Source organism: Musca autumnalis, unplaced genomic scaffold (assembly GCF_047663935.1).
Source record: "Musca autumnalis isolate F117 unplaced genomic scaffold, ASM4766393v1 scaffold_41, whole genome shotgun sequence".
In the NCBI taxonomy this organism is placed as follows: Eukaryota; Metazoa; Arthropoda; class Insecta; order Diptera; family Muscidae; genus Musca; species Musca autumnalis.
This window is the reverse complement of record NW_027411989.1, coordinates 181,804-250,200: the sequence shown is the minus strand read 5'-3', so window position 1 is coordinate 250,200 and position 68,397 is coordinate 181,804. Positions and strand designations below refer to the sequence as shown.

The window sequence follows — 68,397 nt, the reverse complement described above, 5'->3', positions numbered from 1 at the left end:
GAAAATTTAGATAAAAACTTCAAAATGTCTGAAATAGTGTAGTACCGTTATATAAAGGCTATACCAAAACCTGGACTTATGTCCACAATTTTTGGTGGGGAAGTTTCAGAACCATTCGGGTTAAAAATGAAGATAAAAACCTTAAAACGTTTAAATCTGGTGGTACCGCTATGTACTCGTAGCGGCTACACAAAACCTGTACCTATGTCCATCATTTTGAGTGAGGAAGTTTCTGTGCCAATGGGGTGTCCCATTGCCAAGATACAGCCAATTCGGCCTCATAATACTTGTAAAAGTCCGTTGTAGAAAAAAGAAGCTATGTACGTTTTAAGTTGAAAATCCAAGAAACCCTGTTTTTCACTACATTTGCCGTTATAAAATCAAAAAACGAAGTGACCCAAAGAAACCAAAGGTATTTTTGTCTTCCATGGACTCCCACAAAACTGAATATGTGCATAATAACCCCTGCAAAAAAAATTTGTCAACTTTTGTAGCACAGTGTTATCATTCTAAACATCCACGTAGAATTAAGATACTAAATATCAGTGACAATAATTTTCACACCAAAAATTTAAAAAAAATCAAAAAAATTCTAAGGATGAATGATTTTTCAACACGTACGGTTGATGAACTTATCAGACATGTTAGACACAAAAGAAGGGGAAACATTGAACAAAAGCCAGCTAAAATTTATAAGCGTTCTACATATATACCTGGTTTTTCTGAAAGACTATCTAACTCAAACCTATACAATAAGGAACAATATCAATTGGTATTGAGAAGTACAAACAGAAATAACAACCTCTTTAGTAGAATGAAGTCCACAATTCCTCGAGACGACAAATCCAACGTCGTATACAAAATAAAATGCAATGGTGACGGGTCCAACATATGCCAACAAGTGGGGACAACTAAATTAAAACTAAAAACTAAGTTAAGCGCCCATAAATCTGACCAGAAAGCTAAAGGCAACCCTTTGGAACAGAAAACAGCACTTGCCGCACACTGTGCAGCAACAGGACATGCACCTGATTTTAAAAATGTTGACATTTTAACTCAAGAAAACAATTATAAGCGAAGATATTTGTTGAAAACAGAATGAATTATAAATCAGACACAGAACACTGTGCTCAAATTTATAGAAACATAGTAGAAAAATACCAAAAAGTTTAGTTGGAAAATACCTGTGAATCGATGTGGAAGTAAAGTCTGTTTTTCGAGAACAAAAAGAAATGTAATTATTGTCATAAAATATAAAAGGTTTTTGTAATAATAAAATTATTGTTATTTGTTCTTTTAAAGTACGACGACGACGATCGAAATATTGGAAAATACCAAACAGTTCAAAATTCAAGAAACCAATAAACTTTAATAATGTATTAAAATCGCAGTTAACTAAATTTAGAAACATACGACCTGCCTATGAACGCTTCCTTAAGGTCAGAATAGAAAACAACTTTAGTTAGTATTTGATATAAAAACAAATATTCGATATAAAAAATTTTACTTTCACGATTTTGACCTTGAAAAGGAAGTTGTATGCATTTTATGTGTTCATAATTTTTATTCTTAAAGACAAGAGGTACAACTTTTCCTCCAAGAATAAACCGATGTTCTTAGCAATTCTGATAACGGCGAAAACGCTGCGGTGTCAGAATATGGTCAATTTTTTCGTGTCGCACAGTATTATTAAAAAATTACCTTCCACATTTTAAAAATAAAAAAGAAATTAAATACAATATAAACTCTACGATGACAAAACGTTCTAGACGAAAATCTTAGTTACGTTGGAGCTGGTTGTTATACAACCACACCAAAGGCATCGACACTAAAGCCCAAAGTCCAAATACTAACCCAGTTGAAAATTTATGGTTCATCTGATGAAAAAAAGTAGGGAAAAGACCGTCCACTAATATGAGAGACTTAATAAAGATCAATGGAAAAATACCAGTAAAATATGATATTTCGAATTGTATTTTCTTTAAATACCAGGAGTTTACAAGTTGTAATTGATGCCCAAGGTAGACATTCGATATGTATATTAACACTAGTTTTTCCAGACAATCCCGATAAGACTGAAAATTTGAATGCAGAGCAAGCTTATGTAGGATAAATCAGTATTCAAAAAAAAAATAATAATAAATAAACAAATCACAAATTAAATTTTTTAACATTTAGATAACTAAAATATTGAAATGTATAAATTTTTCGCCGAATACTTTCTTTGGTTATCCTCAATTTGTTTTTAACTGACAATGTCAAAATTGGGGGTTTTGGACCCTGAAAATTATAACAAGTAAAAAATCGGCTGGGCCGAACTTTTTATACCCTCCACTATAAAATATTCTTTACTAAAATGGAATAATTTGCTTGCTTAACTTTTTAGTAAATAAATTTTTTTGATCACTAAGAGTAAATTTAGGCCGAAAATTTAGATATAAACTTCAAAATGTCTGAAATAGTGTAGTACCGTTATATAAAGGCTATACAAAAAACTGGACTTATGTCCACAATTTTTGGTGGGGAAGTTTCAGAACCATTCGGGTTAAAAATGAAGATAAAAACCTTAAAACGCTTTAAATCTGGTGGTACCGCTACATACTCGTAGCGGCTACACAAAACCTGTACCTATGTCCATCATTTTGAGTGAGGAAGTTTCTGTGCCAATGGGGTGTCCCATTGCCAAGATACAGCCAATTCGGCCTCATAATACTTTTTTTTTCAATTTATTCAATGTTATTTATGTACAATGTTCAAATTTTGCCCCAGCGCCTAAGAGGCATTATTGGGGCGAACTCTTTAATTACAATTTCAGTTTAAGTGGACGTGTTTTGCAATATGCAAATAACAATTGTGTTAATTATGATAATGTTTACTTTACATCAGAAGCATTTCCATATTGCTTGATAAGAAATTCTTTAGTTCCCTTTTAAAGGACGATAATTTTGGACAGTTTTTAATACTGTCTGGTATATGATTAAATTCTAGACAACCATTATATTCAATTCTTTGTTTTGACAATTCCAAGCGGCACCTCTTGACCCGTAAGTTTGAACTGTTCCTTGTATTAATCGCAGTTTGGTTAACTTCAAACGTTATTGTTCTTGGACCAACATTATGCAAAACCTTATACATATACGTCAGAAGTTGCAATTTGTATATTCCGTACAAGGGTAGAATATTATTATTTGGATTCATATACAAGTCCTGTGTAGGGTACAATCTCGGCAAATTAAAAACAAGTTTCAACGCTTTATTTTGTGATCTTTGTAGGGATTTTAAATGTTCACATTTTTTGTACACATAAACCATTGCCATATAGCTAAAATGGCTTTGTATTAATGAATTGTATAGAAGTAGTTTAGTTTCCACACTAAAAATATTCTTGAATTTGTATAATAATCCAATGGCAGGAGCCACTTTCCTTTTTACTTCGTCAATATGCATAGTCCATGATAAATTATGCTGCAGAGTTATTCCTAAATACTTTAAGGACTGGCATTCATAAATATGGGTATCTCCGATCGTAATGCTGAATGAAATATCGTTTTGGGGACATCGAGGTCGAAATCGAATAACTTTTGTCTTTTCTGAGTTTAATACCAATTTATTTAGTCTGCAATACTCCATTATTAATTCAGCATCGTGTTCCATCTGGTATTTTAATATTATGTTATGATTGTATGGATAAATCAACGCAATGTCATCAGCGTACATTACTAATTTCCCAATAAGATGTAGTTTGGATAAATCATTTACGTATATGCTGAATAAAAGTGGACCCAAAACACTTCAAATTTATAGAAACATAGTAGAAAAACACCAAAAAGTTTAGTTGGAAAATACCTGTGAATCGATGTGGAAGTAAAGTCTGTTTTTCGAGAACAAAAAGAAATGTAATTATTGTCATAAAATATAAAAGGTTTTTGTAATAATAAAATTATTGTTATTTGTTCTTTTAAAGTACGACGACGACGATCGAAATATTGGAAAATACCAAACAGTTCAAAATTCAAGAAACCAATAAACTTTAATAATGTATTAAAATCGCAGTAAACTAAATTTAGAAACATACGACCTGCCTATGAACGCTTCCTTAAGGTCAGAATAGAAAACAACTTTAGTTAGTATTTGATATAAAAACCAATATTCGATATAAAAAATTTTACTTTCACGATTTTGACCTTGAAAAGGAAGTTGTATGCATTTTATGTGTTCATAATTTTTATTCTTAAAGACAAGAGGTACAACTTTTCCTCCAAGAATAAACCGATGTTCTTAGCAATTCTGATAACGGCGAAAACGCTGCGGTGTCAGAATATGGTCAATTTTTTCGTGTCGCACAGTATTATTAAAAAATTACCTTCCACATTTTAAAAATAAAAAAGAAATTAAATACAATATAAACTCTACGATGACAAAACGTTCTAGACGAAAATCTTAGTTACGTTGGAGCTGGTTGTTATACAACCACACCAAAGGCATCGACACTAAAGCCCAAAGTCCAAATACTAACCCAGTTGAAAATTTATGGTTCATCTGATGAAAAAAAGTAGGGAAAAGACCGTCCACTAATATGAGAGACTTAATAAAGATCAATGGAAAAATACCAGTAAAATATGATATTTCGAATTGTATTTTTTTTAAATACCAGGAGTTTACAAGTTGTAATTGATGCCCAAGGTAGACATTCGATATGTATATTAACACTAGTTTTTCCAGACAATCCCGATAAGACTGAAAATTTGAATGCAGAGCAAGCTTATGTAGGATAAATCAGTATTCAAAAAAAATAATAATAAATAAACAAATCACAAATTAAATTTTTTAACATTTAGATAACTAAAATATTGAAATGTATAAATTTTTCGCCGAATACTTTCTTTGGTTATCCTCAATTTGTTTTTAACTGACAATGTCAAAATTGGGGGTTTTGGACCCTGAAAATTATAACAAGTAAAAAATCGGCTGGGCCGAACTTTTTATACCCTCCACTATGAAATATTCTTTACTAAAATGGAATAATTTGCTTGCTTAACTTTTTAGTAAATAAATTTTTTTGATCACTAAGAGTAAATTTAGGCCGAAAATTTAGATATAAACTTCAAAATGTCTGAAATAGTGTAGTACCGTTATATAAAGGCTATACAAAAAACTGGACTTATGTCCACAATTTTTGGTGGGGAAGTTTCAGAACCATTCGGGTTAAAAATGAAGATAAAAACCTTAAAACGCTTTAAATCTGGTGGTACCGCTACATACTCGTAGCGGCTACACAAAACCTGTACCTATGTCCATCATTTTGAGTGAGGAAGTTTCTGTGCCAATGGGGTGTCCCATTGCCAAGATACAGCCAATTCGGCCTCATAATACTTTTTTTTCAATTTATTCAATGTTATTTATGTACAATGTTCAAATTTTGCCCCAGCGCCTAAGAGGCATTATTGGGGCGAACTCTTTAATTACAATTTCAGTTTAAGTGGACGTGTTTTGCAATATGCAAATAACAATTGTGTTAATTATGATAATGTTTACTTTACATCAGAAGCATTTCCATATTGCTTGATAAGAAATTCTTTAGTTCCCTTTTAAAGGACGATAATTTTGGACAGTTTTTAATACTGTCTGGTATATGATTAAATTCTAGACAACCATTATATTCAATTCTTTGTTTTGACAATTCCAAGCGGCACCTCTTGACCCGTAAGTTTGAACTGTTCCTTGTATTAATCGCAGTTTGGTTAACTTCAAACGTTATTGTTCTTGGACCAACATTATGCAAAACCTTATACATATACGTCAGAAGTTGCAATTTGTATATTCCGTACAAGGGTAGAATATTATTATTTGGATTCATATACAAGTCCTGTGTAGGGTACAATCTCGGCAAATTAAAAACAAGTTTCAACGCTTTATTTTGTGATCTTTGTAGGGATTTTAAATGTTCACATTTTTTGTACACATAAACCATTGCCATATAGCTAAAATGGCTTTGTATTAATGAATTGTATAGAAGTAGTTTAGTTTCCACACTAAAAATATTCTTGAATTTGTATAATAATCCAATGGCAGGAGCCACTTTCCTTTTTACTTCGTCAATATGCATAGTCCATGATAAATTATGCTGCAGAGTTATTCCTAAATACTTTAAGGACTGGCATTCATAAATATGGGTATCTCCGATCGTAATGCTGAATGAAATATCGTTTTGGGGACATCGAGGTCGAAATCGAATAACTTTTGTCTTTTCTGAGTTTAATACCAATTTATTTAGTCTGCAATACTCCATTATTAATTCAGCATCGTGTTCCATCTGGTATTTTAATATTATGTTATGATTGTATGGATAAATCAACGCAATGTCATCAGCGTACATTACTAATTTCCCAATAAGATGTAGTTTGGATAAATCATTTACGTATATGCTGAATAAAAGTGGACCCAAAACACTTCCTTGGGGCACGCCGTGTTCTACTATTTCAATGCTACTTCTTACGCCACCGATCTCCACAAACTGCTTCCTGTTTTGGATATAACTTTGCAGTAACTTTAATTCTTTTTGCCGCACACCATAATAGTGGAGTTTTGCGAGTAGTATCCTATGGTCAACAAGCTTGAAGCTTGCATCAAGACCGTCACAAATAAGGTTTACAACATTAACAATAGCATCCTGCGTTCCACTACCTTTCCTGAAACCAAATTGCAGTGGATACATTTGTTCTGTATGTTCCAGAAATGTTGAAATCTGCTTGTAAATTAATTTTTCAAACAATTTATCTATTGCCGGCAGCAATGCAATTGGCCTGAAGTCACATATTTTAAAAGAATTCCTAATTTTAGGAATTGGTACAATTTTAGCGATTTTCAAATCTTCCGGGTAAGATGATACATTTATCATCGTATTGAAAATTGAGGCCAGGTGCCCACTAATAAAATCTTTCACCATTACCAGTACTTTGCCTGATATTTCATCATGTCCAGGACTTTTACTTTTATCAATCTTTGAAATTAAGTCAGCCATCTCTTCTCTACTAACATCCTCAAAACTAAATGTCGATTGGCAGTGAGATAGACGATTGAGATTCTCAATGTCATCACCTTCTTTACAGATTATTTTCTCTTTAATTATTTTTGGGATATTCAAAAAATATTCGTTAAACATATTACATTTGGCCAAGTCATCGTCAATTAGTTGATTAATATCATTTTTCAATATTATTCTTTTTTCATCTTTCCTTCCCAAACACTCATTGAGAAAACTCCAACATTTTCGTGGGTTTTTATTTAATTGTCCCATTTTCCAGCTAACATATGAATCCATACAACATTTGCTGGCGATTTTTATGACTCTGCTAATATTTTTAAGAACATATTCAGTTTTCTGATCTCTGCCATGCTTCCTCCTCCTCGCTAATAGTTTATCCTTGTATTTTCGGAGTGACTGTAGCTGATCATTTTCCCATGGCACTAACATTGCTTTAGATTGCACTTCAACTTCTTCTATTTTTGTATTATTATTTGTGACATTTTTAAAAGTATGGATAATGTTAGCTATATCTGCTGAAGGGTTGGTAGAACTGTTGAAGGTGGTAAGGTAGTTTTGAATTTTATTAGTTATATTCTTGTAATTATAGCTTTTAATTGTTGTCTTGGTTACTTGAATATTTTTGAGCGCACTTCCAATTCGGCACCATAAAATGTTGTGGTCCGACATTTTACATTCGACAGAGTTTATTTCTAGTCTATCCGGAATATTAGCATATACATGATCAATTGATGTACTACTCTTTGGTCGTGTTACTAGTTCGTGGCATGATACAAAGTTCACACATGATATAGCTGAAAAAATATCTGAATAGGCTTGTGATGTAAACTGATCAACATTTGAGTCACCGGCAAATATTGTAGCATTATGACAGGATTCACACAACTCGTTTTCTAAATAACATAGGAATGTGCTCAACGGACATTGTGGAGAACGGTAAAAAGTGATAAATTTTAAGGGATTTCCATTTATTAAGAAACAATCTAACGAAATCCGAATAGATTCAATATAATTTTTGCTTTCACAGTATTCGACAGTATACGATAGATGATCCCGCACATACAGAGAAGTGCCTCCATACCCATCTTTCCGGCAGCAATGTATTGAACTATACCCAGGTATTTTATATATTTGTGCTATGTCACTTTGAAACCAGGTTTCTTGAATAGCAATCATATTTGGCAAAACTGAAAGATGTGCTACTAAGGTCTTGAATTTATTGAATTTGTTAAGAGAAGAAATGCTTCTGATGTTTACAGAAATTATATTGAAATCGAATTCACTATTATATTTGAAATTTTCAATAAAAACATCAATATTATTAAAATAGTTGGTATTATTCATCATTATAAAATTAGATTATATAAAGAAATGAAAGACTGATATATATTACATGTTTTAGTTATTTCGATTGACAGGTGAAACAAAAGCCGCTTGACCATCGTTATCAGTTCCATCAGAATCTTCATCTTCTTCAGATATTGGTATTGTTCTCATAGACCTTCTTCCATGGAATGAGTTTGTTGTTGCTTCAAGCAATAAGGCATCTACATCGTCTTTTTTCAGAATTATCCTTGGTTTGTTGATTGCACTCTTTTTTACATATATTTTACGACCACTAGTGTATATGTGATTATAACCGACTGTTTTTAATGTTTTTGCATAATTAAAAAGTTCAAGGGATTCTTTACTTAAAAAGTCATTAACGTACACCGATTTGGTATCCTCTTTCTCTTTTAGCTTCATCTTTGCTTGCATCAGTTTATTTTTAGCAGATTTTGAACTGAATTTTACTATCAACGATTGGTTTTTATTTTCAACTCTCTTTTTCAAAAAATACGCCTCTTCAATATTTTCTTCTTTCATACTGACGCCAACAGTTTCAGAAAGAGCTATAACAGTTTCTACAGCACTCTTATCTTCACTAACAGTTATGCCACTAATGACACAGTCGTTTTTGACACGCTGGTCGTTTAACATTTTCACAGTCTCCTTCAATGTTTTTATTTCAGTCTTAAGGTTAGAATTTTCTTTTTCAATATTTTCAATTCGTTTTGAGTTTTTGTTCACACATTTTAGAAGATCATCAAACTTCGAAGACATGAAGTCAACAGAATCCGCCAAACGATCTATATTGTTCAATTTTTCTTCCATCCTTTTTAATTGTTGGGTAATTGTTGACTCACTATTAACATTGCAAATGCGACAAATATATTCCTCTGCTCTATTTTTTAACAAGTATTCATATTGTTTTTTATCCAATTCCATGCATTTTGTATGATATAATTTTTCACATTTATCACACTCGATATAATCTTCCTTTCCATCTTTAATATCAAGGTTGCACTGTCCACAGATAATCTTTTTAGATCTTAGGCTTCGGCGACCAGTTGTCGACGGCATTTTATTAAAATTGGTATTAAATAATTTTTGTGATTATAAATTGTTTTCTTTTCAATTAGCACCGTTTCGCACTGGGAACTTCCTTTTTTATTTAAATTATGAAGTTTGTAAGAATTTAAAGCATACTTTCAGGCTTATATGAGTAAATGTTATTTTATTTACAGTAAGGGCAAAATGTGTATAAATGTTAATAAAAAGCTTTTTAACATTGATTCAACGTTTCTCAAAAGAAAAAAAGTTTTAGCACATTCATTCCCATTTGACGTTTAGCAAAATGTCACTTAACTAACACTCTTTCTCTCTCTCAGTAGGTTGCATTTGTTTTTGGTTTTTGTTTATTTTGTTATGCACCGACTCTTGATTGATTTTCAGAGAATATTTTGTATTTAGAAAAAACAATGTTTATTTGTTTGAAACTGAAGTATAACTTCATCAATCATAAAAGCGCGCTTTCGGCAAGCTCTATACAACTTTTTGAAACTTTCGATAGCTTAATAATTTGCAAAACGTTCTTTTATTACGAGCTCAATATAAACACGTCCGTTCGATACAACTTCTTCTCTCACTTGAAATCGGGTGGTACCGCTATAATGGGGCTATACCAAAACCTGAACCTATGTTCACAATTTTTGTTGGGAAATGTTTTTTCATTGGAAATCCCAACTGCCAAATGGGGGCTATAGGAAAAAATGGAATCATATTGGATTTGGTTTCATATTCATATATTGTCATCCAAATCTGAAAAGTGTGCAAAGTTTCAGTTCGATTGGTCAACTGCAACTGTGTCACAATTGAGTTTCCAGATTTGAAATGCAAGTTAAATAAAACACCGTTAAAACACTGTAAAAATGGTAAATTTTTTGTTTGTTTTCATATTCATGTATTGTCATCCAAATCTGAAAAGTGTGCAAAGTTTTAGTCCGATTGGTCAACTGCAACTGTGTCAAAATTGAGTTACCAGATTTGAAATGCAATTTAAATAAAACCCGATTAAAACACTGTAAAAATGGTAAAAATGGACCAATATTGGTTTTGATATCATATTCATGTATTGTCATCCAAATCTGAAAAATGTGCAAAGTTTTAGTCCGATTGGTCAACTGCAACTGTGTCAAAATGGAGTTACCAGATTTGAAATGCTATTTAAATAAAACACCGTTAAAACATTATAAAAATGGACCAATATTGGTTTTGATTCCATATTCAAGTATTGTCATCTAAATCTGAAAAGTGTGCAAAGTTTCACTTCGTTTGGTCAACTGCAACTGTCTTTAAAATGAGTTACTAGATTTGAACCAAAACAAGTTAAATAAAACACTGTAAAAATGTCAAAACGCTGAAAACACAGAAAATCGGGACCTATATTGACAACGTTTTTTGGAGAAGTGTTGTGCACAATATATGCTTGAAATTTCAAATTAAAGCAAGTTCGGTGAAGAAATCAAGCTAAAATTCTCAAAATACCGCAAATCGGGAGATTGGGCCTATACCAAAAAGTGAAAAGTTGTATTGAGAACGTTTTGTGACTATGGTGAATGTCAAATTACGGGTAGTTCCGTCAATCCTTCCCTCAAAATACCGAAAATCGAGAGGTACCATTATGTAGGGGCTATACCTTAACATGGACCTATTTTGATAGTTTTATTGGAGTAGTGTGGTGACCTTTAAGTATCTTAAATGCGAAATTACATCTGTTCGGTTAAAAATTGTAGCTAAAACCCCCAAAATACGAAAATCGGGAGGTACCGTTCCAAGGGGGCTATACCTAAACATAGACCTATGTTGGCAGTTATTGGTGGAGTAGTTTAGTGACCCCTAAGAACCTTAAATGTCAAATTACAGCAAGTGTTTCAAATTTACATTAGCAACTTTTTCGTCATTTCGAGCTGTTTCGTCATTTATTTGCTAAAACAGGCAACATTTTGCGTCATTTGCCATACAAAAATAAATGACGATAGCTGCGTCATTTATTCTAAACAACGCACGAAAACACCCTGTTTTTTGTCATAAACTACCAAAAAATGCAACTGTTTTATGATGTCTTTGTTTGTTTGTGTGTGTTGTAGAAAAACAAAAATACTCAAACGATGACAAAAGTGAAAATAAATGTTTAAAAAACTTATAAAAATTATGTTTTTTTGTTTTTAGAATTAATTTAAGTTATTTGATACATATTTGTGTTGTGAAATTCCAATTTCTCTGAGTAAATCCCAGCCAGCAATTGGGAGTGAGTGAGTCACTTCCTCTATCAGAAGTAACGCTTTCTAAACTTCTATTCTAGAAAATAGCGATCCTTTATCATTTTACAATAACAATTGCATTGCTGTCCCTTTTTGAACTTCTTGAATAACTACCTAGTGTCAGAAAAGGAGATCGAAATTCTATTATTGATTTTTTACACTAACAATGCTACTACTTACGACTATCGCATGGGCAGACACTTTCTCTGGTCAGTGCAGACACTTCGATTTTTACGTTCATTTGAGGCGTGTACAACCTTAAACTAATATAAGACTTTAGTCTATCTGGTGTTTATAAGGTACGGTGGTGCAGTGGTAAGCATGTTCGCTTTGCATTCTTAAGGTCATGGGTTTGAATCCCAGGCCAGGCAACATAACCTTTTTAAAAGTACAAAAATTTATGAAGATGGCAATTTCATCTAAGGATCGTTTTTTAAAAACGTATGTAATTTGGAACATTAATTAGAATAGTAAAAAAAATAAAAATTAAAAGAATAAAAACAGATAAAATGAAAAACGAAAAAAAAATGTTTTTTCGTCACAACCAATTTTATCGCTAAAAGTACTTCTGGGAAGTCTCGAAAGCGGCATTCACAAGTAGTGTCGTGGACGTGGTTCATTTCTTCCCGAACGGTGTGCCTACTTCAATTAGAATGCGAGATCGCGAATGTGTATTTCTATTGCCTGGGAGTGACTGCTTCGGGTAATGGGCGATAAAAAATGCTTGCTGGGATATATTGTGTGCGTGTGTTTGTGTTATTGTATAAGTGGGTATGTGCGATTGTGTGCGTAAGCAAATGACGCAAGAAAACAGATGTTAATACACTTCATTTGATTATAGGATTTCGTTAAACGAAATCATTTAATGTGCATATGTAAATTGGACTTAGGTCGGTTTAAAAATGTAGCTAAACCCAACAAAATACCGAAAATCGGGAGGTACCGTTAAACGGGGGCTACACCTACACATGGACCTGTGTTGACAGTTTTTAGTGGAGTAGTGTTGTGACATTTAAGAACCTTAAATGCGAAATTACAGCTAGTTCGGTTAAAAATTGTAGCTAAAACGTTCAAAATACTGAAAATCGGTAGGTACCGCTACATGGGGGCTATACCTAAAAAATTACCTATGTTGACAGTTTTTGGTGGAGTTGTTTTGTGATACCCAAGAACCTTAAACGTCAAATTACAGCTTGTTTGGCTTAAAAATGTAGCTAGAACCAACAAAATATCGAAAATCGGGAGGTACCGTAGACCTTGGTTACGTAGAACTTGGTTGTTATACAACTACACCAAAAGCATCGACACAAAATCCAAATACTAACCCCATTGAAAATTGATGGGTTCGTCTGATGAAAAAAACATGGGAAGACCCGCCCACTAATAAGAGAGACTTAATAAAGATCACTTAGCAATATTTTTACAATTCTCAAATATGGGCGTTCCACTGAACCCTTATTTTCGATAAGTGATCAGTTGCTATTGATAAAGTGAATTTGCTTACTTTTCAAAAAAAATGTAGTTCTCTTTTTGATTTCTGTTCCACAAACGTTCTTTCTGCTAAGTAAAAAGTTGTAACGGCAAAGTGTATTTTACTAAGATTTTGCAAAAAAAATAGTAAAAACACGGTTATGACAAGAAATTGTATGGATTTTTCCGACTTCCACCCTCCAAACCACCCCCTCTGAATCAACCATCCTACTTCGAACTCTCAATCACCGAAATTCCACCCTGCGAACAACCTCACAAATCGTTGTTTCTTGATTTTACACTTAGACTAAACTCTAAGTGTTTATAAGGTACGGTGGTGCAGTGGTAAGCATGTTCGCTTTGCATTCTTAAGGTCATGGGTTTGAATCCCAGGCCAGGCAACATAACATTTTTAAAAGTACAAAAATTTATGAAGATGGCAATTTCATCTAAGGATCGTTCTTTAAAAACGTATGTAATTTGGAACATTAATTAGAATAGTAAAAAAAAATAAAAATTAAAAGAATAAAAACAGATAAAATGAAAAACGAAAAAAAAAATGTTTTTTCGTCACAACCAATTTTATCGCTAAAAGTACTTCTAGGAAGTCTCGAAAGCGGCATTCACAAGTAGTGTCGTGGACGTGGTTCATTTCTTCCCGAACGGTGTGCCTACTTCAATTAGAATGCGAGATCGCGGATGTGTATTTCTATCGCCTGGGAGTGACTGCTTCGGGTAATGGGCGATAAAAAATGCTTGCTGGGATATATTGTGTGCGTGTGTTTGTGTTATTGTATAAGTGGGAATGTGCGATTGTGTGCGTAAGCAAATGACGCAAAAAAACAGATGTAAATACACTTCATTTGATTATAGGATTTCGTTAAACGAAATCATTTAATGTGCATATGTAAATTGGACTTAGGTCGGTTTAAAAATGTAGCTAAACCCAACAAAATACCGAAAATCGGGAGGTACCGTTAAACGGGGGCTACACCTACACATGGACCTATGTTGACAGTTTTTAGTGGAGTAGTGTTGTGACCCCTATGAACCTTAACTGTCAAATTACAGCTAGTTCGGTTCAATAATGTAGCTAAAACCCTCTAAGTATCGAAAATCGGGTGGTACCGTTGTATGGGACAAGACATTCTAGTGGAGTAGTGTTGTGACCTTTAACAACCTTAAATGCGAAATTACAGCTAGTTCGGTTAAAAATTGTAGCTAAAACGTTCAAAATACTGAAAATCGGGAGGTACCGTTACATGGGGGCTATACCTAAAAAATGACCTATGTTGACAGTTTTTGGTGGAGTTGTTTTGTGATCCCCAAGAACCTTAAACGTCAAATTACAGCTTGTTTGGCTTAAAAGTGTAGCTAGAACCAACAAAATACCGAAAATCGGGAGGTACCGTTATATAGGGCTATACCTAAACATGGACCTATATTGAAAGTTATTAGGGCAGTAGTGTTTTGACCTTTAAGAACCTTAAATGCGAAATTACAGCTAATTTGGTTGACAATTGTAACTAAAACCTTCAAAATACCGAAAATCGGGAGGTACAGTTATACGGGACCGATATAGCCCATCTTCGAACTTGACCTGTCTATGGAAAAAATATGCCCGGGTGCAAAATTCCAGATCTCTAGCTCAATTTTTTCGGGCGCTAGAGTGATTACAACAGACGGACCAGTCTAGATCGACTCAGAATTTTATCCTGACCAAGAATATAAATACTTTATAGGGTCGCAAGTTATTATTTCAACGCGATAAAAACGGAAAAACCAACTTAATATACCCTCCATACTATGGTGGAGGGTATAAAAAGAAAATACAATTTAAACTCTACCAAGACAAGACATTCTAGACGTATATCTTAGTTACGTAGAACTTGGTTGTTATACAACTACACCAAAAGCATCGACACAAAATCCAAATACTAACCCCATTGAAAATTGATGGGTTCGTCTGATGAAAAAAACATGGGAAACCCGCCCACTAATAAGAGAGACTTAATAAAGATCACTTAGCAATATTTTTACAATTCTCAAATGTGGGCGTTCCACTGAACCCTTATTTTCGATAAGTGATCAGTTGCTAATGATAAAGTGAATTTGCTTACTTTTCAAAAAAATTTAGTTCTCTTTTTGATTTCTGTTCCACAAACGTTCTTTCTGCTAAGTAAAAAGTTGTAACGGCAAAGTGTATTTTACTAAGATTTTGCAAAAAAATAGTAAAAACACGGTTATGACAAGAAATTGTATGGATTTTTCCGACTTCCACCCTCCAAACCACCCCCTCTGAATCAACCATCCTACTTCGAACTCTCAATCACCGAAATTCCACCCTGCGAACAACCTCACAAATCGTTGTTTCTTGATTTTACACTTAGACTAAACTCTATTTGAGAGACTATTTTTATTTATTATTATACCCTCCACCATAATATGGAGGGTACATTAGGTTTGTCATTTCGTTTTTAACTCTTCGAAATAATCATGCGACCCTATAAGGTATATACATACATATATATATTTTTGATCAGCGTAAAATTCTAAGTCGATTTAACGGATATGGTCCGTCCGTCTGTTGTAATCACGCTATCTTCCGAACGAGTTGAGATAGGCGGCTGAAATTTTGTTCACACGTGTCTTAGATCAAGTTTTGAAGATGAGCTTTGGTATAGCTCCCATATAGCAGTGTCGTCAGATTTCAGCTATTTTAAGGTTTTTAGCTAAAATTTCAGAACGAATTAGTTATAATTAAAGGTTTAGGTTTCCTAGTGACCGAAAAACTTCTCCTCCAAAACTTACCGACATAGGTCCACCTTTTGTTATAGCCCCCATATACCGGCAGATTTCAGCTATTTTGGGGTTATTAGTTACATTTTCAGGCCGAATTAGGTATAATTCAGTCAATCACCAAGAAACGTCTCCACCAAAAATTATGGACATAGGTCCACGTTTTCTTATAGCCCCCGTATAGCAGTACCGTCCGATTTCAGCTATTTTAAGGTTTTTAGGTACATTTCCAGAACAAATTAGTTATAATTCTCTACCTTGTGGAGAAAGAAAACTAGTTACTCTATGTTAGCTCATGGTGGAGGGTATAAAAAGTTCGGGTTTGTCGAACTTAACACTTTTTTACTTGTTTTATTTCGCTATATTTTATTTTTTTTTAAATTATTGTATTTTATTTCATTTCACTTCATTTTATTTTGTTTTACTTTATTTTATTTACTTTTTTACTTTATTTCATTTCAATTTATTTTACTTTATTTCACTTAATTTTATTTTATTTCACTTCATATTATATTGTTTTATTTTTATTTATTTTAGAAACATTGTGTCGTTTTTTTTGATAGCGTTTGCAATTTTGTTTTTTCAAAATAGTCTGGCTTAATCCCATGTTGTTGTTTTAATATTTATTTATTTTATTTTATTTTTTATTTTATTTTACTTCATTTGATTTATTTTGATCTTATTTTACTTTAATTAAATTTAATTTTATTTTATATTATTTTATTTTATTTTTATTTTACTTGTATTTTATTTTATATTATTTTGTTTTATTTTGTTTTATTTTTCATTACTCACGTTTAATAATATCAGTTTCTTTTCATTTTTTTCTCTCGTCTCAATTTTACATGTCTTATTTATTATTTCCAAGTAAACAATAATCAAAGATGATAAAATGTTCTGTGGAACAAATAGCATTCACACTTTGCAAGAGAGACTTACCAAGATGGCGGAAAAATTAAGCATGAGAGCATAACAACTGTGCTAAAAGAACAGTGATAGGCAAATTTGCTAAGTGCAAGGGAAATTGAAAAGTAATTTTGTGGACCAAAAAAAAGTTATCACTGTTCAAAATAACTACTTTTTGATAAGTGCAAAATTAAAAGCAACAAGTTGTTTCGTGGAAAAGGCCCAGCTCTAAATATGGGCATACAAAAGGTATGTATATGAAAGTGACAACACATATCGTATAAAGTATCTATTACATATGTATACCACACACACTTAAAATCAAAACTAAAAAAAAAAATATTTTTGCTCTAGAGAAACATTTTAATTTTCGATACATTTAGTAATCAGTGAAAAACAAGCCTGTGTATTTGGATGATGGTTATTGAATGATTATAGTATAGTAGATTTCTATTAACGCTAAATATTTTAAGATTAAAAAAAAGGAATTAAATAGACGTGTCAACTTGAATCGTGATTATCATGTCACGATACAAAATGAAATTCGTTGGAATCACTACTAAACTCTTGTTATTGTTGAAAAATTTGTTTGACTGAAAACAAAAATGATGCATATATTAAAAAAACAGACGTTTGGTAGTAGCTTGAACGAATTTGTATTCGTTGTATTTATATCGTCTTAATCAAGGGCATAGCCAGGATGAAATCTAGGTGGGGAGGGCAACTTCTTTTTTTTGTGATGTATATAGTTTTTACATACAACATTTTAAAACCTTAATTTAGGTACTTAATGAAAAACAAGTAAAAAAACTCCACCATGAAGTATTCTGAACTAATATGGAAAAGATAGTTTTCTTTCCGTTACGAAAGTACCATTGCCCACAATTTTAGGCGAATTTGTTTGGGCCAAATCGATTGCTCCCATCGAGAGTTATCGTTCACACCATTTTACTGAATATATTCCGAAACAAGCGAAATATACACCTAATGACAGATACATATAGCATACCTAGATAATGTTAATATATGTGGTGTTCGATTTTTTGAACAGTAAACTAATTTTAAACAAGTTTTAGTATGTATTCATCTATCAGCAAATATCGAAATGAGACTAAAGAAAATTTTGTAGCTGTAAAAAATCTGCACGAGATTGGATGAGTGATATTTTCCTAGGTTTTACCATTTTCGAAGTATAAAGGTTCAGATCAAACGTTCAAATTTGTTTCGTAGGTCTTCAGGATTTAGCTTGAAAACTGCAATTCCTTTCGAAATGGGACTACAGAATATGTTGTTGCTGTAAAAAATCCCTACAAGATTGGCTTTAGTAATTATTTCTTATGTTGTACCATTTTTGAGGTATATAAGTTTAAGTAGGGAAATTGCAGTTATGACATTGTTTTATAAGGAGGCGATAAGTCAATCCATTGTTCTAATTTGAACTTCTATATCTCAATAACGGTAAAAATTATGAAGATATCATAAAAATCAATCTTGTAGAGAATTTATATAGCTACAACATTTTCTTTAGTCCCATTTCAATAGGACTTGCGGTTTCGAAGCACAATCGTTAAAACCTAAAAAAACCTTAAACGTGTCAACTTGAATCGTGATTAATTTAAAAAGTGCTCAGGCAATTTTTTTACTTTTTTTTTAATTTTTCTCATCTATGAACATTGTTGTTTCAGAAACCGCAAAATCTTCCCAGGTGTGAGCACCTTCCATTTAAATTTGATTCAAGAGCACCGTGAACTGATAAAATAAATCAATAAAACAGCATATAAGTCAATTTTTTTACTTCTACACAAATTGAGATAGGACACTGAAGTTTTGGAAAGACGGAATTAGCTATAATTTGGCATTTAGGGTGATCAAATCTGCACGAAAAATTATGGACATAGGTTTAGTTTTTAGTTTTTACATACATCATTTTATAACCTTAATTTAGGTACTTAATGAAAAACAAGTAAAAAAAGTCCACCATGAAGTATTCTGAACTAATATGGAATAGATAGTTTTCTTTCCGTTACGAAAGTACCATTGCCCACAATTTTAGGCGAATTTGTTTGGGCCAAATCTATTGCTCCCATCGAGAGTTATCGTTCACACCATTTTACTGAATATATTCCGAAACAAGCGAAATATACACCTAATGACAGATAAATATAGCATACCTAGATAATGTTGTTTTGTATAAAAAAACTAATGAAATTGCCATTGGAACAAGGTTTGTTCGTTATATACGTAGTTGCTTATAACCGTTGTTCGTTATATCCGAATTTATCTGCAAAAATCTGTGTTTTATATCACTTTTACATATAAATCATTTAAAAAGGTAAAACATATTTTTATTCCGCCGTAGTAATGCACAGGTTAAGAAAAAAATATCTTTATGTTCACAAAATTTTTCACAAATGCAAAAGTTATGGAGGTTTTTATTAAGAAATAAACCCCTAAAAATTAATAAAAATATCTACAGAATCTAGACAATGCGTAGAAAAATATGAAACCGACATTTTACGGCAACAACAAAGGAGATAATTTTATGTGGGAATATTATGTCAAAAATACATTTTAAGTTTAATATTGAAGAACAAAATTTGGGAGATCTCTAACTATTTCGCTAAAATCCCATACAATAATTAATTAATTCTGGTAAAACTTAATCAACAAACTTAATTTACCATCGCGAATGCTTATAATACCCTCCACATTAAGATGGGGGTGTATTAAGTATGTCATTCCGTTTGTAACTACTCCAAATAATCATTGTAAACCCCCTCAAACTATATATATTCTTGATCAGCGTGCAATTCTACATCGATGTAGCCATGTCCGTCCGTCTCTCCGTCTGTGGAAATCAATCTAGCGTCCGAAAGGATTGAAGTAGGTGGATGAAATTTTGGTAGAATCTATTATATGTACGCAGGACTTTTGGTATTGGAAGTGGGCTATCTAGATCTACGTTTTCGTATAGCCCCGATACGAAGTGAGGCGTCGTTTTAAGGAATTTTGAAGATATTTGACCCATTTTACCACCGATTTGGTTGTAATTTGGTATTTTGTGTCTCCAGAGGCTAAAAAACATTTCTACCAAAGTTTGTTAATATGGGTCCACGTTTTGGTATAGGCACCATATATAGTATAGTATAAGTCTCATTTGCATTTTGGGGTTCCAGAGGCTAAGAAACATTTCAACCATAAAATGTTTATATAGGTCCACGTTCTGATACAGCCCCCATAGGACGATATCTCCCGATTGTCGGTATGGCTGAAATTTGGTATTACGTCTTCGTTGGGGTTATAAAACTTTCCCCCAGAAATTTGTAGGTATAGGTGCACGCCTTCCTATAGCTCATATAGAACTGTTTCTCCCGATTTTCGGTATTTTGCAGTTTGTGGCCACATTAATACACCGAAATGGCTGAAGTTTGGTATTAAGTCTTCGTTGGGGGTATAAAACCTTCCTATAGCTCGTATAGAACTGTTCCTCCCGATTTTCGGTATTTTGCAGTTTGTGGCCACATTAATACACCGATTTTCAGTATTTTGAAGGTTGTGGCCACATTAATCCACCGAAATGGTTGAAATTTGATATTTGGTCTTCATTTTGGGTACTAAACGTTCCATATGAAATCTGTTGGTATAGGTCCACGCTTTATTATAGCCCTCAAAGAACTTACCTCCCGATTTTCGGTATTTTGAAGGTTGTGGGCTCAATATTCCACCAAAATGGCTGAAGTTTGGTATTAAGTCTTCGTTGGGGGTATAAAACTTTCCCCCAGAAATTTGTAGGTATAGGTGCACGCCTTCCTATAGCTCGTATAGAACTGTTCCTCCCGATTTTCGGTTTTTTGAAGTTTGTGGCCACATTAATCCACCGAAATGGCTGAAATTTGGTATTTGGTCTTCATTTGCGTACTAAACGTTCCATATGAAATTTGTTGGTATAGGTCCACGCTTTTATATAGCCCCCAAAGTACTTACCTCCCGATTTTTGATATTTTGAAGGGTTTGGCCTCATTATAACACTGAAATGGCTAAAATTTGTTACATAGTCTTCGTTGAGGGTATAAAACTTTCCAATTGAAATTGGTCGGTATAGGTCCACGTCTTCATATAGCTCTTAGATAACGGTACCGCCCGATTTTCCGTATTTTGAAGGTTTTAGCCTCATTGTTCTGAAATTTCGTATTTAGTCTTTTTCTGGGCTACAAAAATTTCCCTCAGAAATTTTTCGGTATACGTCCACGTTTTGATGTACCCCCCATAGAACGGTATATCCGAATTTTCGGTATATTGAAGGTTTTAGACTCATTATAACAGCGAAATGGCTACAAGTTGGTACTTAGTGTTCATTGAGGGTATAAAACTTTCCACCTGAAATTTTTCGGTATAGGTCCATGTCTTCTTATAGCCCCCATAGAACGGTACCTCCCGATTTTCGGTATTTTGAAGGTTGCTGCTCAATATCCCATCGAAATGACTGGCAATTGGTAGTTAGTCTTCGTTCTCCCCCGAAATGGCTGATATTTGTTATTAAGTTTTTGATATGGGAATGAAACATTCCACCCGAAATGTGCCGGTATAGGTCGACGTCCTCAAATAACGCCCATAGGACGGTACCGAACGATATAAGGTATTTTGAAATAGATTCGTCAAGAACCGCGGATGGGTCTGAGTAAAAGACTCATATTACTCGCGTAAAGCTATATTTTTCGATACACAATTTCATGAAAACTGCAATCGCATCAAATTAAAACCATGTCATCAATATTAAAGCGGCAGTTAGAGCATTTTTCCAAAAGAGCTTTTTGACCACAAAGTAAAAAATTGGCAATTTATGTCTGTATATATTGAATAAAGGACGGACTAAACACTATAAAAAATATTCAAATCTAACATGTGGATATTCAAAACGTATGCTTCAAATTATAGTTATATTCCAGAACATGGAATCGTAAATGGTACTCTAGTACTTTTTCCCATTTTGTGCTAAAAAACTAACCCTTTTCCAAAAACTAGAAAAATTGCGCCTTTATCTAAACAAAAATTGTGATGACTAACTCTAGCTCCTTTGTTTTTCTGCTAGACAATTTTGGCCGAGAAAAAACTATCACCATATTTGGACACGTTGGTTTTTCATTTCTGATTGAGTTTTTAAAATTTTTCCATTACCTACAATTGTAAAGGAACAAACTTATGTTGTAAAAGGAATACTGGGTTATTTGACATATTTTCACCTTGTGAAAACTGATTTAAGTCTTATTAGTCAAGATTTATTGCTGCGGCGAAATATCTGGACGTTAAACGACAAAAAACTTAATTTAGAACACGTTTTGATGATTTTCCAAATTAAATTGACGATATTCGTCAAAAAAAAACATTGTCATATTTAGCATATTTTTGCATATATTTTGCATGTTTTTGATATGACCCCAAATATCGAAAAATTTACACTCAAAACGCCTACATCCAAAATTTGAGTCCAATCGGACAAGAAATAAAAGACATGCTAAAATCCGATGTCTACTTATCGCAGACCGACATATCGCATTATATGTGGTTTACAAGGTTTTTTATCTGTACTCCAAGTGCTGCCGGCTAGGGACTTAAGACCTTGTACCTACATCTCAGCTTGTCGCAGATAGGTGTGGCATGATCGCACAAACAAACTAAATACGTTGAAACAACACAATGGTGTGCGAACTCAATGTACAACAGAACAAAAAGAGTGGTTTGTTAACGTTACGAACATTGATATACTAACGAATGTTGAGTGGCTGCTTTCGCTTGGGCCAAAATTCTCATTGCCGACAACAAAGACGACATTCCCCTTATTCAATGGAATCGCTGAGGGGGAAGAGTTAATTCAGACATTGGACACCAAAGAAACTCAGGAGAAAACTAGAATAAACTTCATTACACTCATGAATGATCACATGAAAAACACAACGATGAGTAAAAGAGATCAATTCATACTGGATGCAGTAGGGCAAACAACCAAAATTTTAAAACAACATAAAGAAATAATAATACTAAAGTTTGGACAAAGGGGGAAAAACTGTAGCGATGCTTAAAACGGACTATGAGTCAAAAATGAATCAAATTCTAGTGGATATATGTACGTATAGACGGCTAAGAAAAGATCCTACAACAGGATTGCAGGAAAAGAACAACAGGATGGTGATGAAATTTTTCGAACTAAACGTAATTTCTGAAAGGGACAAAAATCGGTTATTAACAAGAACTGCTGTTCCCCCAAAGATATATAGATTACCAAAAATCCACAAAGAAGGTATCCCATTGCGCCCAATACGTCCATTCACGAACTCACCAACCTACGAATTGTCTAGATATATGGCATCTATTCTAAAATAATATAAAAGACGCTGTGGAATTTAAATCGAGGATAAACCACCAACACATTAACGATAATGAGATGCTAATATCCTTTGATGTTGTATCCTTGTTTCCCAGTATACCTGTGAACTTGGCAATAAACGCTATAAAATAAAAGTGGTACATTATCAAGGTACTGAAATCGCCATGAATCTATTTATCGAAATTTTAACAATATGCATATAAGACTCAACGTACTTTTATACAACGACAGAATATTTGAGCAATTAAAAGGGACGCAAATGGGCTCACCAATTTCCCATATTATTGCACAGAGCTCCGATTTACTCGCGAGTGAAAATTTGGGGACGTGGTGGTTTTTTGTGGGTCCGATTTTTTGGTGGGAGTGGTGCTAGTTTATTTGGGGGTGGGGTAATTTTTTTTGGCGGTGGGGACGGGGCAAGTTATCCCCCTCAGCTTGCTTGAATTCGAAAAGAGTTTCACTCGCGAGTGGAATTCGAGCGAGTATTCGGAGGTCTGTATACGATTTACTATGGAATGTGAATCAGACCTCCAACTACCATACCTTGATGCCGTTGTTCCAAGACAAGACAACGTACTATTAATAGATTGGTACCAAAAGCCTACATCCAGCTGTAAAAGTCCGCTGTAGAAAAAAGAAGTTATGTACGTTTTAAGTTGAAAATCCAAGAAACCGCGTTTTTCACTACATTTGCCGTTATAAAATCAAAAAACGAAGTGACCCAAAGAAACGAAAGGTATTTTTGGCTTCCATGGACTCCCACAAAACTGAATATATGCATAATAACCCCTGGAAGAAAATTTTGTCAACTTTTGTAGCACAGTGTTATCATTCTAAACATCCACGTAGAATTAAGATACTAAATATCAGTGACGATAAATTTCACACCAAAAATTTAAACAAAATAAAAATTATTCTAAGGATGAATGATTTTCTTACACGTACGGTTGATGAACTTATCAGACATGTTAGACACAAAAGAAGGGAAAACATTGAACAAAAGCCAGCTAAAATTTATAAGCGTTCAACCTATATACCTGGTTTTTCTGAAAGACTATCTAACTCAAACCTATACAATAAGGAACAATATCAATTGGCATTGAGAAGTACAAACAGAAATAACAACCTCTTTAGTAGAATGAAGTCCACAATTCCTCGAGACGACAAATCCAACGTCGTATACAAAATAAAATGCAATGGTGACGGGTCCAACATATGCCACACAGTTGGGACAACTAAATTAAAACTAAAAACTAAGTTAAGCGCCCATAAATCTGACCAGAAAGCTAAAGGCAAACATTTGGAACAGAAAACAGCACTTGCCGCACACTGTGCAGCAATAGGACATGCACCTGATTTTATAAATGTTGACATGTTACATTTTCATTGTTGAAAACAGAATGAATTATAAATCAGACACAGAACACTATGCTCAAATTTATAGAAACACTAGCAAAATGCCCGCTACTTCGTATGCGGAAAAGATATAAAAAAAACAAATAAACAATATATAATATGGAAATGACAAACACTGAAAATTTGGTCGCACTAATACCAATTTTAATCAATATTTATTTTTATCTTAGTACTGTACGTACCCCTTAAGTTCGTTTTTAAAAAAGATCAGCCGTATCTCACCCTTACACATTAACAGCGAGATCAACGTTGCACACCAATACACACCCTAACTCCAAAAAATAAAAATTCCAGCACTGTCCCTACACCCAAAAACAAATTGAGTACCATTAAGTAATTTTCGTATACTTATGGTACGTATTTCGACGACATATCTCAGCCATACACGGACATTAATACAAAATAATTACAGTAAATTCCATAATAATTACAGTAATTCCAAATCTCAAGATTCCAGCTGTATCCGTTCGTCCAATTCCAAATTGTACCAAACTTAGTATCAAGTCGAACTCTTCGTACCCATAAGAAAGATTTTCCAAAACTACCTCAATCCTTCACTTTAGTAGTAATCTTACTTCCAAATTTCAGGATTCAAACTCTATCCGTTAAACCAAATTAAAATTGCACTAAATATAGAACAATTTAGAATTTTCGTACCAATTTTCAAAACTTCCTCAACGCAACAGGGCTACAATAATCATACTTTCAAATTGCAGGATTCCACCGCTATCCGTTCACCTACATACAAATTGTACTAAATTTAGTACCATTTAGTGCTTTTCGTAACCATAAGTTTGCTTTTTCAAAACAACCTGAATCCTACTCTTCGACTGTAATCGTAATTCCAAATTTCAGGATTCCAGCTCTATTAATTCACCCGAATCCAAATTGTATCAAATTTAGTACCATTTCTTTCCCAAACAAAAATTTCAGGATTCCAGCTCTACAGTTCACCCAAATCCACATTGTACCATATTTAGTACCATTTAGTACTTCTCGTACGCACACGTACGACTTTTAAAAATTTCCTCAATACTACACTCCTACAGTAATCTTAATTCCTAATTCCAACACTATCCGTTTACTAAAATTCAAATTGTACCGAATTTAGTGCTTTCTGTACCCATAAGTACGAATTTCCAAAACTACCTCAATTCTACTGTCCGACAGTAATCTTAGTTCCAAATTTCAGAATTCCAGCTTTATCCGTTCATCCAAATCCAAATTGTACCAAATTTAGTACCATTTAGTACTTTTCGTACTCAAAGGTACGAATTTCTAAAACTATCTCAATCCTACGCCCCTACAGTAATCTTAATTCAAAACTTTAGGATTCCAGCTCTATCCGTTCACCCAAATCCAAATTTAGTACTGCTCGTAATCATAAATACGAACTTCCAAAACCATTTCCTTATTTCAACGCCATTTCCCAACCTTGATACTTAAAATTCAGGATTCCAGTTCTATCCGTTCACCCAAATCCAAATTGTAATAAATTTAGTACCATTTAGTACTTTTCGTACACATAAATACGAATTTCCAAAATTTCCCCAATCCTATGATCCAACAGTAATCTCAATTTCAAATTTCAGGATTCCAGCTCTGTCCGTTCACTCGAATCCCTATTGTACCAAATGTAGTACTACATACATACGTTCACCCAAATCCAAATTGTACTAAATTTAGTACCATTTAGTACTTTTCGTACCCATAAGTACGAATTTTCAAAACTACCTCAATTCTACACCCCACCAGTAATCTCAATTCCAAATTTCGAGATTCCAACTATATCCGTTCACCCAAATCCCCATTGTCCCAAATTTAGTACCATTTAGTACTTTTCATTCACATAAGTAAGAATTTCCAAAACTTCCCCAGTCCTACACTCCAACAGTAATATCAATTCCAAATTTCAGGAATCCAGCTCTATCCGTTCACTCAAATCCAAATTGTACTAAATTTAGTACCAATTATTACTTTTCGTACACTCAAGTTTCCAAAAACCCTTTGGTGCATCTTTCTTACTCTTCATCAGTGATCCTCAGTCCAAATTTGAGGAATCAAGCCCTATCCGTTCACCCAAATCGAAACTGTACCAAATTTAGTGCTATTTAGTATTTTTCGTACCCTATGTACGAATTTCCAAAACTTCCACAATATTAAACTCCACCAGTAATCTCAGTTCCAAATTTAGAGATTCCAGCGCTATCCGTTCACCCAAATCCCCATTATACAAAATTTAGTTCCATTTAGTACTTTCCGTACACATAAGTACTAATTTCCAAAACCACCTTCATATCTCAATCCTACACTTCAACAGTAATATTAATTCCAAATTTCAGGTTTCCAGCTCTATCCGTTCATTCAAATCCATATTGTACTAAATTTAGCACCATTTAGTACTTTTCGTACCCATAAGTACGAATTTTCAAAACTACCTCAATCCTACACCCCACCAGTAATCTCAATTCCAAATTTCGAGATTCCAGCTATTATCCGTTCACCCAAATCCCCATTGTATCAAATTTAGTACCATTTAGTACTTTTCGTACACATAAGCACGAATTTCCAAAACTACCCTCATATCTCAATCCTACACTACAACAGTAACCTTAATTCCAAATTTCAGGTTTCCAGCTCTTTACGTTCACCCAAATCTAAATTGTACTAAATTTAGTACTTTTCGTACACATGATTGGTAATTTTCCAAACCATTTCCTTTTAGAAGCACCACTTCCCAACCTTGATTTCCATATTAAATTCCTATATTCCTGGGGCCTATTATTGATTTCATTCAAATTACAGATTTTGAAATTGAAAATTGAATAGTTATGACTGTACATCTCCATATACGATAAAATTCTTAATTGCAAATAAATCGTGGTAATATGCACAATTCTATTGCACTTTCATTGATTTGCAAACATTTAGTTATTACCAAAAAGTCAGGTCCATACAGTTTTTAGTTGTTGTTATTTCTGGCCGATTTCTGAATTTATTCCCCTAATGTTGTCTTCAACAGCAACTCATTTGTTCATTTGCGTAATTGATGTTTATACACCATTATCACCAACTGCGACATCTGTTGCAATGGAAGATAACAAATGTCTTGTCTTTCTATTATTTAGTGGTTTACGATAAAATAAGTCCGCCTAGAAGTAAACTACAAAATTTGAAATTATGTGTGATCTCTTACGATATCAAGAAGTTATGGCATTGTTAATTTTACACATGTCTTGCAGAGGGCCAACTAAGTGAATAAGTACGTAATAGTAATGAAAAATAAGGATTTTTGTTGTTGTTATTTTTTGTGGTTCCAGGACGAATTTTCTAAAACCCGGCCTTATCTCGCACATTTGCATCAACAGTGACCCACTGGTAAAATTTCAAGCTCCTAGCTTTAGCCGTTTTGGCTGGGCGTTGATGATGAGTCAGTCAGTCAGTCAGTCAGTCAATCACTTATCACCAAGCTCATTTATATATATAGACTAGCAAAATGCCCGCTACTTCGTATGCGGAAAGGATATAAAAAAAACAAATAAACAATATATAATATGGAAATGACAAACACTGAAAATTTGGTCGCACTAATACCAATTTTAATCAATATTTATTTTTATCTTAGTACTGTACGTACCCCTTAAGTTCGTTTTTAAAAAAGATCAGCCGTATCTCACCCTTACACATTAACAGCGAGATCAACGTTGCACACCAAAACACACCCTAACTCCAAAAAATAAAAATTCCAGCACTGTCCCTACACCCAAAAACAAATTGAGTACCATTAAGTAATTTTCGTATACTTATGGTACGTATTTCGACGACATATCTCAGCCATACACGGACATTAATACAAAATAATTACAGTAAATTCCATAATAATTACAGTAATTCCAAATCTCAAGATTCCAGCTGTATCCGTTCGTCCAATTCCAAATTGTACCAAACTTAGTATCAAGTCGAACTCTTCGTACCCATAAGAAAGATTTTCCAAAACTACCTCAATCCTTCACTTTAGTAGTAATCTTACTTCCAAATTTCAGGATTCAAACTCTATCCGTTAAACCAAATTAAAATTGCACTAAATATAGAACAATTTAGAATTTTCGTACCAATTTTCAAAACTTCCTCAACGCAACAGGGCTACAATAATCATACTTTCAAATTGCAGGATTCCACCGCTATCCGTTCACCTACATACAAATTGTACTAAATTTAGTACCATTTAGTGCTTTTCGTAACCATAAGTTTGCTTTTTCAAAACAACCTGAATCCTACTCTTCGACTGTAATCGTAATTCCAAATTTCAGGATTCCAGCTCTATTAATTCACCCGAATCCAAATTGTATCAAATTTAGTACCATTTCTTTCCCAAACAAAAATTTCAGGATTCCAGCTCTACAGTTCACCCAAATCCACATTGTACCATATTTAGTACCATTTAGTACTTCTCGTACGCACACGTACGACTTTTAAAAATTTCCTCAATACTACACTCCTACAGTAATCTTAATTCCTAATTCCAACACTATCCGTTTACTAAAATTCAAATTGTACCGAATTTAGTGCTTTCTGTACCCATAAGTACGAATTTCCAAAACTACCTCAATTCTACTGTCCGACAGTAATCTTAGTTCCAAATTTCAGAATTCCAGCTTTATCCGTTCATCCAAATCCAAATTGTACCAAATTTAGTACCATTTAGTACTTTTCGTACTCAAAGGTACGAATTTCTAAAACTATCTCAATCCTACGCCCCTACAGTAATCTTAATTCAAAACTTTAGGATTCCAGCTCTATCCGTTCACCCAAATCCAAATTTAGTACTGCTCGTAATCATAAATACGAACTTCCAAAACCATTTCCTTATTTTAACGTCATTTCCCAACCTTGATACTTAAAATTCAGGATTCCAGTTCTATCCGTTCACCCAAATCCAAATTGTAATAAATTTAGTACCATTTAGTACTTTTCGTACACATAAATACGAATTTCCAAAATTTCCCCAATCCTATGATCCAACAGTAATCTCAATTTCAAATTTCAGGATTCCAGCTCTGTCCGTTCACTCGAATCCCTATTGTACCAAATGTAGTACTTTTCGAACACATAAGTACGAATTTCCAAAACCACCCTCATATCTCAGTCCTACACTTCACAGTAATCTTAATTCCAAATTTCAGGTTTCCAGCTACATACATACGTTCACCCAAATCCAAATTGTACTAAATTTAGTACCTTTTAGTACTTTTCGTACCCATAAGTACGAATTTTCAAAACTACCTCAATTCTACACCCCACCAGTAATCTCAATTCCAAATTTCGAGATTCCAACTATATCCGTTCACCCAAATCCCCATTGTCCCAAATTTAGTACCATTTAGTACTTTTCATTCACATAAGTAAGAATTTCCAAAACTTCCCCAGTCCTACACTCCAACAGTAATATCAATTCCAAATTTCAGGAATCCAGCTCTATCCGTTCACTCAAATCCAAATTGTACTAAATTTAGTACCAATTATTACTTTTCGTACACTCAAGTTTCCAAAAACCCTTTGGTGCATCTTTCTTACTCTTCATCAGTGATCCTCAGTCCAAATTTGAGGAATCAAGCCCTATCCGTTCACCCAAATCGAAACTGTACCAAATTTAGTGCTATTTAGTATTTTTCGTACCCTATGTACGAATTTCCAAAACTTCCACAATATTAAACTCCACCAGTAATCTCAGTTCCAAATTTAGAGATTCCAGCGCTATCCGTTCACCCAAATCCCCATTATACAAAATTTAGTTCCATTTAGTACTTTCCGTACACATAAGTACTAATTTCCAAAACCACCTTCATATCTCAATCCTACACTTCAACAGTAATATTAATTCCAAATTTCAGGTTTCCAGCTCTATCCGTTCATTCAAATCCATATTGTACTAAATTTAGCACCATTTAGTACTTTTCGTACCCATAAGTACGAATTTTCAAAACTACCTCAATCCTACACCCCACCAGTAATCTCAATTCCAAATTTCGAAATTCCAGCTATTATCCGTTCACCCAAATCCCCATTGTATCAAATTTAGTACCATTTAGTACTTTTCGTACACATAAGCACGAATTTCCAAAACTACCCTCATATCTCAATCCTACACTACAACAGTAACCTTAATTCCAAATTTCAGGTTTCCAGCTCTTTACGTTCACCCAAATCTAAATTGTACTAAATTTAGTACTTTTCGTACACATGATTGGTAATTTTCCAAACCATTTCCTTTTAGAAGCACCACTTCCCAACCTTGATTTCCATATTAAATTCCTATATTCCTGGGGCCTATTATTGATTTCATTCAAATTACAGATTTTGAAATTGAAAATTTAATAGTTATGACTGTACATCTCCATATACGATAAAATTCTTAATTGCAAATAAATCGTGGTAATATGCACAATTCTATTGCACTTTCATTGATTTGCAAACATTTAGTTATTACCAAAAAGTCAGGTCCATACAGTTTTTAGTTGTTGTTATTTCTGGCCGATTTCTGAATTTATTCCCCTAATGTTGTCTTCAACAGCAACTCATTTGTTCATTTGCGTAATTGATGTTTATACACCATTATCACCAACTGCGACATCTGTTGCAATGGAAGATAACAAATGTCTTGTCTTTCTATTATTTAGTGGTTTACGATAAAATAAGTGCGCCTAGAAGTAAACTACAAAATTTGAAATTATGTGTGATCTCTTACGATATCAAGAGGTTATGGCATTGTTAATTTTACACATGTCTTGCAGAGGGCCAACTAAGTGAATAAGTACGTAATAGTAATGAAAAATAAGGATTTTTGTTGTTGTTATTTTTTGTGGTTCCAGGACGAATTTTCTAAAACCCGACCTTATCTCGCACATTTGCATCAACAGTGACCCACTGGTAAAATTTCAAGCTCCTAGCTTTAGCCGTTTTGGCTGGGCGTTGATGATGAGTCAGTCAGTCAGTCAGTCAATCACTTATCACCAAGCTCATTTATATATATAGACTAGCAAAATGCCCGCTACTTCGTATGCGGAAAGGATATAAAAAAAACAAATAAACAATATATAATATGGAAATGACAAACACTGAAAATTTGGTCGCACTAATACCAATTTTAATCAATATTTATTTTTATCTTAGTACTGTACGTACCCCTTAAGTTCGTTTTTAAAAAAGATCAGCCGTATCTCACCCTTACACATTAACAGCGAGATCAACGTTGCACACCAATACACACCCTAACTCCAAAAAATAAAAATTCCAGCACTGTCCCTACACCCAAAAACAAATTGAGTACCATTAAGTAATTTTCGTATACTTATGGTACGTATTTCGACGACATATCTCAGCCATACACGGACATTAATACAAAATAATTACAGTAAATTCCATAATAATTACAGTAATTCCAAATCTCAAGATTCCAGCTGTATCCGTTCGTCCAATTCCAAATTGTACCAAACTTAGTATCAAGTCGAACTCTTCGTACCCATAAGAAAGATTTTCCAAAACTACCTCAATCCTTCACTTTAGTAGTAATCTTACTTCCAAATTTCAGGATTCAAACTCTATCCGTTAAACCAAATTAAAATTGCACTAAATATAGAACAATTTAGAATTTTCGTACCAATTTTCAAAACTTCCTCAACGCAACAGGGCTACAATAATCATACTTTCAAATTGCAGGATTCCACCGCTATCCGTTCACCTACATACAAATTGTACTAAATTTAGTACCATTTAGTGCTTTTCGTAACCATAAGTTTGCTTTTTCAAAACAACCTGAATCCTACTCTTCGACTGTAATCGTAATTCCAAATTTCAGGATTCCAGCTCTATTAATTCACCCGAATCCAAATTGTATCAAATTTAGTACCATTTCTTTCCCAAACAAAAATTTCAGGATTCCAGCTCTACAGTTCACCCAAATCCACATTGTACCATATTTAGTACCATTTAGTACTTCTCGTACGCACACGTACGACTTTTAAAAATTTCCTCAATACTACACTCCTACAGTAATCTTAATTCCTAATTCCAACACTATCCGTTTACTAAAATTCAAATTGTACCGAATTTAGTGCTTTCTGTACCCATAAGTACGAATTTCCAAAACTACCTCAATTCTACTGTCCGACAGTAATCTTAGTTCCAAATTTCAGAATTCCAGCTTTATCCGTTCATCCAAATCCAAATTGTACCAAATTTAGTACCATTTAGTACTTTTCGTACTCAAAGGTACGAATTTCTAAAACTATCTAAATCCTACGCCCCTACAGTAATCTTAATTCAAAACTTTAGGATTCCAGCTCTATCCGTTCACCCAAATCCAAATTTAGTACTGCTCGTAATCATAAATACGAACTTCCAAAACCATTTCCTTATTTCAACGCCATTTCCCAACCTTGATACTTAAAATTCAGGATTCCAGTTCTATCCGTTCACCCAAATCCAAATTGTAATAAATTTAGTACCATTTAGTACTTTTCGTACACATAAATACGAATTTCCAAAATTTCCCCAATCCTATGATCCAACAGTAATCTCAATTTCAAATTTCAGGATTCCAGCTCTGTCCGTTCACTCGAATCCCTATTGTACCAAATGTAGTACTTTTCGAACACATAAGTACGAATTTCCAAAACCACCCTCATATCTCAGTCCTACACTTCACAGTAATCTTAATTCCAAATTTCAGGTTTCCAGCTACATACATACGTTCACCCAAATCCAAATTGTACTAAATTTAGTACCATTTAGTACTTTTCGTACCCATAAGTACGAATTTTCAAAACTACCTCAATTCTACACCCCACCAGTAATCTCAATTCCAAATTTCGAGATTCCAACTATATCCGTTCACCCAAATCCCCATTGTCCCAAATTTAGTACCATTTAGTACTTTTCATTCACATAAGTAAGAATTTCCAAAACTTCCCCAGTCCTACACTCCAACAGTAATATCAATTCCAAATTTCAGGAATCCAGCTCTATCCGTTCACTCAAATCCAAATTGTACTAAATTTAGTACCAATTAATACTTTTCGTACACTCAAGTTTCCAAAAACCCTTTGGTGCATCTTTCTTACTCTTCATCAGTGATCCTCAGTCCAAATTTGAGGAATCAAGCCCTATCCGTTCACCCAAATCGAAACTGTACCAAATTTAGTGCTATTTAGTATTTTTCGTACCCTATGTACGAATTTCCAAAACTTCCACAATATTAAACTCCACCAGTAATCTCAGTTCCAAATTTAGAGATTCCAGCGCTATCCGTTCACCCAAATCCCCATTATACAAAATTTAGTTCCATTTAGTACTTTCCGTACACATAAGTACTAATTTCCAAAACCACCTTCATATCTCAATCCTACACTTCAACAGTAATATTAATTCCAAATTTCAGGTTTCCAGCTCTATCCGTTCATTCAAATCCATATTGTACTAAATTTAGCACCATTTAGTACTTTTCGTACCCATAAGTACGAATTTTCAAAACTACCTCAATCCTACACCCCACCAGTAATCTCAATTCCAAATTTCGAGATTCCAGCTATTATCCGTTCACCCAAATCCCCATTGTATCAAATTTAGTACCATTTAGTACTTTTCGTACACATAAGCACGAATTTCCAAAACTACCCTCATATCTCAATCCTACACTACAACAGTAACCTTAATTCCAAATTTCAGGTTTCCAGCTCTTTACGTTCACCCAAATCTAAATTGTACTAAATTTAGTACTTTTCGTACACATGATTGGTAATTTTCCAAACCATTTCCTTTTAGAAGCACCACTTCCCAACCTTGATTTCCATATTAAATTCCTATATTCCTGGGGCCTATTATTGATTTCATTCAAATTACAGATTTTGAAATTGAAAATTTAATAGTTATGACTGTACATCTCCATATACGATAAAATTCTTAATTGCAAATAAATCGTGGTAATATGCACAATTCTATTGCACTTTCATTGATTTGCAAACATTTAGTTATTACCAAAAAGTCAGGTCCATACAGTTTTTAGTTGTTGTTATTTCTGGCCGTTTTCTGAATTTATTCCCCTAATGTTGTCTTCAACAGCAACTCATTTGTTCATTTGCGTAATTGATGTTTATACACCATTATCACCAACTGCGACATCTGTTGCAATGGAAGATAACAAATGTCTTGTCTTTCTATTATTTAGTGGTTTACGATAAAATAAGTGCGCCTAGAAGTAAACTACAAAATTTGAAATTATGTGTGATCTCTTACGATATCAAGAAGTTATGGCATTGTTAATTTTACACATGTCTTGCAGAGGGCCAACTAAGTGAATAAGTACGTAATAGTAATGAAAAATAAGGATTTTTGTTGTTGTTATTTTTTGTGGTTCCAGGACAAATTTTCTAAAACCCGACCTTATCTCGCACATTTGCATCAACAGTGACCCACTGGTAAAATTTCAAGCTCCTAGCTTTAGCCGTTTTGGCTGGGCGTTGATGATGAGTCAGTCAGTCAGTCAGTCAATCACTTATCACCAAGCTCATTTATATATATAGACTAGCAAAATGCCCGCTACTTCGTATGCGGAAAGGATATAAAAAAAACAAATAAACAATATATAATATGGAAATGACAAACACTGAAAATTTGGTCGCACTAATACCAATTTTAATCAATATTTATTTTTATCTTAGTACTGTACGTACCCCTTAAGTTCGTTTTTAAAAAAGATCAGCCGTATCTCACCCTTACACATTAACAGCGAGATCAACGTTGCACACCAATACACACCCTAACTCCAAAAAATAAAAATTCCAGCACTGTCCCTACACCCAAAAACAAATTGAGTACCATTAAGTAATTTTCGTATACTTATGGTACGTATTTCGACGACATATCTCAGCCATACACGGACATTAATACAAAATAATTACAGTAAATTCCATAATAATTACAGTAATTCCAAATCTCAAGATTCCAGCTGTATCCGTTCGTCCAATTCCAAATTGTACCAAACTTAGTATCAAGTCGAACTCTTCGTACCCATAAGAAAGATTTTCCAAAACTACCTCAATCCTTCACTTTAGTAGTAATCTTACTTCCAAATTTCAGGATTCAAACTCTATCCGTTAAACCAAATTAAAATTGCACTAAATATAGAACAATTTAGAATTTTCGTACCAATTTTCAAAACTTCCTCAACGCAACAGGGCTACAATAATCATACTTTCAAATTGCAGGATTCAACCGCTATCCGTTCACCTACATACAAATTGTACTAAATTTAGTACCATTTAGTGCTTTTCGTAACCATAAGTTTGCTTTTTCAAAACAACCTGAATCCTACTCTTCGACTGTAATCGTAATTCCAAATTTCAGGATTCCAGCTCTATTAATTCACCCGAATCCAAATTGTATCAAATTTAGTACCATTTCTTTCCCAAACAAAAATTTCAGGATTCCAGCTCTACAGTTCACCCAAATCCACATTGTACCATATTTAGTACCATTTAGTACTTCTCGTACGCACACGTACGACTTTTAAAAATTTCCTCAATACTACACTCCTACAGTAATCTTAATTCCTAATTCCAACACTATCCGTTTACTAAAATTCAAATTGTACCGAATTTAGTGCTTTCTGTACCCATAAGTACGAATTTCCAAAACTACCTCAATTCTACTGTCCGACAGTAATCTTAGTTCCAAATTTCAGAATTCCAGCTTTATCCGTTCATCCAAATCCAAATTGTACCAAATTTAGTACCATTTAGTACTTTTCGTACTCAAAGGTACGAATTTCTAAAACTATCTCAATCTTACGCCCCAACAGTAATCTTAATTCAAAACTTTAGGATTCCAGCTCTATCCGTTCACCCAAATCCAAATTTAGTACTGCTCGTAATCATAAATACGAACTTCCAAAACCATTTCCTTATTTCAACGCCATTTCCCAACCTTGATACTTAAAATTCAGGATTCCAGTTCTATCCGTTCACCCAAATCCAAATTGTAATAAATTTAGTACCATTTAGTACTTTTCGTACACATAAATACGAATTTCCAAAATTTCCCCAATCCTATGATCCAACAGTAATCTCAATTTCAAATTTCAGGATTCCAGCTCTGTCCGTTCACTCGAATCCCTATTGTACCAAATGTAGTACTTTTCGAACACATAAGTACGAATTTCCAAAACCACCCTCATATCTCAGTCCTACACTTCACAGTAATCTTAATTCCAAATTTCAGGTTTCCAGCTACATACATACGTTCACCCAAATCCAAATTGTACTAAATTTAGTACCATTTAGTACTTTTCGTACCCATAAGTACGAATTTTCAAAACTACCTCAATTCTACACCCCACCAGTAATCTCAATTCCAAATTTCGAGATTCCAACTATATCCGTTCACCCAAATCCCCATTGTCCCAAATTTAGTACCATTTAGTACTTTTCATTCACATAAGTAAGAATTTCCAAAACTTCCCCAGTCCTACACTCCAACAGTAATATCAATTCCAAATTTCAGGAATCCAGCTCTATCCGTTCACTCAAATCCAAATTGTACTAAATTTAGTACCAATTATTACTTTTCGTACACTCAAGTTTCCAAAAACCCTTTGGTGCATCTTCCTTACTCTTCATCAGTGATCCTCAGTCCAAATTTGAGGAATCAAGCCCTATCCGTTCACCCAAATCGAAACTGTACCAAATTTAGTGCTATTTAGTATTTTTCGTACCCTATGTACGAATTTCCAAAACTTCCACAATATTAAACTCCACCAGTAATCTCAGTTCCAAATTTAGAGATTCCAGCGCTATCCGTTCACCCAAATCCCCATTATACAAAATTTAGTTCCATTTAGTACTTTCCGTACACATAAGTACTAATTTCCAAAACCACCTTCATATCTCAATCCTACACTTCAACAGTAATATTAATTCCAAATTTCAGGTTTCCAGCTCTATCCGTTCATTCAAATCCATATTGTACTAAATTTAGCACCATTTAGTACTTTTCGTACCCATAAGTACGAATTTTCAAAACTACCTCAATCCTACACCCCACCAGTAATCTCAATTCCAAATTTCGAGATTCCAGCTATTATCCGTTCACCCAAATCCCCATTGTATCAAATTTAGTACCATTTAGTACTTTTCGTACACATAAGCACGAATTTCCAAAACTACCCTCATATCTCAATCCTACACTACAACAGTAACCTTAATTCCAAATTTCAGGTTTCCAGCTCTTTACGTTCACCCAAATCTAAATTGTACTAAATTTAGTACTTTTCGTACACATGATTGGTAATTTTCCAAACCATTTCCTTTTAGAAGCACCACTTCCCAACCTTGATTTCCATATTAAATTCCTATATTCCTGGGGCCTATTATTGATTTCATTCAAATTACAGATTTTGAAATTGAAAATTGAATAGTTATGACTGTACATCTCCATATACGATAAAATTCTTAATTGCAAATAAATCGTGGTAATATGCACAATTCTATTGCACTTTCATTGATTTGCAAACATTTAGTTATTACCAAAAAGTCAGGTCCATACAGTTTTTAGTTGTTGTTATTTCTGGCCGATTTCTGAATTTATTCCCCTAATGTTGTCTTCAACAGCAACTCATTTGTTAATTTGCGTAATTGATGTTTATACACCATTATCACCAACTGCGACATCTGTTGCAATGGAAGATAACAAATGTCTTGTCTTTCTATTATTTAGTGGTTTACGATAAAATAAGTGCGCCTAGAAGTAAACTACAAAATTTGAAATTATGTGTGATCTCTTACGATATCAAGAAGTTATGGCATTGTTAATTTTACACATGTCTTGCAGACGGCCAATTAAGTGAATAAATACGTAATAGTAATGAAAAATAAGGATTTTTGTTGTTGTTATTTTTTGTGGTTCCAGGACGAATTTTCTAAAACCCGGCCTTATCTCGCACATTTGCATCAACAGTGACCCACTGGTAAAATTTCAAGCTCCTAGCTTTAGCCGTTTTGGCTGGGCGTTGATGAATCATTAAGTCAGTCAGTCAGTCAGTCAATCACTTTACTCTTTTATTAATATTACTAGCAAAATGCCCGCTACTTCGTATGCGGAAAGCATATAAAAAAGGAATAAACAATATATAATATGGAAATGACAAACACTGAAAATTTGGTCGCACTAATACCAATTTTAATCAATATTTATTTTTATCTTAGTACTGTACGTACCCCTTAAGTTCGATTTTCAAAAAGATCAGCCGTATCTCACCCTTACACATTAACAGCGAGATCAACGTTGCACACCAATACACACCCTAACTCCAAAAAATAAAAATTCCAGCACTGTCCCTACACCCAAAAACAAATTGAGTACCATTAAGTAATTTTGCTATACTTATGGTACGCATTTCGACGACATATCTCAGCCATACACGGACATTAATACAAAATAATTACAGTAAATTCCATAATAGTTACAGTAATTCCAAATCTCAAGATTCCAGCTGTATCCGTTCGTCCAATTCCAAATTGTACCAAACTTAGTATCAAGTCGAACTCTTCGTATCCATAAGTAAGATTTTCCAAAACTACCTCAATCCTTCACTTTAGTAGTAATCTTACTTCCAAATTTCAGGATTCAAACTCTATCCGTTAAACCAAATTAAAATTGTAAAAAAATTTAGAACAATTTAGAATTTTCGTACCAATTTTCAAAACTTCCTCAACGCAACATGGCTACAATAATCATACTTTCAAATTGCAGGATTCCACCGCAATCCGTTCACCTACATACAAATTGTATTAAATTTAGTACCATAAGTTTGCTTTTTCAAAACAACCTGAATCCTACTTTTCGATTGTAATCGTAATTCCAAATTTCAGGATTCCAGCTCTATTAATTCACCCGAATCCAAATTGTATCAAATTTAGTACCATTTCTTTCCCAAACAAAAATTTCAGGATTCCAGGTCTACCCGTTCACCCAAATCCATATTGTACCATATTTAGTACCATTTAGTACTTCTCGTACCCATACGTACGACTTTTCAAAATTTCCTCAATACTACACTCCTGCAGTAATCTTAACTCCTAATTCCAACACTATCCGTTTACTAAAATTCAAATTGTACCAAATTTAGTGGTTTTCTTACCCATAAGTACGAATTTCCAAAACTACCTCAATTCTACTGTCCGGCAGTAATCTTAGTTCCGTTCATCCAAATCCAAATTGTACCAAATTTAGTACCATTTAGTACTTTTCGTACCCAAAGGTACGAATTTCCAAAACTATCTCAATCCTACACCTCTACAGTAATCTTAATTCAAAACTTTAGGATTCCACCTTTATCCGTTCACCCAAATCCAAATTTATTACTGCTCGTAATCATAAATACGAACTTCCAAAACCATATCCTTATTTCAACGCCATTTCCCTACCTTGATTCCCATACCAAATTTGAAGATTCTAGCTTTATCCATTAAAATATGCAATTGGTTCCAAATTTAGAAAGTTTTAGTACCTTTCGTACACTTATAGGTCGAGTTTCTAAATACCCTTTGGTACATCTTCCTAACTCTCCATCAATGACCACTCGTTCAAAATTTCAGAATTCTAGCTCTTCGCGTTTGCCTAATACAATGGATTCCATATTTAGTACACTTTAGCACTTTTCGTACCTTTCTACGACGAATTTCCAAAAACCCCTTTACACAAAAACAAATTGTACCAAATTCTGTACAATTCGATTTTCCAAAACAACCTTAATCCTTCACTTAAACAGTAACCATAATTCCAAATAACAGGATTCCAGCGCTATCCGTGCACTCAAATCCAAGTTGTACCATTTGGTACATTTCGTACCCATAAGTACGAATTTCAAAAACTACTTCCATCTCAATCTTATACTCCAACAGCAGTCTGACCGAATTCCAGGATTCCAGCTCTATCCGTTCCCCCAAATCCAAATTGTATCACAGGTAGCACCACTTAGTAATTTTCGTACCCTTACTACCTCAGTCCTACACTCCAATAGTTATCTTAATTTCAAATTTCAGGACTCAAACACTATCCGTCACCCTAATCCAAATTCTACCTCTATAGCCTACCGCGAACGGGTTGCAAATTCTAACTCTTTCCGTTTACTAAAATTCATACTTTAAATTAAAATAAATAAAATTAAAATACTTAAAATTCAGGATTCCAGTTCTATCCGTTCACCCAAATCCAAATTGTAATAAATTTAGTACCATTTAGTACTATTCGTACACATAAATACGAATTTCCAAAATTTCCCCAATCCTATGCTCCAACAATAATCTCAATTTCAAATTTCAGGATTCCAGCTCTGTCCGTTCACTCGAATCCCTATTGTACCAAATTTAGTGCTTTTCGAACACATAAGTACGAATTTCCAAAACCACCCTCATATCTCAGTCCTACACTTCACAGTAATCTTAATTCCAAATTTCAGGTTTCCAGCTACATACATACGTTCACCCAAATCCAAATTGCACTAAATTTAGTACTGATGAGGCGACTCCTAGCCTCATCACTACAATGCAGCCCAAGAAAACCTAAGGAAAAACCCAAGAACGAAAACACGCGGGTGATGTATATTCTTCGATGGTTCGAAAGAAACTCAAATTTTATTTACTATTCTACAAAATATTTACAACTCTTAAAACTAACACACACAGACAATACATTTAGAAATGTACGCTGTGTACATAAATACATCATGCACACCACGCACACACTGCGTTGCGGGTGATAAGAAACATACACTATTTTATTACCGACCCTTTCTATTTATGGCCGACATCTGTTATGTGTAAAGATAGCACATTGGTGCGTTGACTAAAATCTACCTGACACCATTAAAAACAATTCTATAAAATTGTCCATACTCCCCGCCGTGAAAAGATCCTAATCTTTTAACAATTGTATGTATTAGTATCTTATCTTTTACAAACTAAATTTTTTAGTAATATTGCAATTACATTTAATTTTGTAACTGCTGAAGGCATTACTTATATTCTAAAACTAATTATATGAATGCAACAATTATTATAACTTAATTCTAGGTGATGGCACCCAACACCTTCAGCAACCAGCTCGGACGGGGACTTCTTTTCCATTGCTTAATTACGTGGTATATCCATTTTCTTCGTAGAGGATAACCTGAAACATTGCTAGCGTCAGCTCTGGTTGTGCGATAACCGGTAACTTCTTCATTGGCATTAAACATCGATGCCTTTTTGCTAGCGCCACCTTGTATTTCTTGTGACTTCATAACCATGTGGATCGGAGGTTCATATGTTGCACTAACTCTCAATTTGTTGATATCACCCTCAATGGTGCCTGAGCGATGGAAATTGACGTCATTCTCTTTGTCATTGGCATTAGGTTTAAATTGGAAACCACCGATATGTACTTCTTTAGTACCTTTCTTCAGTACCATTTCTTCAAGATCACTTTGGGAAATTTCGATGTGATCTTTCTCCCTGCTGGGTTGACTCATATCTTCTTCGTTCCACAGTAATTTGTCGTACATAGCACTTTCTTCTTGTAGTTGATGTTGTGCCATTCCATTTCGTAGACGTCGCAATTCATCTTCCAGATTTACTACCTCAGCAGCATGGCATGTCCGTTCCTGTTGGATCAATTCCTCCAAATCACGATTACGGGTATTCAATGCAGCATTTGTAGCTTCCAACTCATTAATGCGACTATTCAAGCTATGATTGGCTTCTGCTTGAAGACTATTAATCTCTTGTTGGTACATCATTTCAAGTTTGCGCATTTGTTCTTCGTGTTGTTCACGCAACTGTTGTAACACTGCACTGATTTCAGCTTGGTGGCGAGAATGTATTTCATCAATTTCTCGCAAATGACTTTGCTCCTTAAACGTGAGTTCTTCGCGTAGTCTCTGAATGCGGTTTTGCAAATCCGTACGGATCATGGATTCAGCGTTTAAATATTTACGAGCTTCGTCCAATTGTTGTCGTAGACACTCCGATTCTTTCTGCACTTCACAAAGATTTTCCACAGCCTTTTCCTTTTCAGCATAAGCAGCATTGTATTTGACGGTAACGTCAGTGACCTGTGACTCATACATGCGAGCCTTTTCTTCAGCAAGTCGGCAGTCCTTGATTTGTTGATCCAATTTGGACTTAAATTGCTCATTTTCTTCTAGTAATCGATTCGTTTCACTTTTTAATTTTCGCGAAACATCCACGCACGCCTTTTCATTCTCAGTTTTCGAGCTCCTAACAACTTCCTGTATAGGCCCTAAACTACCTGAGAACTGTGCCTCATAATTTATGTTCACCTTTTTTGGTGCTACTCTTGAAATGTTCCCACTTCTTACTATTTGGTAACAAATTTGCAGATAATGGTAATGACTTGTGTAGTCACCCTCTATCCCTACTACCTCCAAATATCGCACGTAATGTGACAATAATGACTGATAACTCTTTTCGAAGTCTTTTGTTCTTGAGAAAAGAGCATTTCTAATCTCCCCCCAAAAATCAAAAGAAGCATCTACTAAATTAATTGTTTCCTTAATATTTGGCGGTCCTGTTTGGAGCAGTCCGGATTTCTTTCCACACTGTTCCGATGAACTTAAGCTGTTCACCTCAGCTATAAAATCTACATTATGTAAACGTGGCACTTCTATAGGCACAAACAAACCCATAGCTTCCATGTTTTCCTCTATGCTTTTAACGGCATATTGCACTCCCACAGCGAATATGCAATGATCGTATGGTACTTTTTCCATACGTCGGAGCTCCCTTTCGTTACCTAAAAAGTCCGTTCTTGCTTCCGCGAAAGAACTAACTATTTTGGAACACTTTTCCCTAATTTCCTTGGCTACACTTGTTTGAGCAATTTTGTATATTTGTAAATCAATGGACACTATATACTCGCCCAACATCCTTTGATGTTGGATGAATTCTTCGAAATTCATTTTCGCGAGCTATATTTTTTGTCACTTTATTATTTTTTTTTTTTTATTTGTTATTAAAATTGACCTAACATACTCTTTGCTTCGAGTATGCGTCTTTTAATAACCTAACACAGTCACTTTTTTCTACAGCACTGCACTACACGTATAAACTACACAACGTTCTCCTTTGAAACTGCGAGCCTACCACGTCACTTAAATAGCGGATCTATTACGTGTTTTTACTAAACATATAACAATCACGTCGGGGTCACCAAATGATGAGGCGACTCCTAGCCTCATCACTACAATGCAGCCCAAGAAAACCTAAGGAAAAACCCAAGAACGAAAACACGCGGGTGATGTATATTCTTCGATGGTTCGAAAGAAACTCAAATTTTATTTACTATTCTACACAATATTTACAACTCTTAAAACTAACACACACAGACAATACATTTAGAAATGTACGCTGTGTACATAAATACATCATGCACACCACGCACACACTGCGTTGCGGGTGATAAGAAACATACACTATTTTATTACCGACCCTTTCTATTTATGGCCGACATCTGTTATGTGTAAAGATAGCACATTGGTGCGTTGACTAAAATCTACCTGACACCATTAAAAACAATTCTATAAAATTGTCCAAGTACCATTTAGTACTTTTCGTACCCATAAGTACGAATTTTCAAAACTACCTCAATTCTACACCCCACCAGTAATCTCAATTCCAAATTTCGAGATTCCAACTATATCCGTTCACCCAAATCCCCATTGTCCCAAATTTAGTACCATTTAGTACTTTTCATTCACATAAGTAAGAAATTCCAAAACTTCCCCAGTCCTACACTCCAACAGTAATATAAATTCCAAATTTAAGGAATCCAGCTCTATCCGTTCACCCAAATCCAAATTGTACTAAATTTAGTACCATTTAGTACTTTTCGTACACTCAAGTTTCCAAAAACCCTTTAGTGCATCTTTCTTACTCTTCATCTGTGATCCTCAGTCCAAATTTGAGGAATCAAACTCTATCCGTTCACCCAAATCGAAACTGTACCAAATTTAGTGCTATTTAGTATTTTTCGTACCCTATGTACGAATTTCCAAAACTTCCACAATACTAAACTCCAGCAGTAATCTCAGTTCCAAATTTCGAGATTCCAGAGCTATCCGTTCACCCAAATACCCATTATACAAAATTTAGTTCCATTTAGTACTTTCCGTACACATAATTACTAATTTCCAAAACCACCCTCATATCTCAATCCTACACTTCAACAGTAATATTAATTCCAAATTTCAGGTTTCCAGCTCTTTCCGTTCATTCAAATCCAAATGGTACTAAATTTAGTACCATTTAGTGTTTTTCGTACGCATAAGTACGAATTTTCAAAACTACCTCAATCCTACACCCCACCAGTAATCTCAATTCCAAATTTCGAGATTCCAGCTTTTATCCGTTCACACAAATCCCCATTGTATCAAATTTAGTACCATTTAGTACTTTTCATACACATAAGTACGAATTTCCAAAAGTTCTTCAATCCTACACTCCAACAGTAATCTCAATTCCTCCAAATATCAGGATTCCAGCTCTATCTGTTCACCCAAATCCCTATTGTACCAATTTAGTACTACTTAGTACTTTTCGTACACATAAGCACGAATTTCCAAAACTACCCTCATATCTCAATCCTACACTACAACAGTAACCTTAATTCCGAATTTCAGGTTTCCAGCTCTTTACGTTCACCAAATCTAAATTGTACTACATTTAGTACCATTTAGTACTTTTCGTATACATGATTGGTAATTTTCCTGGGGCCTATTATTGATTTCATTAATTATTTAGCGATTTCTTCAAATTACAGATGTTGAAATTGAACAGTTATGACTTTCATTGATTTGCAAACATTTAGTTATTCACGACATCTGTTGCAATGGAAGATAACAAATGTCTTGTCTTTCTATTATTTAGTGGTTTACGATAAAATAAGTGCGCCTAGAAGTAAACTACAAAATTTGAAATTATGTGTGATCGTTTACGGTATCATGAAGTTATAGCATTGTTAATTTGACACATGTCTTGCAGAGGGCCAACTAAGTGCATAAGTACGTAATAATAATGAAAAATAATGATTTTGTTGTAGTTATTTTTTGTGGTTCCAGGACGAATTTTCTAAAACCCGGCCTTATCTCGCACATTTGCATCAACAGTGACCCACTGGTAAAATTTCAAGGTCCTAGCTTTAGCGGTTTTGGCTGGGCGTTGATGATGAGTCAGTCAGTCAGTCAGTCAGTCAGTCAATCACTTATCACCAAGCTCATTTATATATATAGATAGTAGAAAAACACCAAAAAGTTTAGTTGGAAAATACCTGTGAATCGATGTGGAAGTAAAGTCTGATTTTCAAGAACAAAAAGAAATGTAATTATTGTCATAAAATATAAAAGGTTTTTGTAATTATAAAATTATTTGTCCTTTTAAAGTACAATCCCTGATGATGATCGACGAAAACGATCGAAATATTGGAAAATACCAAACAGTTCAAAATTCAAGAAACCAATAAACTTTAATAATGTATTAAAATCGCAGTAAACTAAATTTAGAAACATACGACCTGCCTATGAACGCTTCCTTAAGGTCAGAATAGAAAACAAATTTAGTTAGTATTTGATATAAAAACCAATATTCGATATAAAAAAATTTACTTTCACGATTTTGACTTGAAAAGGAAGTTGTATGCATTTTATGTGTTCATAATTTTTATTCTTAAAGACAAGAGGTACAACTTTTCCTCCAAGAATAAACCGATGTTCTTAGCAATTCTGATAACGGCGAAAACGCTGCGGTGTCAGAATATGGTCAATTTTTCGTGTCGCACAGTATTATTAAAAAATTACCTTCACATTTTAAAAATAAAAAAGAAATTAAATACAATATAAACTCTACGATGACAAAAACGTTCTAGACGAAAATCTTAGTTACGTTGGAGCTGGTTGTTATACAACCACACCAAAGGCATCGACACTAAAGCCAAAGTCCAAATACTAACCCAGTTGAAAATTTATGGTTCATCTGATGAAAAAAGTAGGGAAAAGACCGTCCACTAATATGATAGACTTAATAAAGATCAATGGAAAAATACCAGTAAAATATGATATTTCGAATTGTATTTTTTTTAAATACCAGGAGTTTACAAGTTGTAATTGATGCCCAAGGTAGACATTCGATATGTATATTAACACCAGTTTTTCCAGACAATCCCGATAAGACTGAAAATTTGAATGCAGAGCAAGCTTATGTAGGATAAATCAGTATTCAAAAAAAATAATAATAATAAACAAATCTCAAATTAAATTTTTTAACATTTAGATAACTAAAAAATTGAAATGTATAAATTTTTCGCCAAATACTTTCTTTGGTTATCCTCAATTTGTTTTTAACTGACAATGTCAAAATTGGGGGGTTTTGGACCCTGAAAATTATAACAAGTAAAAAATCGGCCGGGCCGAACTTTTTATACCCTCCACCATAAAATATTCTTTACTAAAATGGAATAATTTGCTTGCTTAAGTTTTTAGTAAATAAATTTTTTTGACCACTAAGAGTAAATTTAGGCCGAAAATTTAGATATAAACTTCAAAATGTCTGAAATAGTGAAGTACCGTTATATAAAGGCTATACAAAAACCTGGACTTATGTCCACAATTTTTGGTGGGGAAGTTTCAGAACCATTCGGATTAAAAATGAAGATAAAAACCTTAAAACGCTTTAAATCTGGTGGTAAAGCTATATACTCGTAGCGGCTACACAAAACCTGTACCTATGTCCATCATTTGAGTGAGGAAGTTTCTGTGCCAATGGGGTGTCCCATTGCCAAGATACAGCCAATTCGGCCTCATAATACTTGAAATCGGGTGGTACCGCTATAAGGGGGCTATACCAAAACCTGGACCTATGTTCACAATTTTTGTTGGGAAATGTTTGTTTCATTGGAAATCCCAAATGCCAAATGGGGGCTATAGGAAAAAATGGAATCATATTGGATTTGGTTTCATATTCATATATTGTCATCCAAATCTGAAAAGTGTGCAAAGTTTCAGTTCGATTGGTCAACTGCAACTGTGTCACAATTGAGTTTCCAGATTTGAAATGTAAGTTAAATAAAACACCGTTAAAAACACTGTAAAAATGGTAAAATTTTTGTTTGTTTTCATATTCATGTATTGTCATCCAAATCTGAAAAGTGTGCAACGTTTTAGTCCGATTGGTCAACTGCAACTGTGTCAAAATTGAGTTACCAGATTTGAAATGCAATTTAAATAAAACCCGGTTAAAACACTGTAAAAATGGTAAAAATGGACCAATATTGGTTTTGATTTCATATTCATGTATTGTCATCCAAATCTGAAAAATGTGCAAAGTTTTAGTCCGATTGGTCAACTGCAACTGTGTCAAAATGGAGTTACCAGATTTGAAATGCTATTTAAATAAAACACCGTTAAAACATTATAAAAATGGACCAATATTGGTTTTGATTCCATATACAAGTATTGTCATCTAAATCTGAAAAGTGTGCAAAGTTTCACTTCGTTTGGTCAACTGTAACTGTCTTTAAAATGAGTTACTAGATTTGAACCAAAACAAGTTAAATAAAACACTGTAAAAATGTCAAAACGCTGAAAACACAGAAAATCGGGACCTATATTGACAACGTTTTTTGGAGAAGTGTTGTGCACAATATATGCTTGAAATTTCAAAATTAAAGCAAGTTCGGTGAAGAAATCAAGCTAAAATTCTCAAAATACCGCAAATCGGGAGATTGGGCCTATACCAAAAAGTGAAAAGTTGTATTGAGAAACGTTTTGTGACTATGGTGAATGTCAAATTACGGGTAGTTCCGTCAATCCTTCCCTCAAAATACCGAAAATCGAGAGGTACCATTATGTAGGGGCTATACCTTAACATGGACCTATTTTGACAGTTTTATTGGAGTAGTGTGGTGACCTTTAAGTATCTTAAATGCGAAATTACATCTGTTCGGTTAAAAATTGTAGCTAAACCCCCAAAATACGAAAATCGGGAGGTACCGTTCCAAGGGGGCTATACCTAAACATAGACCTATGTTGGCAGTTATTGGTGGAGTAGTTTTATGACCCCTAAGAACCTTAAATGTCAAATTACAGCTAGTTCGGTACCGTTATATGGGGCCTATACCTAAACCTGGACCTATGTTGACAGTTTTTGGTGGAGTAGTGTTGGGATTCTTAAGAACCTTAAATGCGAAATTACAGCTAGTTCGGTTAAAAACTGTAGCTAAAACCCTCAAAATAACGAAAATCGTGAGGTACCGTTACATAGGGGCTATACCTAAAAATTGACATATGTTAACAGTTTTTGAGTGGAGTAGTTTTGTGACCCCTAAGAACCTTAAATGTCAAATTACAGCTAGTGTCCAATTTACATTAGCAACTTTTTCGTCATTTCGAGCTGTTTCGTCATTAATTTGCTAAAACAGGCAACATTTTGCGTCATTTGCCATACAAAAATAAATGACGATAGCTGCGTCATTTATTCTAAACAACGCACGAAAACACCCTGTTTTTTGTCATAAACTACCAAAAAATGCAACTGTTTTATGATGTCTTTGGTTGTTTGTGTGTGTTGTAGAAAAACAAAAATACTCAAACGATGACAAAAGTGAAAATAAATGTTTAAAAAACTTGCAAAAATTATGTTTTTTTGTTTTTAGAATTAATTTAAGTTATTTGATACATATTTGTGTTGTGAAATTCCTATTTCTCTGAGTAAATCCCAGCCAGCAATTGGGAGTGAGTGAGTCACTTCCTCTATCAGAAGTAACGCTTTCTAAACTTCTATTCTAGAAAATAGCGATCCTTTATCATTTTACAATAACAATTTGCATTGCTGTCCCTTTTTGAACTTCTTGAATAACTACCTAGTGTCAGAAAAGGAGATCGAAATTCTATTATTGATTTTTTACACTAACAATGCTACTACTTACGACTATCGCATGGGCAGACACTTTCTCTGGTCAGTGCAGACACTTCGATTTTTACGTTCATTTGAGGCGTGTACAACCTTAAACTAATATAAGACTTTAGTCTATCTGGTGTTTATAAGGTACGGTGGTGCAGTGGTAAGCATGTTCGCTTTGCATTCTTAAGGTCATGGGTTTGAATCCAGGCCAGGCAACATAACCTTTTTAAAAGTACAAAAATTTATGAAGATGGCAATTTCATCAAAGGATCGTTTTTTAAAAACGTATGTAATTTGGAACATTAATTAGAATAGTAAAAAAAATAAAAATTAAAAGAATAAAAACAGATAAAATGAAAAACGAAAAAAAAATGTTTTTTCGTCACAACCAATTTTATCGCTAAAAGTACTTCTGGGAAGTCTCGAAAGCGGCATTCACAAGTAGTGTCGTGGACGTGGTTCATTTCTTCCCGAACGGTGTGCCTACTTCAATTAGAATGCGAGATCGCGAATGTGTATTTCTATTGCCTGGGAGTGACTGCTTCGGGTAATGGGCGATAAAAAATGCTTGCTGGGATATATTGTGTGCGTGTGTTTGTGTTATTGTATAAGTGGGTATGTGCGATTGTGTGCGTAAGCAAATGACGCAAGAAAACAGATGTTAATACACTTCATTTGATTATAGGATTTCGTTAAACGAAATCATTTAATGTGCATATGTAAATTGGACTTAGGTCGGTTTAAAAATGTAGCTAAACCCAACAAAATACCGAAAATCGGGAGGTACCGTTAAACGGGGGCTACACCTACACATGGACCTGTGTTGACAGTTTTTAGTGGAGTAGTGTTGTGACATTTAAGAACCTTAAATGCGAAATTACAGCTAGTTCGGTTAAAAATTGTAGCTAAAACGTTCAAAATACTGAAAATCGGTAGGTACCGCTACATGGGGGCTATACCTAAAAAATTACCTATGTTGACAGTTTTTGGTGGAGTTGTTTTGTGATACCCAAGAACCTTAAACGTCAAATTACAGCTTGTTTGGCTTAAAAATGTAGCTAGAACCAACAAAATATCGAAAATCGGGAGGTACCGTAGACCTTGGTTACGTAGAACTTGGTTGTTATACAACTACACCAAAAGCATCGACACAAAATCCAAATACTAACCCCACTAATAAGAGAGACTTAATAAAGATCACTTAGCAATATTTTTACAATTCTCAAATATGGGCGTTCCACTGAACCCTTATTTTCGATAAGTGATCAGTTGCTATTGATAAAGTGAATTTGCTTACTTTTCAAAAAAAATGTAGTTCTCTTTTTGATTTCTGTTCCACAAACGTTCTTTCTGCTAAGTAAAAAGTTGTAACGGCAAAGTGTATTTTACTAAGATTTTGCAAAAAAAATAGTAAAAACACGGTTATGACAAGAAATTGTATGGATTTTTCCGACTTCCACCCTCCAAACCACCCCCTCTGAATCAACCATCCTACTTCGAACTCTCAATCACCGAAATTCCACCCTGCGAACAACCTCACAAATCGTTGTTTCTTGATTTTACACTTAGACTAAACTCTAAGTGTTTATAAGGTACGGTGGTGCAGTGGTAAGCATGTTCGCTTTGCATTCTTAAGGTCATGGGTTTGAATCCCAGGCCAGGCAACATAACATTTTTAAAAGTACAAAAATTTATGAAGATGGCAATTTCATCTAAGGATCGTTCTTTAAAAACGTATGTAATTTGGAACATTAATTAGAATAGTAAAAAAAATAAAAATTAAAAGAATAAAAACAGATAAAATGAAAAACGAAAAAAAAAATGTTTTTTCGTCACAACCAATTTTATCGCTAAAAGTACTTCTAGGAAGTCTCGAAAGCGGCATTCACAAGTAGTGTCGTGGACGTGGTTCATTTCTTCCCGAACGGTGTGCCTACTTCAATTAGAATGCGAGATCGCGGATGTGTATTTCTATCGCCTGGGAGTGACTGCTTCGGGTAATGGGCGATAAAAAATGCTTGCTGGGATATATTGTGTGCGTGTGTTTGTGTTATTGTATAAGTGGGTATGTGCGATTGTGTGCGTAAGCAAATGACGCAAAAAAACAGATGTAAATACACTTCATTTGATTATAGGATTTCGTTAAACGAAATCATTTAATGTGCATATGTAAATTGGACTTAGGTCGGTTTAAAAATGTAGCTAAACCCAACAAAATACCGAAAATCGGGAGGTACCGTTAAACGGGGGCTACACCTACACATGGACCTATGTTGACAGTTTTTAGTGGAGTAGTGTTGTGAACCCTATGAACCTTTACTGTCAAATTACAGCTAGTTCGGTTCAATAATGTAGCTAAACCCCTCTAAGTATCGAAAATCGGGTGGTACCGTTGTATGGGACAAGACATTCTAGTGGAGTAGTGTTGTGACCTTTAAGAACCTTAAATGCGAAATTACAGCTAGTTCGGTTAAAAATTGTAGCTAAAACGTTCAAAATACTGAAAATCGGGAGGTACCGTTACATGGGGGCTATACCTAAAAAATGACCTATGTTGACAGTTTTTGGTGGAGTTGTTTTGTGATCCCCAAGAACCTTAAACGTCAAATTACAGCTTGTTTGGCTTAAAAATGTAGCTAGAACCAACAAAATACCGAAAATCGGGAGATACCGTTATATAGGGCTATACCTAAACATGGACCTATGTTGAAAGTTATTAGGGCAGTAGTGTTTTGACCTTTAAGAACCTTAAATGCGAAATTACAGCTAAGTTGGTTGACAATTGTAACTAAAACCTTCAAAATACCGAAAATCGGGAGGTACAGTTATACGGGACCGATATAGCCCATCTTCGAACTTGACCTGTCTATGGAAGAAATATGCCCGGGTGCAAAATTCCAGATCTCTAGCTCAATTTTTTCGGGCTAGAGTGATTACAACAGACGGACCAGTCTAGATCGACTTAGAATTTTATCCTGACCAAGAATATAAATACTTTATAGGGTCGCAAGTTATTATTTCAACGCGTTAAAAACGGAAAAACCAACTTAATATACCCTCCATACTATGGTGGAGGGTATAAAAAGAAAATACAATTTAAACTCTACCAAGACAAGACATTCTAGACGTATATCTTAGTTACGTAGAACTTGGTCGTTATACAACTACACCAAAAGCATCGACACAAAATCCAAATACTAACCCTATTGAAAATTGATGGGTTCGTCTGATGAAAAAAACATGGGAAGACCCGCCCACTAATAAGAGAGACTTAGTAAAGATCACTTAGCAATATTTTTACAATACTCAAATGTGGGCGTTCCACAGAACCCTTATTTTCGATAAGTGATCAGTTGCTAATGATAAAGTGAATTTGCTTACTTTTCAAAAAATATTTAGTTCTCTTTTTGATTTCTGTTCCACAAACGTTCTTTCTGCTAAGTAAAAAGTTGTAACGGCAAAGTGTATTTTACTAAGATTTTGCAAAAAAATAGTAAAAACACGGTTATGACAAGAAATTGTATGGATTTTTCCGACTTCCACCCTCCAAACCACCCCCTCTGAATCAACCATCCAACTTCGAACTCTCAATCACCGAAAATCCACCCTGCGAACAACCTCACAAATCGTTGTTTCTTGATTTTATACTTAGACTAAACTCTATTTGAGAGACTATTTTTATTTATTATTATACCCTCCACCATAATATGGATTGTACATTAGGTTTGTCATTTCGTTTTTAACTCTTCGAAATAATCATTCGACCCTATAAGGTATATACATACATATATTTTTGATCAGCGTAAAATTCTAAGTCGATTTAACGGATATGGTCCGTCCGTCTGTTGTAATCACGCTATCTTCCGAACGAGTTGAGATAGGCGGCTGAAATTTTGTTCACACGTGTCTTAGATCAAGTTTTGAAGATGAGCTTTGGTATAGCCCCCATATAGCAGTGTCGTCAGATTTCAGCTATTTTAAGGTTTTTAGCTAAAATTTCAGAACGAATTAGTTATAATTAAAGGTTTAGGTTTCCTAGTGACCGAAAAACTTCTCCTCCAAAACTTACCGACACCACCTTTTGTTATAGCCCCCATATACCGGCAGATTTCAGCTATTTTGGGGTTATTAGTTACATTTTCAGGCCGAATTAGGTATAATTCAGTCAATCACCAAGAAACGTCTCCACCAAAAATTATGGACATAGGTCCACGTTTTCTTATAGCCCCCGTATAGCAGTACTGTCCGATTTCAGCTATTTTAAGGTTTTTAGATACATTTCCAGAACAAATTAGTTATAATTCTCTACCTTGTGGAGAAAGAAAACTAGTTACTCTATGTTAGCTCATGGTGGAGGGTATAAAAAGTTCGGGTTTGTCGAACTTAACACTTTTTTACTTGTTTTATTTCGCTATATTTTTTTTTAATTATTGTATTTTATTTCATTTCACTTCATTTTATTTTGTTTTACTTTATTTTATTTACTTTTTTACTTTATTTCATTTCAATTTATTTTACTTTATTTCACTTAATTTTATTTTATTTCACTTCATATTATATTGTTTTATTTTTATTTATTTTAGAAACATTGTGTCGTTTTTTTTGATAGCGTTTGCAATTTTGTTTTTTCAAAATAGTCTGGCTTAATCCCATGTTGTTGTTTTAATATTTATTTATTTTATTTTTTATTTTATTTTACTTCATTTGATTTATTTTGATCTTATTTTACTTTAATTAAATTTAATTTTATTTTATATTGTTTTATTTTATTTTTATTTTACTTGTATTTTATTTTATATTATTTTGTTTTATTTTGTCTTATTTTATTTTATTGTACTTTATTTTGTTTTATTTTTCATTACTCACGTTTAATAATATCAGTTTCTTTTCATTTTTTTCTCTCGTCTCAATTTTACATGTCTTATTTATTATTTCCAAGTAAACAATAATCAAAGATGATAAAATGTTCTGTGGAACAAATAGCATTCACACTTTGCAAGAGAGACTTCCCAAGATGGCGGAAAAATTAGGCATGAGAGCACAACAACTGTGCTAAAAGAACAGTGATAGGCAAATTTGCTAAGTGCAAGGGAAATTGAAAAGTAATTTTGTGGACCAAAAAAAAAGTTATCACTGTTCAAAATAACTACTTTTTGATAAGTGCAAAATTAAAAGCAACAAGTTGTTTCGTGGAAAAGGCCCAGCTCTAAATATGGGCATACAAAAGGTATGTATATGAAAGTGACAACACATATCGTATAAAGTATCTATTACATATGTATACCACACACACTTAAAATCAAAACTAAAAAAAAAAATATTTTTGCTCTAGAGAAACATTTTAATTTTCGATACATTTAGTAATCAGTGAAAAACAAGCCTGTGTATTTGGATGATGGTTATTGAATGATTATAGTATAGTAGATTTCTATTAACGCTAAATATTTTAAGATTAAAAAAAAGGAATTAAATAAACGTGTCAACATGAATCGTGATTATCATGTCACGATACAAAATGAAATTCGTTGGAATCACTACTAAACTCTTGTTATTGTTGAAAAATTTGTTGACTGAAAACAAAAATGATGCATATATTAAAAAAACAGACGTTTGGTAGTAGCTTGAACGAATTTGTATTCGTTGTATTTATATCGTCTTAATCAAGGGCATAGCCAGGATGAAATCTAGGTGGGGGGGGGGGCATCTTCTTTTTTTTGTGATGTGTATAGTTTTTACATACAACATTTTAAAACCTTAATTTAGGTACTTAATGAAAAACAAGTAAAAAAAGTCCACCATGAAGTATTCTGAACTAATATGGAATAGATAGTTTTCTTTCCGTTACGAAAGTACCATTGCCCACAATTTTAGGCGAATTTGTTTGGGCCAAATCGATTGCTCCCATCGAGAGTTATCGTTCACACCATTTTACTGAATATATTCCGAAACAAGCGAAATATACACCTAATGACAGATACATATAGCATACCTAGATAATGTTAATATATGTGGTGTTCGATTTTTTGAACAGTAAACTAATTTTAAAGAAGTATTAGTATGTATTCATCTATCAGCAAATATCGAAATGAGACTAAAGAAAATTTTGTAGCTGTGAAAAATCTGTACGAGATTGGATGAGTGATATTATCCTAGGTTTTACCATTTTCGAAGTATAAAGGTTCAGATCAAACGTTCAAATTTGTTTCGTAGGTCTTCAGGATTTAGCTTGAAAACTGCAATTCCTTTCGAAATGGGACTACAGAATATGTTGTTGCTGTAAAAAATCCCTACAAGATTGGCTTTAGTAATTATTTCTTAGGTTGTACCGTTTTTGAGGTATATAAGTTTAAGTAGGGAAATTGCAGTTATGACATTGTTTTATAAGGAGGCGATAAGTCAATCCATTGTTCTAATTTGAACTTCTATATCTCGATAACGGTAAAAATTACGAAGATATCATAAAAATCAATCTTGTAGAGAATTTATATAGCTACAACATTTTCTTTAGTCCCATTTCAATAGGACTTGCGGTTTCGAAGCACAATCGTTAAAACCTAAAAAAACCTTAAACGTGTCAACTTGAATCGTGATTAATTTAAAAAGTGCTTAGTCGATTTTTTGATTTTTTTTAATTTTGCTCATCTATGAACATTGTTGTTTCAGAACCGCAAAATCTTCCCAGGTGTAAGCACCTTCCATTTAAATTTGATTCAAGAGCACCGTGAACTGATAAAATAAATCAATAAAACAGCATATAAGTCAATTTTTTTACTTCTACACAAATTGAGATAGGACACTGAAGTTTTGGAAAGACGGAATTAGCTATAATTTGGCATTTAGGGTGATCAAATCTGCACCAAAAATTATGGACATAGGTTTAGCCCCCTATATAACGGTGCCGCCCGATTTCAGTTTTTTTTTAAGATTTTATCTACAAATATATTTGCTTTAATTTTTAATTTAGGGTTTAGTTATTTGGATGTTATTAAATTGGCTGAAATTTGGCTTTCTTTGTTCAAGGTTGATTTTTGTGGGTATGTGGGTTAGGCCGTTTTGGCGCTAAGCGGCTCAATATGTTTGGACGAAATCTCTTTCAGACAATTTGGAGTCGTTTTAGCTATGTCCTTCCGTCTGGCTTTTTGGACGCACAATAACTCTCGAACGGATCAACCGATTCGGTCCAAAATTTGGCCATTACTATTTCATCCAAACTTAGTTTAAGTTCGAAGATGAGCCATATCGGTCCACTTCTTCATGTACCTCCCCCATAAACATTCGAAACTTTTCGCTAAAATGGCTCGCACGGCAACTCTGGCCAATACTTCGCACATCATAATATTTCTACGAGACATTGATGGTCCAAGCATACTTTAAAGAATTTAATCTATGCTTTCTTAAATAACCCAGTTTTTCAATGATTAAACAATTATCTATTATCTATTTGACATCACAAATAATTAAAAGGTGGACCGATTTGGCCCTCTTCGAAGTTAAAATAAGTTTGGAACGATATAATAACTTTGACCGATTTTAATTTCTACAGACTTACTGACATGACTATATCGACTCAGAATTTTATTCTGATCAAAAATGTGTATACCTTATAGGGTTGCAAATAACCCTGCATTTACACATGACTGGACAGTTGAGTACATGTATTGATTGTCAAAAACCCAAAATTTGCCTGTGTGAAGTAGGCGTCCAGACAACTGCAAAAACAGTTGTAAAATTGTGAATGAAAATCGTCGATTTCGTTTTGTTTTCCGTTCACATATTTTGTTTTTGTTCATGTTCTTTTGTTTGTTTTAAAAAACTATAGTATTCCCTACCCTTCGCCCGCAACTAATCAATTTCATATCCACTTTAAAATATTTTGTTGTTATTCGAACAATTGAATTACAACAAAATATGGACTTAAGCTGAAATAAACACAAAGATGTAAAATTCTGCAGTCCAACAATAAAAAACGCCAACAACAATAATAGGCATCAGCACGGCCTTGTTGACTAATGCGTAATGCAAAAACAACTTTGTTGTTGTTTTTACCCCCGCTTATTGAAGCAACATTCCTATGTTCGTATTCTTTGCGAAGCAAAGACGACATAAAAACAGTGGTGGATATAAAATTCTTTAGTTCGACTCAAATTTTAGGGTAAACAGCTTTAGGGGCATACAGCAAATTTCTCATTTTGTTTAATTTGCTAGACGGCTTTATTGACCTGTTTATCGATACAGAGTCGGCGAAAAAGGGAACTGATGAAGTTGTTCGGCGACAACTGATACTATAGTACTCCCTACCCTTCGCCCGCAACTAATCAATTTCATATCCACTTTAAAATATTTTGTTGTTATTCGAACAATTGAATTACAACAAAATATGGACTTAAGCTGAAATAAACACAAAGATGTAAAATTCTGCAGTCCAACAGTAAAAAACGCCAACAACAATAATAGGCATCAGCACGGCCTTGTTGACTAATGCGTAATGCAAAAACAACTTTCTTGTTGTTTTTACCCCCGCTTATTGAAGCAACATTCCTATGTTCGTATTCTTTGCGAAGCAAAGACGACATAAAAACAGTGGTGGATATAAAATTCTTTAGTTCGACTCAAATTGTAGGGTAAACAGCTTTAGGGCCATACAGCAAATTTCTCATTTTGTTTAATTTGCTAGATGGCTTTATTGACCTGTTTATCGATACAGAGTCGGCGAAAAAGGGAACTGATGAAGTTGTTTGGCGACAACTGAAACTATAGTATTCCCTACCCTTCGCCCGCAACTAATCAATTTCATAACATGGACCTATTTTGACAGTTTTATTGGAGTAGTGTGGTGACCTTTAAGTATCTTAAATGCGAAATTACATCTGTTCGCTTAAAAATTGTAGCTAAAACCCCCAAAATACGAAAATCGGGAGGTACCGTTCCAAGGGGGCTATACCTAAACATAGACCTATGTTGGCAGTTATTGGTGGAGTAGTTTTATGACCCCAAAGAACCTTAAATGTCAAATTACAGCTAGTTCGGTACCGTTATATGGGGCCTATACCTAAACCTGGACCTATGTTGACAGTTTTTGGTGGAGTAGTGTTGGGATTCTTAAGAACCTTAAATGCGAAATTACAGCTAGTTCGGTTAAAAACTGTAGCTAAAACCCTCAAAATAACGAAAATCGTGAGGTACCGTTACATAGGGGCTATACCTAAAAATTGACATATGTTGACAGTTTTTAGTGGAGTAGTTTTGTGACCCCTAAGAACCTTAAATGTCAAATTACAGCTAGTGTCCAATTTACATTAGCAACTTTTTCGTCATTTCGAGCTGTTTCGTCATTAATTTGCTAAAACAGGCAACATTTGCGTCATTTGCCATACAAAAATAAATGACGATAGCTGCGTCATTTATTCTAAACAACGCACGAAAACACCCTGTTTTTAGTCATAAACTACCAAAAAATGCAACTGTTTTATGATGTCTTTGGTTGTTTGTGTGTGTTGTAGAAAAACAAAAATACTCAAACGATGACAAAAGTGAAAATAAATGTTTAAAAAACTTGCAAAAATTATGTTTTTTTGTTTTTAGAATTAATTTAAGTTATTTGATACATATTTGTGTTGTGAAATTCCTATTTCTCTGAATAAATCCCAGCCAGCAATTGGGAATGAGTGAGTCACTTCCTCTATCAGAAGTAATCGCTTTCTGAACTTCTATTCTAGAAAATAGCGATCCTTTATCATTTTACAATAACAATTGCATTGCTGTCCCTTTTTGAACTTCTTGAATAACTACCTAGTGTCAGAAAAGGAGATCGAAATTCAATTATTGATTTTTTACACTAACAATGCTACTACTTACGACTATCGCATGGGCAGACACTTTCTCTGGTCAGTGCAGACACTTCGATTTTTACGTTCATTGAGGCGTGTACAACCTTAAACTAATATAAGCCTTTAGTCTATCTGGTGTTTATAAGGTACGGTGGTGCAGTGGTAAGCATGTTCGCTTTGCATTCTTAAGGTCATGGGTTTGAATCCCAGGCCAGGCAACATAACATTTTTAAAAGTACAAAAATTTATGAAGATGGCAATTTCATCTAAGGATCGTTCTTTAAAAACGTATGTAATTTGGGAACATTAATTAGAATAGTAAAAAAATAAAAATTAAAAGAATAAAAACAGATAAAATGAAAAACGAAAAAAAAAATGTTTTTTCGTCACAACCAATTTTATCGCTAAAAGTACTTCTAGGAAGTCTCGAAAGCGGCATTCACAAGTAGTGTCGTGGACGTGGTTCATTTCTTCCCGAACGATGTGCCTACTTCAATTAGAATGCGAGATCGCGGATGTGTATTTCTATCGCCTGGGAGTGACTGCTTCGGGTAATGGGCGATAAAAAATGCTTGCTGGGATATATTGTGTGCGTGTGTTTGTGTTATTGTATAAGTGGGTATGTGCGATTGTGTGCGTAAGCAAATGACGCAAAAAAACAGATGTAAATACACTTCATTTGATTATAGGATTTCGTAAAACGAAATCATTTAATGTGCATATGTAAATTGGACTTAGGTCGGTTTAAAATGTAGCTAAACCCAACAAAATACCGAAAATCGGGAGGTACCGTTAAACGGGGGCTACACCTACACATGGACCTATGTTGACAGTTTTTAGTGGAGTAGTGTTGTGACCCCTATGAAAACTGTCAAATTACAGCTAGTTCGGTTCAATAATGTAGCTAAAACCCTCTAAGTATCGAAAATCGGGTGGTAGGGTTGTATGGGACAAGACATTCTAGTGGAGTAGTGTTGTGACCTTTAAGAACCTTAAATGCGAAATTACAGCTAGTTCGGTTAAAAATTGTAGCTAAAACGTTCAAAATACTGAAAATAGGGAGGTACCGTTACATGGGGGCTATACCTAAAAAATTACCTATGTTGACAGTTTTTGGTGGAGTTGTTTTGTGATCCCTAAGAACCTTAAACGTCAAATTACAGCTTGTTTGGCTTAAAAATGTTGCTAGAACCAACAAAATACCGAAAATCGGGAGGTACCGTTATATAGGGCTATACCTAAACATGGACCTATGTTGAAAGTTATTAGGGCAGTAGTGTTTTGACCTTTAAGAACCTTAAATGCGAAATTACAGCTAATTTGGTTGACAATTGTAACTAAAACCTTCAAAATACCGAAAATCGGGAGGTACCGTTATACGGGACCGATATAGCCCATCTTCGAACTTGATCTGTCTATGGAAAAAATATGCCCGGGTGCAAAATTCCAGATCTCTAGCTCAATTTTTTCGGGCGCTAGAGTGAATACAACAGGCGGACCAGTCTAGATCGACTTAGAATTTTATCCTGACCAAGAATATAAATACTTTATAGGAGGAGGACATTCTAGACGTATATCTTAGTTACGTAGAACTTGGTTGTTATACAACTACACCAAAAGCATCGACACAAAATCCAAATACTAACCCATTGAAAATTGGTGGGTTCGTCTGATGAAAAAAACATGGGAAGACCCGCCCACTAATAAGAGAGACTTAATAAAGATCACTTAGCAATATTTTTACAATTCTCAAATGTGGGCGTTCCACAGAACCCTTATTTTCGATAAGTGATCAGTTGCTAATTATAAAGTGAATTTGCTTACTTTTCAAAAAAAATGTAGTTCTCTTTTTGATTTCTGTTCCACAAACGTTCTTTCTGCTAAGTAAAAAGTTGTAACGGCAAAGTGTATTTTACTAAGATTTTGCAAAAAAATAGTAAAAACACGGTTATGACAAGAAATTGTATGGATTTTTCCGACTTCCACCCTCCAAACCACCCCCTCTGAATCAACCATCCTACTTCGAACTCTCAATCACCGAAATTCCACCCTGCGAACAACCTCACAAATCGATGTTTCTCGATTTTACACTTAGACTAAACTCTATTTGAGAGACTATTTTTATTTATTATTATACCCTCCACCATAATATGGAGGGTACATTAGGTTTGTCATTTCGTTTTTAACTCTTCGAAATAATCATGCGACCCTATAAGGTATATACATACATATATTTTTGATCAGCGTAAAATTCTAAGTCGATTTAACGGATATGGTCCGTCCGTCTGTTGTAATCACGCTATCTTCCGAACGAGTTGAGATAGGCAGCGGAAATTTTGTTCACACGTGTCTTAGATCAAGTTTTGAAGATGAGCTTTGGTATAGCCCCCATATAGCAGTGTCGTCAGATTTCAGCTATTTTAAGGTTTTTAGCTAAAATTTCAGAACGAATTAGTTATAATTAAAGGTTTAGGTTTCCTAGTGACCGAAAAACTTCTCCTCCAAAACTTACCGACACCACCTTTTGTTATAGCCCCCATATACCGGCAGATTTCAGCTATTTTGGGGTTATTAGTTACATTTTCAGGCCGAATTTGGTATAATTCAGTCAATCACCAAGAAACGTCTCCACCAAAAATTATGGACATAGGTCCACGTTTTCTTATAGCCCCCGTATAGCAGTACCGTCCGATTTCAGCTATTTTAAGGTTTTTAGATACATTTCCAGAACAAATTAGTTATAATTCTCTACCTTGTGGAGAAAGAAAACTAGTTACTCTATGTTAGCTCATGGTGGAGGGTATAAAAAGTTCGGGTTTGCCGAACTTAACACTTTTTTACTTGTTTTAGTTCGCTATATTTATTTTTTTTTTAAATTATTGTATTTTATTTTATTTCACTTCATTTTATTTTGTTTTACTTTATTTTATTTACTTTTTTTACTTTATTTCATTTCAATTTATTTTACTTTATTTCACTTAATTTTATTTTATTTCACTTCATATTATATTGTTTTATTTTTATTTATTTTAGAAACATTGTGTCGTTTTTTTTTGGATAGCGTTTGCAATTTTGTTTTTTCAAAATTGTCTGGCTTAATCCCATTGTTGTTGTTTTAATATTTATTTATTTTATTTTATTTTTTATTTTACTTCATTTGATTTATTTTGATCTTATTTTACTTTAATTAAATTTAATTTTATTTTAAATTATTTTATTTTATTTTTATTTTACTTGTATTTTATTTTATATTATTTTGTTTTATTTTGTTTTATTTTGTCTTATTTTATTTTATTGTATTGTACTTTATTTTGTTTTATTTTTCATTACTCACGTTTAATAATATCAGTTTCTTTTCATTTTTTTCTCTCGTCTCAATTTTACATGTCTCATTTATTATTTCCAAGTAAACAATAATCAAAGATGATAAAATGTTCTGTGGAACAAATAGCATTCACACTTTGCAAGAGAGACTTACCAAGATGGCGGAAAAATAAAGCATGAGAGCACAACAGCTGTGCTAAAAGAACAGTGATAGGCAAATTTGCTAAGTGCAAGGGAAATTGAAAAGTAATTTTGTGGGCCAAAAAAAAAGTTATCACTGTTCAAAATAACTACTTTTTGATAAGTGCAAAATTAAGAGCAACAAGTTGTTTCGTGGAAAAGGCCCAGCTCTAAATATGGGCATACAAAAGGTATGTATATGAAAGTAACAACACATATGTAAAAACATATCGTATAAAGTATCTATTACATATGTATACCACACACACTTAAAATCAAAACTAAAAAAAATATATTTTTGCTCTAGAGAAACATTTTAATTTTCGATACATTTAGTAATCAGTGAAAAACAAGCCTGTGTATTTGGATGATGGTTATTGAATGATTATAGTATAGTAGATTCTTCTTCTTCTTTTTTTTTGTGATGTGTATAGTTTTTACATACAACATTTTAAAACCTTAATTTAGGTATGAAGTATTCTGAACTAATATGGAATAGATAGTTTTCTTTCCGTTACGAAAGTACCATTGCCCACAATTTTAGGCGAATTTGTTTGGGCCAAATCGATTGCTCCCATCGAGAGTTATCGTTCACACCATTTTACTGAATATATTCCGAAACAAGCGAAATATACACCTAATGACAGATACATATAGCATACCTAGATAATGTTAATATATGTGGTGTTCGATTTTTTGAACAGTAAACTAATTTTAAACAAGTTTTAGTATGTATTCATCTATCAGCAAATATCGAAATGAGACTAAAGAAAATTTTGTAGCTGTGAAAAATCTGTACGAGATTGGATGAGTGATATTTTCCTAGGTTTTACCATTTTCGAAGTATAAAGGTTCAGATCAAACGTTCAAATTTGTTTCGTAGGTCTTCAGGATTTAGCTTGAAAACTGCAATTCCTTTCGAAATGGGACGACAGAATATGTTGTTGCTGTAAAAAATCCCTACAAGATTGGCTTTAGTAATTATTTCTTAGGTTGTACCGTTTTTGAGGTATATAAGTTTAAGTAGGGAAATTGCAGTTATGACATTGTTTTATAAGGAGGCGATAAGTCAATCCATTGTTCTAATTTGAACTTCTATATCTCAATAACGGTAAAAATTACGAAGATATCATAAAAATCAATCTTGTAGAGAATTTATATAGCTACAACATTTTCTTTAGTCCCATTTCAATAGGACTTGCGGTTTCGAAGCACAGTCGTTAAAACCTAAAAAAACCTTAAACGTGTCATCTTGAATCGTGATTAATTTAAAAAGTGCTCAGGCGATTTTTTTAGTTTTTTTTTAATTTTTCTCATCTATGAACATTGTTGTTTCAGAAACCGCAAAATCTTCCCAGGTGTAAGCACCTTCCGTTTAAATTTGATTCAAGAGCACCGTGAACTGATAAAATAAATCAATAAAACAGCATATAAGTCAATTTTTTTACTTCTACACAAATTGAGATAGGACACTGAAGTTTTGGAAAGACGGAATTAGCTATAATTTGGCATTTAGGGTGATCAAATCTGCACCAAAAATTATGGACATTTACCAATTATGTAAGCACCTTCCATTTAAATTTGATTCAAGAGCACCGTGAACTGATAGAATAAATCAATAAAACAGCATATAAGTAAATTTTTTTTACTTCTACACAAATTGAGATAGGACACTGAAGTTTTGGAAAGACGGAATTAGCTATAATTTGGCATTTAGGGTGATCAAATCTGCACCAAAAATTATGGACATAGGTTTAGTTTTAAGTTTTTACATACAACATTTTAAAACCTTAATTTAGGTACTTAATGAAAAACAAGTAAAAAAAGTCCACCATGAAGTATTCTGAACTAATATGGAATAGATAGTTTTCTTTCCGTTACGAAAGTACCATTGCCCACAATTTTAGGCGAATTTGTTTGGGCCAAATCGATTGCTCCCATCGAGAGTTATCGTTCACACCATTTTACTGAATATATTCCGAAACAAGCGAAATATACACCTAATGACAGATACATATAGCATACCTAGATAATGTTAATATATGTGGTGTTCGATTTTTTGAACAGTAAACTAATTTTAAACAAGTTTTAGTATGTATTCATCTATCAGCAAATATCGAAATGAGACTAAAGAAAATTTTGTAGCTGTGAAAAATCTGTACGAGATTGGATGAGTGATATTTTCCTAGGTTTTACCATTTTCGAAGTATAAAGGTTCAGATCAAACGTTCAAATTTGTTTCGTAGGTCTTCAGGATTTAGCTTGAAAACTGCAATTCCTTTCGAAATGGGACTACAGAATATGTTGTTGCTGTAAAAAATCCCTACAAGATTGGCTTTAGTAATTATTTCTTAGGTTGTACCGTTTTTGAGGTATATAAGTTTAAGTAGGGAAATTGCAGTTATGACATTGTTTTATAAGGAGGCGATAAGTCAATCCATTGTTCTAATTTGAACTTCTATATCTCAATAACGGTAAAAATTATGAAGATATCATAAAAATCAATCTTGTAGAGAATTTATATAGCTACAACATTTTCTTTAGTCCCATTTCAATAGGACTTGCGGTTTCGAAGCACAATCGTTAAAACCTAAAAAAACCTTAAACGTGTCAACTTGAATCGTGATTAATTTAAAAAGTGCTCAGGCAATTTTTTTACTTTTTTTTAATTTTTCTCATCTATGAACATTGTTGTTTCAGAAACCGCAAAATCTTCCCAGGTGTAAGCACCTTCCATTTAAATTTGATTCAAGAGCACCGTGAACTGATAAAATAAATCAATAAAACAGCATATAAGTAAATTTTTTTACTTCTACACAAATTGAGATAGGACACTGAAGTTTTGGAAAGACGGAATTAGCTATAATTTGGCATTTAGGGTGATCAAATCTGCACCAAAAATTATGGACATAGGTTTAGCCCCCTATATAACGGTGCCGCCCGATTTCAGTTTTTTTTTTAAGATTTTATCTACAAATATATTTGCTTTAATTTTAAATTTAGGGTTTAGTTATTTGGATGTTATTAAATTGGCTGAAATTTGGCTTTCTTAGTACAAGGTTGATTTTTGTGGGTATGTGGGTTAGGCCGTTTTGGCGCTAAGCGGCTCAATTATGTTTGGACGAAATCTCTTTCAGACAATTTGGAGTCGTTTTAGCTATGTATGTCCTTCCGTGTGGCTTTTTGGATGCACAATAACTCTCGAACGGATCAACCGATTCGGTCCAAAATTTGGCCATTACTATTTCATCCAAACTTAGTTTAAGTTCGAAGATGAGCCATATCGGTCCACTTCTTCATGTACCTCCCCCATAAACATTCGAAACTTTTCGCTAAAATGGCTCGCACGGCAAATCTGGCCAATACTTCGCACATCATAATATTTCTACGAGACATTGATGGTCCAAGCATACTTTAAAGAATTTAATCTATGCTTTCTTAAATAACCCCGTTTTCAATGATTAGACAATTATCTATTATCTATTTGACATCACAAATAATTAAAAGGTGGACCGATTTGGCCTTCTTCGAAGTTAAAATAAGTTTGGAACGATATAATAACTTGGACCGATTTTAATTTCTACAGACTTACTGACATGACTATATCGACTCAGAATTTTATTCTGATTAAAAATGTGTATACCTTATAGGGTTGCAAATAACCCTGCATTTACACATGACTGGACAGTTGAGTACATGTATTGATTGTCAAAAACCCAAAATTTGCCTGTGTGAAGTAGGCGTCCAGACAACTGCAAAAACAGTTGTAAAATTATGAATGAAAATCGTCGATTTCGTTTTGTTTTCCGTTCACATATTTTGTTTTTGTTCATGTTCTTTTGTTTGTTTTAAAAAACTATAATATTCCCTACCCTTCGCCCGCAACTAATCAATTTCATATCCACTTTAAAATATTTTGTTGTTATTCGAACAATTGAATTACAACAAAATATGGACTTAAGCTGAAATAAACACAAAGATGTAAAATTCTGCAGTCCAACAATAAAAAACGCCAACAACAATAATAGGCATCAGCACGGCCTTGTTGACTAATGCGTAATGCAAAAACAACTTTTTTGTTGTTTTTACCCCCGCTTATTGAAGCAACATTCCTATGTTCGTATTCTTTGCGAAGCAAAGACGACATAAAAACAGTGGTGGATATAAAATTCTTTAGTTCGACTCAAATTTTAGGGTAAACAGCTTTAGGGCCATACAGCAAATTTCTCATTTTGTTTAATTTGCTAGATGGCTTTATTGACCGATACAGAGTCGGCGAAAAAGGGAACTGATGAAGTTGTTTGGCGACAACTGAAACTATAGTATTCCCTACCCTTCGCCCGCAACTAATCAATTTCATATCCACTTTAAAATATTTTGTTGTTATTCGAACAATTTAATTACAACAAAATATGGACTTAAGCTGATATAAACACAAAGATGTAAAATTCTGCAGTACAACAAAAAAAAGCCAACAACATTAAAAAAAATGTCAAAAATTTGTTATATCTACTGTCTGTGAAAAATTGATGGACAGCTTAGTAAATCAGAGTTGTATTTGAAGACAAATTGTCTGGTGTAAACACCTAGTTAGTATTTCAATGCGTCACAAACGAAAAAAACCAACTTTATATACCCTCCATACTATGGTGGTGTGTATAAAAATTACATATCTCATCTATTTTTTAACCGATTTCATTGCTTTTTCCAATTTTCGAAAGCTTACTTGCAAATAACAAATAAAATATTATAAAATAAGAAATAAATTACACTGTTTGGTATCTTCTAGGTAGCCTGTAGCTCGAGGAAAAGCGTTTTCCTGTTTTTATGCGTTTTTTACACTTCAATCACTACAACTATATAACCATAAGTTATATTTTTTAAAAGTAATTAACAAATGGTTAGGTTAACCACTTTTAAAAAAATACAGCTTATTCGAAAGATATTAGTCTTGCATTTGCCGTTATAAAATAAAAAATAGTATATCAGAACATCTGCAATTTTTTTTTCAAACTTTTGTGTAACAGTATAATTTTTCAAAAGTTTTTTGAAGGATCTAGGGAGGAGGGGGGGGGGGGCAGCTGCCCCCCAGCCCATAGCTGGATACGCCCATGGTCTTAATGAAACTAGTCACAAACTAATAATATATTAATTAAGACACATGTTTGGGGTATTTTTATTCATGTTTGTGTGCACAATTTTTCTGTTTAAAATTCTCTTCAGACAAGTCAATAAAATAGAGAAATGTATAACCACAGCCACAACCTTCAAATTACCGAAAATCGGGAGGCCTGAACCTAAGCTGACAAATGTGAGGTGGTAACTCTTGAACTCAATAATATTTCAAATACTAAAACTTTATCGCAAAGTAAGCCAAGTAAACTAAATTTTGGTAAAACTAATG

The 68,397-nt window shown here is 33.8% G+C and overlaps 1 protein-coding gene across 1 annotated transcript; it reads right to left on the bottom strand.

Moving 5' to 3' along the window:
• Positions 1-8,443: 8,443 nt before the first annotated feature.
• LOC141404532 (uncharacterized) lies at positions 8,444-44,015 on the bottom strand. Its single transcript, XM_073987996.1, has 3 exons — positions 41,850-44,015; positions 8,737-9,034; positions 8,444-8,688 (listed from the first exon to the last, which is right to left on the bottom strand). Exons 1-3 carry the CDS (start codon positions 43,668-43,670, stop codon positions 8,444-8,446), a joined length of 2,364 nt encoding a protein of 787 aa, XP_073844097.1. The 5' UTR covers positions 43,671-44,015.
• Between the last annotated feature and the right edge of the window lie 24,382 nt (positions 44,016-68,397).

Bases quoted from the DNA above. Each gene is read 5' to 3' on its own strand.
- LOC141404532 (XM_073987996.1), bottom strand. From the start codon at position 43,670: ATGAATTTCGAAGAATTCATCCAACATCAAAGGATGTTGGGCGAGTAT. The intron at 9,035-41,849 runs GTAATTAAGCAA...ACATTGAAGGAG, and splicing joins GAAGAAAATGGATATACCAC to ACTGTGAAAATGTTAAACGA. The intron at 8,689-8,736 runs GTAAAGAATCCC...CATTAAAAACAG, and splicing joins GTACGTTAATGACTTTTTAA to TCGGTTATAATCACATATAC.